This window comes from Ammodytes marinus (genome assembly GCF_949987685.1).
Source record: "Ammodytes marinus genome assembly, chromosome: 14".
Taxonomy (NCBI): domain Eukaryota; kingdom Metazoa; phylum Chordata; class Actinopteri; order Uranoscopiformes; family Ammodytidae; genus Ammodytes; species Ammodytes marinus.
Genome location: NC_137218.1, coordinates 12,753,121 through 12,808,807, shown reverse-complemented (window position 1 = coordinate 12,808,807; position 55,687 = coordinate 12,753,121). Strand labels below are relative to the sequence as shown.

The 55,687-nt window shown below is 39.5% G+C and overlaps 5 protein-coding genes and 1 long non-coding RNA gene across 6 annotated transcripts; 3 read left to right on the top strand and 3 right to left on the bottom strand.

The window, feature by feature from the left end:
- Positions 1-5,957: 5,957 nt before the first annotated feature.
- Positions 5,958-11,155, top strand: vtnb (vitronectin b; the record flags this gene model as incomplete). The annotated part of the gene is made up of 8 exons (XM_080040495.1): positions 5,958-6,021; positions 6,380-6,496; positions 6,619-6,852; positions 7,395-7,534; positions 8,388-8,544; positions 9,028-9,186; positions 10,512-10,853; positions 11,019-11,155. The coding sequence occupies 8 exons, from the start codon at positions 5,958-5,960 to the stop codon at positions 11,153-11,155; spliced, it is 1,350 nt and encodes a 449-aa protein (XP_079896621.1).
- Positions 11,156-15,763: 4,608 nt separating this feature from the next.
- LOC307260926 (uncharacterized protein) lies at positions 15,764-17,171 on the bottom strand (the record flags this gene model as incomplete). The annotated part of the gene is made up of 3 exons (XM_080041301.1): positions 15,764-16,486; positions 16,591-16,769; positions 17,042-17,171. The coding sequence occupies 3 exons, from the start codon at positions 17,169-17,171 to the stop codon at positions 15,851-15,853; spliced, it is 945 nt and encodes a 314-aa protein (XP_079897427.1). The 3' UTR covers positions 15,764-15,850.
- An 8,018-nt stretch (positions 17,172-25,189) lies between these two features.
- On the top strand, positions 25,190-39,085 carry LOC307260730 (aldehyde dehydrogenase family 3 member A2-like). Its single transcript, XM_080041028.1, has 11 exons — positions 25,190-25,308; positions 26,381-26,543; positions 26,999-27,230; positions 33,285-33,370; positions 34,483-34,691; positions 35,191-35,308; positions 35,556-35,697; positions 36,206-36,372; positions 36,489-36,588; positions 37,414-37,652; positions 38,152-39,085. The coding sequence occupies exons 2-11, from the start codon at positions 26,382-26,384 to the stop codon at positions 38,164-38,166; spliced, it is 1,470 nt and encodes a 489-aa protein (XP_079897154.1). The 5' UTR covers positions 25,190-25,308; position 26,381; the 3' UTR covers positions 38,167-39,085.
- A 903-nt stretch (positions 39,086-39,988) lies between these two features.
- ca4c (carbonic anhydrase IV c) lies at positions 39,989-45,329 on the top strand (the record flags this gene model as incomplete). The annotated part of the gene is made up of 8 exons (XM_080040919.1): positions 39,989-40,043; positions 42,906-42,953; positions 43,246-43,410; positions 43,521-43,666; positions 43,904-43,996; positions 44,096-44,162; positions 44,559-44,722; positions 45,144-45,329. The coding sequence occupies 8 exons, from the start codon at positions 39,989-39,991 to the stop codon at positions 45,327-45,329; spliced, it is 924 nt and encodes a 307-aa protein (XP_079897045.1).
- Positions 45,330-46,540: 1,211 nt separating this feature from the next.
- asl (argininosuccinate lyase) lies at positions 46,541-52,345 on the bottom strand. The gene is made up of 16 exons (XM_080041241.1): positions 52,152-52,345; positions 51,742-51,936; positions 50,934-51,017; positions 50,235-50,291; positions 50,002-50,099; positions 49,806-49,883; positions 49,625-49,702; positions 49,486-49,538; positions 49,266-49,328; positions 49,017-49,131; positions 48,505-48,589; positions 48,017-48,076; positions 47,848-47,931; positions 47,442-47,522; positions 47,065-47,171; positions 46,541-46,890 (listed from the first exon to the last, which is right to left on the bottom strand). Exons 1-16 carry the CDS (start codon positions 52,164-52,166, stop codon positions 46,746-46,748), a joined length of 1,398 nt encoding a protein of 465 aa, XP_079897367.1. The 5' UTR covers positions 52,167-52,345; the 3' UTR covers positions 46,541-46,745.
- Positions 52,346-53,671: 1,326 nt separating this feature from the next.
- On the bottom strand, positions 53,672-54,376 carry LOC307260528. The gene is made up of 3 exons (XR_013845190.1): positions 54,241-54,376; positions 53,984-54,006; positions 53,672-53,873 (listed from the first exon to the last, which is right to left on the bottom strand). It is a non-coding gene; the product is annotated as an uncharacterized lncRNA (long non-coding RNA).
- Between the last annotated feature and the right edge of the window lie 1,311 nt (positions 54,377-55,687).

Below are 55,687 nucleotides of genomic sequence, written 5' to 3'. Positions count from 1 at the left end.
ATACAATCACCTTACTATCAAATTAGATTAAAAAATTTGCTGAGATAACTTCTGCAGCAACTTAAAAAAAAAGTTCAGTTTATTAGCTCAATTTGTAACATTTAAACAAGACTGCTCAGTCTGTGTGAATCTCAGGACAGAGAAACAAGAGCAAATGATTCACTGAGGTTTGCATTTCATTCAAAACATGTTTAAACTGTAAACATAGTTAAGGTGGTGTTTTTTTATTATTATAGGCCAATATGCCTTCTGTGATGCGATTACCAATAATTCATTAATGTTATTATTAGTCTACTTGCTTGATTTATTTTTAAATAGCCTACAGAGACACTTGGAGAGACAGACTGCAAATCGCGGCCTTCCGCGCGGATATGACCATACACAAGCACACATTGCGCTTGCTAGCACTTAAATTTTTTTTGAGAAGCACTGCACTAGCTGATGGTGGCTAATCTGTAAACACAATATTTGTATGTGTAACTCTCACCTGACGGATTTAATTTATTTTTACGTATTTATTTATTTTTTTTGTAGTGTCATCATGACATATTGCCACTCTTCATGTCAGATAAGGCCATGGACAACTTCAATTAACCTATAAAGCGATAGTGAGTGACTCACACATCAATTTAAAATCAGTGTATGCGCACAGTGTTGTGATTATAAAATAAATTAAGACTGTAAAAAGTGTGTAAAAAGTTGTCTATTCACTCTAAAGGCTTTTCTATATTCTATATTTCTACTTATTTGTACAAGGTCTCAGGTATCTTTCAATTCAAGAAATTCAAGTATCTTTATCATAGTCTGCTTACATTGAAAAATTAAGTGAGAAATTACAGAAAACTGAATATCAATAATATAGTTATACAAATGATTATCTGATTAAGTCACAACACATTATTTCTGTATCTTAGGGAATATTAATTTAATAATTGTTATTATGCTCAACATCCATTGTAGGAAATTACTAATAATGTTACTTCATTAAAACATAAGAATGTTCAGTTAAGATGTAACCACTACTGATGAGGGAGAAGAAATGCTTTCAACAGGAAGCAAAAGCAAAGAAAGAACCAGAAAAAAAAAAAGTTTTCTGAATACTCACCAACTGAAGTGCAGGTTTTATGACTGTGAAAGCTCAAAGGTTTGACGGTGTTCTGAAAGCGGCATGCTGTTTGAAATAAGTCAATAGCTGTCACTGAATGATTCATATTTGACATAAAAAGGGACACGCCAACAAAAAAATAAAAAAGGCTGTTTAAATTGGTATATATTACGCCTGACCAGACAACTATTCAGTTATAGAAAGACGATGCATTTTTAAAATCTTTATTTCTCAGTCGATTAAGCTGACACATTTTTTAAGTTGTTGATCCATTGTTTTTCGGAGCTTGTACTTGGATCATTGGGTTCTTCCCCTTGAAGAGCAACGTAGATTTCAGATTTAGGGGTCGGTTATTGGAACAAAGATTTAAATTGCGTTGCATAAAAGCAAGGTTTCTTGTTTATTTTGTTTTTTGCATTAGCCTATCATTTGTTTTACCATATACAAATGCTGTTTAAATTAAAGTATAGGTTTAGCATTTTAAATCTAGTATGACAAAACACCTGCATCTTGGTTTAACACCACTGTTATTGATACACCTAATTCAAAACTGAAATCTTACTCATTATTAAACTCCAGATAAGGAGGACTCACAAACCAGTTCCTGCAGTTATACAGAGCCGGCCCAAGCCTTCATGGGGCCCTAAGCGAAATATGATTAGGGGGCCCCTCTCCAATATTAGCGCTTCTGAAATTATAGATCTTTGTTAAATATCATTCACACACCCAGTGTTTTCCGCTAGTGCCTCCACTGTGCAGCTGTGCGAAAATATTAGACAGCCGAGATTCAGACCCTCCTATGGGATCCGGGGGTATGCTCCCCCGGGAGATTTTTTTAACCTTTTTAAAGTGAAATGCATGAATCTGGTGCACTTTGAGAGGAAAAATTAAGAGGCTAAATCTGAGAAATTTTGTGTGAACAAATAATTTGGAGACACTGGGTCAGATGAATTAGAAGCTATTGAAGAAGGACACATGGATTTTCCATAAAAATATTTATATAAAATAAAATATAATGGAGGGTCCTCTGGGTTGGGCTTGAAGCTCTTTTTCTTTTACGGGGCATATTTCTCTGTAATATAATGAATGTATTTAAATGCAGTGAGAGGAACAAAGCAGAAGAACTCTGTTGTCCAGCTACTGTATCTTTTTTTCCACAGACGAGGCTGAAATAGGCTATAGACTAAACACAGTGCATGGGCAACTGAGGGCAGCCCCATTTCCTATTGTTTTTAAATAAACTCAATACATGGATGTGAACGTTTATTCCTTTTTTTGTATGATAACTTACATTTGCATAATATGATGTTAATATCAAACACACAAACTAAAAAAGGGGGGGGGGCTGGCGGTCGGGGGCCCTAAGCGACCGCTTAGTTCGCTTATGCCTCGGGCCAGCTCTGCAGTTATACAAACACTTTAAACTACAACAGAACAAATAAAAATAAATAGTTTGGAATGAAAATTATAGCAGAATAATTCTATAACAACCCAGTGTTATGCATTATTGTTTGCCATAACGCAGCGGTTTTCAAACTGTGGGCGCGGGGTTATGGCAGGGGGGGCGCGGATGAATATGTAAAAAAAAAAAAAAAAAAAAAAAAAAAAAAAAAAATATATATATTATTATTTTTTTTTTTATACTAAGATCACGGCATAGCTGGACACAAGTTCTTCTGCTTCGTTCCCCTCACTGCATTTAAATGCATTCAGTAAATTACAGAGAAATAGGTCCCGTTAAAGAAAAAGAGCACCAAGCCCAACCCAGAGGACCCTGCATACATTTTGTTTATTTTAAATTAATATTTTTATGGAAAATCCATGTGTCCTTCTTCAATAGCTTCTAATTCATCAGACCCAGTGTCTCCAAATTATTTGTTCACACAAAATTCCTCATATTTAGCCTCTTAATTGTCTTCTCAAAGTGCACCAGATTCATGCATTTCACTTTAAAAAGGTGAAAAAAAATCTCCCGGGGGGGCATACCTCCGGACCTCCCTAGGAGGGTCTGGTTCTCCACTGGCTACTATTCTCCTCCAGCAGGACATTGGAGGCACTAGCGAAAAAACACTGGGTGTGTGAATGACATTTAACTAGTCAATAATTTGGGCAAGTCTGTCTGCCTATCTTTCTCACTCCGATGCACACTCAGTCAGTATTATCCATGCTTAAAGGAAGCAGGATTAAAACACTGGATTAAGATGTTAAAATGTATTAAATGTGTTTAAAAACGCACAAAAATGTTTAGAATGTTTCAAAAACATGTTTAAATTTGTAAAATAATTATTTATTTTTTTTTGGGGGGGGGGCTCCGCTGAAATTTGTTCTCTGAGGGGGGGCTCACTCTCTCACACTTTGAAAACCCCTGCCATAACGTATATGGCAGCAACTCGAGTCCCTAACTGATACAAGCTCCACTGTGAACCAAAGTCCAGTAGGCCTGATAATCTGTCCACACCAGGTTAACGGACAGTTTCACGGCACCTTAAACAAATAAAATACTTTTTTTAAAGAATCACTTCCTTCATTGCCGTACATACTTCAATGTATAGTGAAAATTAAAGGCAAGGCAAGGCAAGTTTATTTATATAGCACAATTCAGACACAAGGCCACTCAAAGTGCTTTACAGGGGCAAGATTAAAATACATAAAACACATAAGAAAAGCAAGTGAAAAGAAATAAAACATTTAAAAGCAAATGAATAGAAGTAGAACATTTAAATAAGATAAAAATGACAGGTTAAAATGGAAACAGAAAAGTCTTCAGACTCGATTTAAAAGAACTGAGAGTTGCAGCAGACCTCAAATTTTCGGGGAGTTTGTTCTGGAGAATTTGGTGCGTAAAAACTAAAAGCTGCTTCTCCTTGTTTAGTCCTAACTCTGGGGACTGTAAGTAGACCTGACCCAGATGACCCAAGGGCTCTGGACAGTTCATAACGTATCAGCATATCAGTAATGTATTTTGGCCCTATATCATTTAGGGCTTTATAAACCAAAATCAGTATTTTGAAATCAATTATTTGAGTGACAGGAAGCCAGTGTAAAGATCTCAGAACTGGGGTAATGTGATCCACTTTTTTGGTCCTAGTGAGGACTCGAGCTGCAGCGTTCTGATTTAGCTGAAGCTGTCTGATAGATTTTTTTGGAAGGCCTGCAAGGACACTGTTACAGTAGTCAAGTCTACTAAAGATTAATGCATGGACAAGTTTTTCTAAATCTTGCTGAGACATAAGCCCTTTAATTCTTGATATGTTTTTTAAGGTGGTAGTAGGCCGACTTATTAATTGATTTAATGTGTTTCTTGAAATTCAAGTCTGAGTCTATGACAACACCAAGATTTCTGTCTTGGTGCGTGGTTTCTAACATAAAAGATGTAAGCTCTGCACTGACTTTTAATTGTTCATCTTTGGCACCAAAGACAATTACTTCAGTTTGGTCGTTGTTTAATTGAAGGACATTTTGGCACATCCAATCATTGATTTGTTCAATGCACTTACTCAGTGCAATTGTATGTTAACAATTTCTAGGATATCTGAGGCCATGCAGTTAAAAACTGTTTTAAAGAAGCCTGTGGGCAGAATGTCAAGGCAGCAGGATGAGGAGTTCAGGTGTTGTGGTTTATCAGATAAAATTGTGTGATTGCATTTAAATTGATTTTAAGTGGGCATAGGGTTAACACATATGTTTAACTTGGTATTGATGCGGTGACAGCTTGTCTAATTTTGTGAATTTTGTCAGTAAAGAAGGAGGCAAATTTATTAGGCTCTCGTGGAGAGATGTTCAGACACTACTGACACAGTAGGGTTTGTTAATCTGTCGACAGTAGCAAACAGGGCACGAGCATTGTTGCTGCTTTTGGTGATGATGTCAGAAAAGAAAGACTGCCTTGCATTTCTCAGTTCTGAGTTAAACGTGCAGAGTTTCTCTTTGAAGATGTCATAATGAACCTGGAGATTTGTTTTTCGCCACCTGCGTTCTGCTTTACGGCACTCTCTTTTAGACTCTCTTAAAGCTAAAAGACATGTTGTTTTAAAATGAAAACAACAAAAAAATGTCAATAAAACAACAGAGTGGTGAGGAAGTAATAACATAATTGTAATCTGTCCTCAGGCTCCAGTTGTTCTGCCTAGAAGTGATGACGTACTGGTTTTTAGCCTCTGCATCTATATGGCTGAACCCGATCAATAGTCCAGAATAGGAACAATTCCTCCACAGATTTGAAAAGTATGCTACATATTATTTATTTAATTTTTTGCATCTCTTTTTATAATGTGACACTCTAGGCTTTGTGTTTGCTTAGGGGTTGTTGTTTTTTACACCAGAGATCAATAGAGGAAAAATACTGCACTGATTACACAATGTTTGAACTGGGATACCCAGCCCCCCTCTAGACCACATATACAGTTTATATCGACATCACGAGACAATGGAACGCTTTTCTATTTTGTCATATTTTCAGTTCCACTATGTGGAATTCAGCTGAACAGGTCATCACTGCAAAATGTACAGTATTCTAAGATCCTGTTTTCCCAACTGGTATATTCTGGGCCATGTTAGGATGTGGTTTCTGGGGCATAGGCCTACGGGACAGAGCTCAGCCATAGCAGCAGCTTAATGATTATCACAGCCGAATGTTGACCAATCAGAAGAGCGGAAGCCCAGGGGTCAACAGCTTCTGAAAAACTACTATTGATCATCTGCACACAATGCTGCACCCCAAAGTGGGGCACAAAGCTCAAACTCGTCTGACAACAGTTAACTGGTGTCAACAGGCAGAAAAAGTGCGCAGTTCTCCCCTGAACTAAATGTACATGTTTCTAGTTGTTTAGTTGGGATATTTTTCTGTGTCGGCATGAAGCCAGCAGTGATTTTGCTGGGCCTCGTCCTCCTGCTAGACACTACTTTTGCAGCAGAAGGTAGGCAAAGTATTTTCAGAAATATAAAATGTAATAACTATCATATTAGTAATATAGTATTTACAAGTATCAACTTCTATGAGTTATTCTGACCCTGGTGCATCAAATATGTGTATCTAAATGATTGCTTCTAACAATGGACAATACCATTGTATGCTTCTTTTTGTTGATCTTCTACCATATTTTATTTCAGGATTATCATTGATCTAACAGCTGTCTATAACCTTTCTGATTCAAATTGTACATTAAAGAAAAATATAAATGTGTCAAACAAAGGTCATTTATTTTAAAATACTGTTTTACCAACGTTTGCCCAATGGTAAAGCCTGAGTAAAGTTGTAATTCAATTTCACAACAGAGTCCTGTGTGGGTCGCTGTGGCTCCTTTCAAGCAAGAAACAAATGTCAGTGTGACTCCATGTGTGTCTACTATGGAAGCTGCTGCGGGGACTTCGACACCTTGTGCCCCAAAAAAAGTCAGTGCATCAGTAGAATATGACCATTTCACCGAATAAACCGTTCATTATTTTAACGAGCATTGCTCATTTCCACCGAAACGCTGTCATGTGACAAACATTTCTGCTGTCGTGTCCTTCAGCTGCTCGTGGAGACACCTTTGAGGACCTATCAGAGACAGTGACGACCCTCTATGACAGCGCTACTACTGTCATGCCAACTTTGAACACTTTGGCAGCAACCACCCAAGCCTCTCCTCCGCCCACCACCACACAAGTTCCCGCACCGCCTGTAGACCCTGACGCAGCACACTGCAGTGGTCGACCTTTTGATGCCTTTCTGCAGCTGAAGAATGGATCCATTTATGCGTTCAGAGGTAAATTGGGACATGCCAAAAGGTTTTTTTCCTATGATTGTATGTGCAGTATGTTTCCTACCTCTGTTATATTGATTTGTTAAAAATACTGAACCTCCACCCTCGAATAATACCTAGTTTTCTGCACTCTTAAATGCGCACTAATGTCACTTTTCCGTACTTTGGGTATGTCAGAGAAGTGAACATTTTCTACGGAATATTCTCATAACAAACTGAATGAACACACTTTCCTCACAGGAGAATTGGATCCCTGGAACACAGTTTGAAGTTAGAAAGCTACCTTAAAGTTACTGTTACAGTTTTGTTTACAAACATATTCTAGTCTTAAATTTGGTTCCATGTTGCCTCGAAATCTTTTTGATAGAATTATTCAATACTTTGTAAGTAACTGCAGGATTTGAAAATCTGCATAGTGCACCTCTAACTCAGCTGTCTAATACAAGGGAACAAACTGTTTTGACATTTAATCTTGCATACATTCAAATGAGTCTTTTACACTTCACTACACTTTGCACTAATCCAAAACACATTTTCCATCCAAGGTGAATATTTTTTCGAGTTGGATGACAAGTCCATACTTCCCGGTTACCCCAAGCTCATCCAGGATGTGTGGGGTGTCTCTGGGCCCATCGACGCTGCATTCACACGCATCAACTGTCAGGGAAAATCCTACATCTTCAAGGTAGCAACTTGAGTCTGGGAAAATTGAGTGTTTTATATCATGTTGTAGGTGGAAATCCAGTGTACTGTGACCACTATTCACACGGGACTCTTAAATTAATTTAGCTAAATCTTATCACTCATAATCAGGGACTTAGTAGTGACAGTGGCCCCTCAGAAAGCCTGGAAAGTCTGTTTTCATGTCTATATTATTAGCATAAGTAAATTAGGAATTACTTTTGCAAAGCTAATAGAATAATAGCAAATAAAAAATTAAATACAACATATTACATAATAAACCTGTGAAAGAACTAATGTTACATAATCACAAACTTCACAGTGAAAGCTTTGAGTTGAGAAAATGGAGCGGAAATATGCTTCATAGTGTGCAGACCCTCTAAAATACTTCCTGAACACTTTGTTACTGATTACCCTAATACCCCCCACAGATGCATACAGGAGGATTCAGTTGTTTGTTCTTGTGTGACACTGGATGTGAAGAGGAAGGGCCCCCCTGAGCCTGCATATGTCCAGGGCCCAGATGTATGTGCTCCTAATGTGACCCTCAGATAATTAAAAAATGGGGCATCATTGAAAAAAAAACATAAAAATGAATCTTCTGAATGATGAGAACACTGTGGTCGACAAAATTAAACTACATTCAGTAATAGAGATGTTAATGCTCACTAGCAGAGCTAGCAACAGAATAATATTTTCAAGTGTATTATTTCAGCATTGTTCCCTCTTATGAAGTGGGCCAGCAGAAAGGGGTCAGTAGGCTATTTATAAGAGACAGGAATTTAATCCTGAGCGTTACAACAACAGTGTTAGTATCAAACCTCACAGCTTTGGGCATTGTTATTATTCTCCCTCAGGGCAACAGGTACTGGAGGTTTGACGGTGATGTCCTAGATGAGGACTATCCACGGGACATTTCAGTGGGCTTTGAGGGCATACCAGATGACGTTAATGCCGCCTTCGCCATACCAGCACCGAGTCACCGTGGCGAAGAGAAAGCATACTTTTTCAAAGGTATTTTGGTAGAGGATGAGTGACATATTTCAGTATTAAAAAAAGATGCATCATGCAACAGTGTAGACTGTGATGGATATGACCCGATCTAATGAATGCAAAAAGAAAGCAAAGAAGAAACTCGACCTGTGTGTACCAGTTGTAAGGTTAAGTCAACTTTGAATGCAGGATTTTTACTTTTAACGGAGTATGTCTTCATAATGTTGCTACAACTTGTGCTTAGGCCTATGGAAAAATTCTGAGTAAGTCTTCTCCCACTGGCAACCATTGCTGTATCTCAGGATTTCTTACTGAGGAAAACTTAGTTCCTAAATGGTGATATGAGGACACACATTTTTGGTCATTGAGCATGGCTCGTTAACATTTTTAAAAGCAGCAGTCACATTCACATTCCACATTATTTACAGTATACCTGTGTGTTTTTCCTATTATGATATGACAAAATGTTTTCAGTGAACAGAAGACGTTTCTTCCTTTCTTTAGGGGACAAGTACTACCAGTATGACTTTAAGCACCAGCCTACCCATGAGGCGTGTGTCCAGATGAGCAGGTCGTCCCCGTCTGTGCTGTTCACACGATACACTGATCTCTTCTGCGATCAGACATGGGAGGACTTCTTCACTGAGCTCTTTGGAGGCCCCGGTAAGGCATCTTACACATCTTTCCTACTCTCCTGTTTGTATCTTTCTTAACTGGGTGTACAGCTCCATCGTACAGTTAAAGGTGCACTATGTAACTTTGGGTGGGTCAGAGAATTAAAAAATGTTGAAGGTATATTCTCATATTTGAATAAACTATGGCTGTCAAAATTATTGCGTTAACGCAGGGTGATTAATTTCTGGAATTATCGGGGTTAATTTTTTTAACGCATTTAAGCATGTGCAGAATGATCCGCCCCGTACATCCCACCGGCTCTGTACTACAGTCTCTCTAACGTTGTGGCTGACCCAGGATCAGTAGCTGCGCGCAGCCAAACATAGCAGCACGTTAGCCCGTGCCGTGTTTTAAAGTTTTAAGCTGCTAACGGCAACGTCTGTGTCGGGGGCATAGATAGTATATCAAATCAACTGCCGCGGGTGACAGTTGATGTCGGGAGCAACAGGAGGAGAAACATTGTCCGCTCTGTTCAGAGCCTGCGAGGACACAAACGTCAGAGGTTTTCAGAGGTGTGTGTGATCAGACATCAACATAACGTCGGCTTCCTGGCACAAATGAACAGTCCCCTAGGACGTGGTCGCGCGTACGAACGCACCCACACACGCAAGAATGCACAACCTATAGATTCACCAAATAAATGCCATTCTATAGCCTATCCTATATTTTCCCAAAGACATAGTAAAGAGACAGCCCAATTGAATTATGGTTTGGTAGGTAGGCCTATATATCTCAGTTTGATTTAAATGTATTTTCAGTATTAAAACCATCATTTGGATTTTCAATTAATAAACATACTAATTTTAAATGTACATATCCACCTTCTGTCATTTATCTTTCCGTTCATACAACAATATACAGAGAAAATTCAAATTTTTCGGACATATTTCGAATGGTAAAATTAATCTTGATTAATCGTGATTAATCCACAGAATCCTGTGATTAATCTGATTAAAAATTTTAATCGTTTGACAGCCCTAGAATAAACACACTTTATTTACTGGAAAATTGAAACCCTGGAACACTGTTTGAAGTTAGAAAGCTAACGTAAAGTTTCAATGTTGTTCTTTACAGCAGCAGGGCCCGAAGTTTAGTTTACAATCACATTCTAGTTTTACGTTTGGTTCCAGGTGCCTCAAAATAAATGTGTTTTGATTTATGGTGATAGATTTATTCTATACTAAGAATTACATGTAACATTAATAGGTTTTGTAAAATAACTGCTGGCTCTGCAAATGTAAACAAATCCCCCTCTCCTGAAACTGCATAGTGCACCTTTAATGAAGTCCAACCTCCTTTTTCGTGTTTTCCAGTCAGCACTCCCCACACAGGTCCTCGTTTCACCAGCAGGGACTGGCAGGGCATCGGGCCCCCTGTAGATGCTGCCCTAGTGGGGCGAGTCTACCTCAGTCCCAAGCCCACGCTATCTCCTCCACCGCCGCCAGCCAGGAGGAGGAGCAGCCGGAGGAAGAAGCCCAGCAAGAAGCGCGGCCAGCGGAGGAGGCTGACTCGTGGCCTCTGGCTGGACGATTTGTGGAGTTATGAAGATTTGTTTGACTTCAGCGACTACAGCGACTACAGCGACATCATCGATGAGAGCAACGCACAGGAGCACAAAGGCACCCCTGTTCAAAATGTGTATTTTTTCAAGAGAGGTATGAACACAGGGAGTCATTTATCATTTATCAAGTCATACCATAGAAGACAAAAAACGGAGGCAAAAATGCAATCACAAGAATCAATTAATATCAAAATATTATCTTAAAGTCTCCTCCTTTAATACCTTTTTGTCTGTGTCTTTCTTTTTTTCATGATGGCAGATAAATACTACAGAGTGGACCTGCAGACAAAACGCGTGGACCCCGTCAACCCTACTTACCCACGCTCCATTGCAAAGTACTGGCTGGGCTGCAAGCGTGAAGAGACACCGGATGTGTCAAGGGCGGAGAAGAGATAGGTGAATGAGTTTGGAGGACATGAAAAAAAGATATACTTAACTCTTTGTGACATTTCTTTAAGTAATATTAAGCTATCACAACTATATAACACTGACTTTCCTTTAACCAATTTACCTTAATTCTAAAAGTCAAATCCCTCATACATTCATCAAGCTTTTTTTTTTATCCCTCATTTGAATGTTTAAAGCTCTAAATTAGTTCTCACAAATGCTTACCCTGGTACTTATAAATTGATTATTCTCTGAGGCATAGCAGCACGTGTGCACACTGGCCTCTGCTGGTGTAAAGAGTTCCTCAGGGCCCCATACAGGAATAAAGGATTGTTGCAATGCACTGTGACCTCTGTGACCCTGTGCTGACCTTGGCTGTATCTCGATTCAGGGGTTGCAGTCTACGAAGGCTGCATTTGAAGACCGATTGCGTCATAGCGGCGCGCAAAGGTTGTTCCATTTGCAAGGCTCCTCATATGCAGCCGTGAAATGCAGCCTTCGTTTCACGGTTTTGAAGGCTGCATCAGATGTATCCTTCGCAGCCCAACATATCCCATGATTCATTGCGTTTTTTTCAGAGATGGCATACAATAAAATAAAAAATAACAAAACAGCAACGTGTTGCTCCATCTTCTTAACTTTTATCTTCCTTTCTTTTTTTCTTGTACTTTTTTTTCTTTTCGTCTGGTAGGCAACTTCTTTTTCTTTTTTCCAGGCAGGCAGCACAGGAGCGGCGAGTCCTCACGCAAGGTAACGGCTTGTTACGCAAACCGGAAATGCTCGTAAACGGAGACCGTCCCGTTTAACAACGCTCGTTCGGCCCTGGTTCGGCCTTCGAATCGGCCTTATAGCCTTCATAGACCGCGAGACCGCGTCCTACCAAGGAGGCGGTCTCTGTAATGGGATACAGCCATTGTTTCCTCAGTCTGTGTTCATTTGAAAGAGGGGCGCCCTCTGCTGGACAAAAGACTGCAGTGGAGTCTGGAGACACTACAAACCGAAATAAAATTACATACTTTATAGCGGGGGTCACTAACAGGCGGACCGCGGTCCGGGTCCGGACCCAGACGCCGTCCTATACGGACCCGGACCTGTAGTCAATCAATTATTTAAGTATTTAAAATTTTGACGGGGCGCTTCTATTTTGACCGGCGCAGCTTTTCTAGACTTTACGGTACTGGTTTAGCGAATCAGGAAATGCTTTCGAGTTAAGCCATCCCGCCTCCTGCTACTCAGGCAGCCAATCGAATCTGTGCATTCCCGGCTCAGGCTGGCTCACAGACAAAGAGACAGTAGGCTCGTTCGACCTAACTTTCAGCTCGTCTGGAAAGTAGACGAGAGTAGCCGAGTGCAGTCGGGGGAGTGACGAAAATGCCTGACTGAAGCCGGACAGCTCCGAGTCGGAAGTAGCGTCCTTGTTGCGGATGCAGTTCGTTTTCTAGTTTTATTTTGAAGGCCTATTAGAAACATATTCGCAGGAGAGTCACACATGCTACAACCGATTAGAAGCAGAACACAACACAAAGACGAGTAAACACTTTAAAAGCGAGGGGCATTTTCAAAACAAGAAACGAGATATAAGCTAATATCCCCATTCCCCACACATCTTTATCTTTCTTGTTACTTTACTAGAACACCTACTTTTAAGTGATAAAGAATAATTTACAAGAATAATTTACAAATCCAAATAAAGGAGGTTTAGTATTTCTCCCTTCACATAACGAATATGATCGGCCTAAATAAAGAAGGTCTAAGAAAAGATCCCTTATTATTATTGTAGAGATGGATATGATGAACTGTATTATGATGTGTAACAAACAAACTACTTGTTGTAGTTTTGGTCTGGCTTTGCGACACTACATGTAAAATACAATTCCCAGACCATTTAGATCACTTGAAATAAGCCTATGATTTAATCTTAATGGTATAAAAATCACTTCACCAAGATCTTATGTGACTCAAGTTTGTGTTCACTTTTAAATATATCTATACAGGAGAGTTACACATCCAAATTATTTCTATGTCAAGGGTTCAGAGGTTTAACTCTGATTAAGTACATTTCTGCTTAAATGCATATTGTGGCGGCCTAATGATTAAACATAAATTAAAATCAAAAAGAATGGATCGTAATTCAATTTTGAGCGGTGATGTCAGACTTTTGCCTAACCAATTGGGGAAACGCATCAAAGGCACGAGGTTTAAACTCCCAATTAGCGCTCAGCTCCGCCTGTCAGCAAGACGTTTCCCATCAGACATTTCGCTCCCGCAGCCCGTGGGGAGCAACTGCAGCGACTTGCTCCAGTGTCTGTGTCCGTCTTGATACCGCGGGACTTCAAAGTCTCAAGCAGCCGAGCCGCAGCCAGCCACGGGTGCAAGTGGGACAAAAAGTCTAACCATAATGCAGTGCGCTCAGCAAGACGAGCGTCATAATTGCGCAGGTCTTAGCAAGACGGCGACAGGTCGAACGAGCCTAGTGAGCTATCATGCGAGAGATGTCAGAGAGAAGTGCAAGAATTACGAGAATTTCAGCGAAATAAATCAGATTAGAGTGAGAAAGACAGCGGGAGGAGAGTGAGAGACAGCTTTCTCTCTCGCTCGCCCGCTCGCTCACCGGCTCCGTGTGTCGCGAGCGAGTTAACGAGCGATCAACAGCTGAGTTTTTTCCTATTATTTATGGTTTTTTCCCCTTTTGTAAGACTGGTGAAAACCGGTCAAGGTGCAATCATGTGGACTCTCTATTACCCTGATGTAGACCTATGTGTGAATGACACAGACATAAGATTGACATAATCACCAATCGCCAGCAGCACTGCATCTACTGCCCACAACAGCAACAGGAAAAACATTATTTTAAAAAAAAATGTGTATGTAGGCTAGTTACAATTATCTACATTTTAAGTTTTACATATTCTTAGTAATGGCAGAATTTATAAATACAGGTAAATTTTTTAGCAAGACATTTGGCAGTAGCCCCCACTAACATTAGCGAAAGCTAGTGGTCATCCGTCCCTCAGTCCAGTTATCTGGCTGCTAGCAAGTTATGTTGTTTTGTTAATTTTTCTATTCATCTTAACTATATTAAATGTTGACCTTTTCTTTTATTATTTTCCCCAGAATGCACCAGAATGCTCCGATTACATTCTAAAAACACAAAAAAAAATTACTGGGGGGGAAACCCCCAGACCCCCTACAGGGGTTTAGTTTCTGACATGTCACTTTTTCAGAGCTTTTCAAAATTGCAAAATAAAAATCCAGTATTAGACAAAGTGGGAGATTACTATGTTAAACAAACATAGTAGGTATAGTGAAGTTTAGAAATGATACATTGAAAATATTTCTCAAAATTATTTAATTTTTCAAAAATGAATTATATATTTTATCTTTATTTTAAGATTATTATATTTATTTTCACCATTTTATTTTTAAATGCAGCCCTTCTCTATGAAGAGATTAGTTTCAGTTGAGTCACTTAAATAATACATATATCTTCAGTATTATAGGCCTATATCTATAATTATTTAAAAGTGAGAATAAATATTGTTGAAATGTTTTTGAATTGTTCTTTCTATATTGATCTGACAGTCAGTTGTTAATTACATGCAGACGTTGATACAACTACTAGGCTACTTCACTATATATCACACTGAATCATAACGCAAGTTAGACATGATGATGTTCCGGACCTTTTCTTGAGGACATTTTCTCTAACTGGACCTATTTGAATTTTAGTTGAATACCCCTGCTTTATAGCATTCACCGTCGGACTTCATGTAATGCTCACATCACTTATAAAATGGCTGATGCATTTGTCGGTCCTGTAACAACCCACGCAACCTATAGCCTATAGGCAGATACAATAGGCTACTCGGCCAATATGACTTTTAGCCTACTGTGGATTCCATTTGTTTTATTTTTGGTTTTAAAAGTATTTTCTCTGTATGAAAAATAGACAGTGGCCCATATAAGGTGTGAAGTAGTTTGAGTTATGTTTGAGATTTGTTCACCGACATCGACCCTAAAGGAGAAGACTACTGATTGGTGAGTCACCTTCGAACCCATGGCGAACATGACGTCATATGTGTTCATCATATAAAAGGTTAATTCATACAGCTGCTTGCGAGTAGCACCGTGACTATTTTCATTGCTTGCACCGTGAACAGACCAGACATCCTAATGATATTCCAGTTCACTGTTACCTAAAAAGGATCAAAACACATGCAGGCCTAGCACCGGAATGTTAATTTAAAAGCAACACGATTTAAGACCATTGAATTAAAACCGGAAAGTCACTTCCGGCTACTAGCGTAAATATATTTTGTCTTAACGTTAACAAGGTTTCAAACAGTTCCAATTCACTGCATGTAACCAGATTCAATGAACACACGGAAAAGGCACCGCTGAGATTCGAACTCAGGATCTCCTGTTTACTAGACAGGCGCTTTAACCATCTAAGCCACGGCGCCGCGTGACGGCCAAATTTATCAGAAGACAATATCAATTAAATAGACACATCATTGGTATATCATAAAAATGTGTTTTATTTGTAATGTTCATTTATATATATATATATATATCTCAGTAGGTCTATATATTGTAGCCTATACACATGAGGCAATCTCACCATAAATACTCTAGGCCTATTTAGTATTTACAGTCTGGTCTTAAATGCAACTTTCTCCCAAAAAGCAGAGTTTATTTGTTCAGTCAGCCCAAAAGATAGTCAATCATTGCCGCAGAAATGTCCAAATCCGACAGATTGAAGTCGCCTACGTTCTGAAAGCACAGGTCGGACAGGTCGTCCATGGTCTCGCCAGTGAAGCCCTGGTGTTCCAGCTGACTGTGGACGCTGATCTCCTTTGGTGCAGGCTGTCCCACTTCAGAGCAGCGGCTACCCACAGATTGGGATCCCTGCGCGCTTCCGAGGAAAGCCTCAAAGTCCTCTGTCAAATCCCACTCACTCAGCCCGCTGTGTGGAAATGCGTCATCGCAGCTGTCTGTAAAGTCTGTTGTTTGGTAGTAACTGCCTCCCGTGAAAGCATGTGGGTAGCAGGGTGAGGCTTGGTCGGCGGAGACAGGGGATGTAGGTGTGAGCAGGGACATGTCCGGACTCCCCATGATGGTTGAGAGCCTAGTGGACTGAGGTAAACTCGGAGCAGGGTAGCCTGGTGGGGACGGTAGGCTGGCAGTAGGAGGAGAGAAAGAAGGAACCAAGTGGGTGAAGGGTGGACTCGGAGTTGAAGAGTTGAACTGCGGATATAGGTTGTCCGTGGAGTATTTGGGGACATCCCTGGTTTGTTTCTTGCTCTTGAAATATCGTGCACGTCGATTTTGAAACCAGACCTGTTAAAAAAGAATGAATAATGGTTAGCCTATATTTATGAAATACTGAGTGTGCATTAGGCCAAAATTACGCACGGTACGATTGACTGTGAAACACGTCATACCTGAATTTTAGACTCCGGTAGCCCAGTTATGCACGCAAGAGACTCCTTCATTTTAATGTCCGGATACTTTGTCATGGAGAAGGCCCTTTCCAACTCGCTGAGCTGCGCCTTGCTGAAAGTAATGCGCTTCCGGCGGCGATGCGTGTCAGAGCGCGTCCTGTGTGGAGCATCACGCTGCACTGCAGGGAGAGGTCATGTTAGTTATTTACGAGCTTTTTGGACATCTCACATTGAATTAAACACATTCTAGTAACAGAACTTAAGGCTACCTGAGGAACGACTAAAAATGATGTGGGACTAAACCAAAGGCTTGAAACCTAACTTTATAGATAGTAGCCTACACTTGGCTATAGACCTACTGGAAGAGAGAATGCGTTGTTTTGTGTTACAATGATACCCTAAACCCGTTTTAAAATACAATTTTAACAAAATAAGATGTTTAGTCGCTTACTTTTGCTGGAGTCCTGTGCATAATCATCTTCGTTGTTCATGTCCAGGCAAGTGGCGGGCCAGTAATTTCCCGAGTAAAAAGTACCAATCTCAGAAACGCTGGGTCCAGTAAAGTCCAACCCAAATGCCATTATTCAGTCTGTTGAGCTCAAGCACTAAACAAAAGGTGTATCTTCCTTTCAGTCTCTCTTCGACACTGATGAACTTACAGGATACCAGAGGTTTTTATACTTTGCTTGACAGACACAAAACACCCCCCTTCACCCCATCACCCCACCCTCTAGCCCCTACAAACGCGTGCCTTGATGTTACACGCCTATTAACTGCTGTCCGGCTAATAGGTGTCTGTTTGATCCCCGATGACACATTAATGTGCCCGTTTAGCCAACACGGAGCATGTCCTGCTCTGAAGGAGTGTCAGGCAACACAACACTAAGAAAATAAGATCTACTGGGGAATCTCTGCATCTAAACTTATTTTTGGACTAAAAACATAAAAAGGAAGATGCAAAATGACAAGATATGTGTTCAAAGTATCAGTCTATTTTCATTTAGGCACATTGGATGTAGATATGGACACGCACTTTCAGCCTAATAAAGTACATGCATTTGTAGTGCTCTCCATTTCAGAATATATGTTGGACTCGGTTTCACAAGCCAGATAACACGGGGAAGAAGCAATCACACTTTTTTCACAATTCAGTCTGTGGCACATCCTCTCCTCCACGGCCATCAGCCTCCTGGTGCGCATCAGAAGAGAAAAAAGGGGGAAAGGCTAGTGTGTGGATAGTGGAAGTGTATTGAAGCGGCTGCCGGAGTGTGAGGCTTCAGTCAGCTATGATGTGTCGAGGTGACAAATCGGGGAACTTTTTCTCCTTCCTGGTCGGTCGCGTTCCCACCGATCCAGACATCAAAACACCGGATAACACAGTCCAATGCACAGCCAGTTCCCAGGCTAGTGCCAAACTCACACAGTGTATGGGGCCATTACAAACTTGATTTAAATTTCCAAATATAAGCCAGGCTCAGATAGCCTAAAGGAAAAACTAAGAGATATTTTAAAAATATATAAAAGTAAACATTTAGTCGTGTAGGCCTATTCATGTCGTCCTAAGGAGAGCACGTGATATAAGACATTATTTTTGAGCTAACGGCCTTGGTGATGGCCTCAAATCAGCAGTGAAGTGTTCCACAGTGACTCCTGCTACTCCCGTGAACGATGGGCCATTACGATCATAACTCCGGCTGCTGCTGCCTGTCACATGACTTACATTAAGACAATAATACACTGATACCAAACATAGATGGGCTGTCGAAACCGGGTCACATGCTCTACCTCTGTGACACCTGACCCTGAAGAGTCGCTCTGCCAAACAAACATCGAGTAAATATTGTATAGTGCATGTGGCCCATCACCTGCCTAAAATCTGATAGAGTGATAACCTCTGCAGAGTTTGGCAATATTAAAGCTATAGAACATATCCTAATATTAGTGATCATATACTTATGTTAGTCGACCTAGTTCATTCTAAAGGCATGGTCGATGGCCTCAATCCCTTTTCCATCAAAAAGCTGTGTGGCTCTTTTCATTTTAAAAACAGATACATTTCCCATATCTTTAATTGTAGGCTATACTACTCATTACATCTTCCATAATTGTGTTTTACTTCTATCTCAGTGTGTTTATTGTTGCATAATTATTCGTATATGTATTGTATGCTCAATTTCTTACTTGCATGCCCCTATTTTGATGGGGGGGGGGGGGGGGGGGGGGTAATTCCCCTCCTTGCCCCAACAAAATGATAATATGGTGGCCAAATTTTATAATAACTTACAGATATTGACAATAACGTTGACTTGACTACTTCAACAAAACACTTTTGGTGACATTTGTCACTAGATTGATCTATTATTTGTTTTTCAAAAATAGATACAAATAAAATGTATTTTGACTTTGCTAGAACAGTATTATTAAGTCTGATTGCCTCACCAGTCTGTGTGCTTTTTAAAATATACTTTGCCATAACAATAAAATGCTCAATCAATAACAATTCAGTGTGACAGTCTTTAATTAAACTTTTTCAATAAAAGAGAAAAATCTTATGAAATTGTGCACTTCTTTCGCTAGAACAATAACATACAATACCCTTAAATAGACTGCTCCTCAGTCTGTTTTTTTTTCCAAAATAAAGAAAATAATAATGTTTAAATTGTGCAATCACTTCACTATCTGTGCAAAAAGAGAGCAAATGAAACAAAGGAGAGTGAGAGATGATTAGAAGCCACTAGGTGGCAGCGTCACAACATTTAAAATTGTCATGAAATGTGTAATTATTTCTATCTATCTATCTATCTATCTATCTATCTATCTATCTATCTATCTATCTATCTATCTATCTATCTATCTATCTATCTATCTATCTATCTATCTATCTATCTATCTATCTATCTATCCATCCGTCCGTCCGTCCGTCCGTCCGTCCGTCCGTCTGTCCATCCGTCCATATCCGTCTGTCTGTCTGTCTGTCTGTCTGTCTGTCTGTCTGTCTGTCTGTCTGTCTGTCCGTCCGTCCGTCCGTCCGTCCGTCCGTCCGTCCGTCCGTCCTTCTATCTATCTATCTATCTATCTATCTATCTATCTATCTATCTATCTATCTATCTATCTATCTATCTATCTATCTATCTATCTATCTATCTATCTATCTATCTATCTATCTATCTATCTATCTATCTATCTATCTATCTATCTATCCATCTATTTATCTATCCGTGTCCATCCATCCATCCGTCCATATGTCTGTCTGTCTGTCTGTCTGTCTGTCTGTCTGTCTGTCTGTCTGTCTGTCTGTCTGTCTGTCCGTCCGTCCGTCCGTCCGTCCGTCCGTCCGTCCGTCCGTCCGTCCGTCCGTCCTTCTATCTATCTATCTATCTATCTATCTATCTATCTATCTATCTATCTATCTATCTATCTATCTATCTATCTATCTATCTATCTATCTATCTATCTATCTATCTATCTATCTATCTATCTATCTATCTATCTATCTATCTATCTATCTATCTATCTATCTATCTATCTATCTATCTATCTATCTATCTATCTATTTATCTATCCGTCCGTCCGTCCGTCCGTCCGTCCATCCATCCATCCATCCGTCCATATCCGTCTGTCTGTCTGTCTGTCTGTCTGTCTGTCTGTCTGTCTGTCTGTCTGTCTGTCTGTCTGTCTGTCTGTCTGTCTGTCTGTCTGTCTGTCTGTCTGTCTGTCTGTCTGTCTGTCTGTCTGTCTGTCCGTCCGTCCGTCCGTCCTTCTATCTACCTATCTATCTATCTATCTATCTATCTATCTATCTATCTATCTATCTATCTATCTATCTATCTATCTATCTATCTATCTATCTATCTATCTATCTATCTATCTATCTATCTATCTATCTATCTATCTATCTATCTATCTATCTATCTATCTATCTATCTATCTATCTATCTATCTATCTATCTATCTATCTATCTATCTATCTATCTATCTATCTATCTATAATTTGTTTTCTTCCCACACCTTTTATACTAATATTCGTTATAAAGAAAGAAAGAAAGAAAGAAAGAAAGAAAGAAAGAAAGAAAGAAAGAAAGAAAGAAAGAAAGAAAGAAAGAAAGAAAGAAAGAAAGAAAGAAAGAAAGAAAGAAAGAAAGAAAGAAAGAAAGAAAGAAAGAGAATAATAAGTGAATACAGTTTTTCTCAGTCGCTTTAGAGCTTTTCTCACATCACTATTAACATTTGCACAGCAGTTAGTGCATTTCTCAAAACAATTAGTGCAAACTGCAAAACCTAGTGGATAACCTGCAAAAGTACGTCACTTGCTTAAAATGGATAGTCTATTCCTCAAAAGCAAGTATTCATGTCAATGATACTGCCAGTGTCATCAAAATGAGAAGTCTTGACACCATCGTTTATGAACAAGATAGTCAAATGGCTTTGTCATGTTTTCATTATGACAGTTTATTCTCTCAGTGTTTTCCAATGCAAAAAAAGGTCAGAACTCGGTGACACTACCTGAAAATGCTCAAGACAGCACTATACACTACTTGTACAGCCATTTGAAAACTACAGTAAAGTTACACATTGCTGTAGTTAGGGGAGTAAGTGAGTACAAGACACTGAATATGTATGTTTCACATTTTTACTGTATATGCTCTTTGCAATTCTACAGCATTGTGCAAAAGAAAAATACACTTCAGTCACTTATTTAGAACCAACATAAAAAAAACACCCTTTTGGTAGAGCTGTGCACAAATGTGAACAATATAACAGGACATATTGTAACTGAACATATATAGGTAAATCATTCTGGCACATCCAGACGTTCCTGTCTGGCCACATATTTTCATCTACATCAACGGATATTATCCCTTGCAATGCAGCGAGGAAAGTACAATTAATACTTCACACACCTCCTCGTGAGTGAAAGCTGAAGTCCACCTGAGAGCAATTGTTCAATTTAGGAGACATTTCCAGGAAAAAATTATAAAGAAAGGTATAAAATTTGCTTGACAGAATTTGATAACTAGTTCAACAATTTTGTATGTAATGACTCAAGCAATGAAATGAAGACTATTAGTTTTATTGGGAACGACTATTCAACATCCATAAGTATAGTTCATTTTGACTGACATGACATAAGCAAGCAAATGACAATGTTATAATACATCAGAGAAATGTATGAAAGCAACTGATACATGTCCAAAAGCATTTGCAATTTGTTCAGAGGAAGGAGAAATTACTACTATGATGTGCTCAAATGACTAAATGTTGCGGAGGTTGAACTAATAGTTATGAGAATTGTCATTCTGATCTGAGAAAAGCACCAAAGCAACTGAGAAAAACTGTAAATAAATAAATGCAGCTGAATGAAGTCTTCTAGAAATGTATCTGTAATGTTAAAAACAGGGTTTCTAACATTTGCTGTAAAATACAAGTATTTAATGTTCTTATTTGAATGTTGATTAACTAAATGATATGGTATATTATGGCCACAAACATAGGCCAGGGAAAGCTGAATATGCAAAAATGTGACAAATTCAGGGACAAACCAAGAGAAAAATAAAGGAAAAATATAATGCAAATGTGTCCCGCACATGTTTGCTCACTTTCATCTCTGTGAATCTAACGCTGTGATCTTCAAGGTCACCAGATAAAATACAGTAAAATAAAACACAACACCTATAGGAGATGTTAAAGCGGTCTCCTCCACCATCAAAACCAGTGTTGCAAAAACACAAAATGGGGGAATATGTTTTAGAAGAAAGTAGACCATCACTCGGGTACAAACGTAGGCCGAATGATCAACAGATTATACAAAATCCCTGTTTGTTCCACCCTCCGAGACACTTCAATAAAAAAAATCGCAATACACAAACTGTCCTCCTCTCTGCGTCTGAATGCTTGTGTTTATAACTCAAACTCAGGTGTGCACACGGAGCAACGCTGGTCTTCTGTGTCCACACTCCTCTCTAAGAAATCAGGCCTGACACTCAGGTGTGAACCTCTTCTCCCTCACCTACATCCTCGCTCCTTCCCTCACAATACACAAACACTGTTGCTGTTTGATGTGGAAGCCTCATCCTCATTTCCTGTCAACCTGAGAGATTTTGTTGTGCCCAATCCGTTGGCTGTGTGGCAGAGGTGGATCTGAGAAATAGATGCTGGGTGTTATTCCAGCTCGGCCCTGGATAAAAAGAAACTTCAGTGTCTGCACAGGAAGCTATAGTAACAAAATAAATAGATATTACGGCTAAGAGGGAATGTTGAGGAAAAGAAACCGAAATATTTTGTCAGCAGCAGTTACAGCAATCAATAGCAGGCCGGTGGGACTTATAAGCTTGACTTTTGATGAAAGTAGTGTGCACGGTAGCTTGGTCACTGTTTGTTCAATCAAATTGATTCACTACACAGAAGGTCCCACTAAAACAGACAAATTACATTTGAATAAGACTGAAGTTAGATAGCATAATCAAACATTTGATTAATACATAGTATTAAAACCTTGGAGGTCATAAAGAGTTCTGACTCCGACTAGCTTATTACTGACTATTTCTCAGGAAGGAGAGTAGAGTCACATTTCTATTGCTGTTATGTTTGAATTGGTCTGTTGAGCTGTGTGTGTTTGCATAAAGGCCCATCTACATGTGCACCGAACTTTAAGCTATAACGTTGTACCGGTCAACTCTGTGTTCTTGTCCCTGTGAAGACAAATCCCTATAAAATGAATATGTTAACTGCTCTTGACATGACTGGAGTTTTATTTATCTTGGATTGGAGCAGCACTTCCTCTGGGACTTGGATGCGGCTGCATGAATGACGGGATGTCACTCCTGAACAAGAACATAATTTCAGGATTTCCAGGAAAATCAGACTGGATCCTTGTGTTAGGGAGAATCACATGCTGCTGAGATGTAAGGCTCAGGTGCGACTGCTGGCATTTGATGAAAAGACGGATCCATCCACAACAGATGAAGATATTATTAAAATCTACTTCTTAAATTGAATTGTTGCTACTTTCAATAACTGACATATTACTAAAACATTTTCTTATTTTTTAAAACTATTGTGCAATGAAAAACACATTTATGTGTAACTGTATTATCTAACATGACACATGGTATGGTGATAGGCTAATTCTTTTTACCACAAAGCCCTTTCGCTGAAAAAATTCCTGAACCTTTAATTCCACTGTTCTTTATGTTTGCTGATTTTTGACCCTTTTAAAAAGAAGTCCTGCAGGATAATACCTGCGTAAAACCTCTCAAAACATGTACCAGAGCGACTTTTCATATTCTTAATGTACTTTTAAAATAGGTCCAGGTTGTGCCATGCTACCAGCTTTGTCTATCTGGGCACTAAGCAGTGCTATTGACACAGCTAAATGCTAATGTCAATAATAAGGTACAATGCTTACAATGTTCAACATTTAGGCCAGCGTGTTTGCTGATATACATTTGCAAAAATAACTATCAATACATCGTACTACTGATGCTGATGGGAATGTCATTGGTTTTGCTATATTTATGCCTCCGTGCCCACGTTAGCCGAGGGCCGGAGGCAGTATGTTTTCGGGTTATATGTCCTCAGCCACTCGTTTTTCTGTACGTCTATACGTCCCTTCCATTCTTATGAGCAATATCTCAAAAATGCTTTTAGTGATTTTCTTCAAACTTTGCACTTAAGGAGATAAACTGATAACATTGTGGAGGTCAAAAGCCAAGGTCACTGACACCATGTGTATTGTGAGCACAATATCTCATGAATACTTTAAGGAATTTTCTTCAAACTTTGCACAAATGTCCACCACTCTAATTCAAGAATGAACTGGTTAAATTTTGGAGTTCATAGGTCAAAGGTCAAGGTCACTGTGACCTCATGACTCATGAATGAATGTCTCAAGAATGCTTAGCATAAATTTGCAAGAAGTTTGCATAAATGTTGACTTTGACTCAAAGATGAGCTGATTACATTTGGGGTCAAAGGTTATAGGTTCCTGCAACCTTACATATTATCATATATAGGCTACCTACTGTATAATATTTGATTCATGAATTTCTGAAATTTCATGGATTTTTTACAGTATTTTGTACTTAATTTAGCAGTGAAATTGTTTTGAAAACATGTGTAGCCAAATAATGTATCTGACATCCCTGACATTTGCGTTATGCCTATAGGCTACCACAATGCCAAAAATACTGTTTTAGTTATTTAATCAGATTAACTAAAGACGGAAATGTAATTTCAAAAGGTTGTAAAAAGGTAAATTTTTGGAAATAAATTACCAAACAAATTCAAATGGTAAAACAATATTTGTTTTTGTTTCTAAAATACATTGCTGTGGTCAATAAAATGTCAAAAATGCCTGATGTATCAAATTTGATAAATATCTAAATGTAATGTCATGGCATCCATTTGAACTAGACATGGGCAAACATGTCCACCTCATGGTGGCGCTGGAGGAAATGTCAGGGGACTTTGTGGGGATCACACGAATGTGTTTTCAAGATTTCACTACAATTCGTTGTGATATTTGTTGATATGTTTATGGACTGAAGCTTCGGCCCAGCTGTCATAACCCCCGCTGCGGTGAGTCCCGCCCTGCGGGGGAGGGACTTCTCGGCCAGGGAGAGCTGTGTACCACTACCCGGCTCCTCTCACTACACGGCTGTCTCAACGTAAAGCCTCAGAGGGATCAAGAGGAAAATACTCGTAGCTGAAACGATCCAGGTAGGAATTAAAGCAAAGCTAGTGCGCAGTGTTTTCCCTGCATAGTGACGGAGGTCCTTCAACAGGCAGACGGACATAGAGAGACAGACGGACGTCGACCAATGGGGCTGCCAAGAGGTTGCAAGACGAACTGATATACATTAAGTTTGAAGATAAAATAGCCCTGTATGTAGGCTAACAATAATAGCCTTACAACGCACATGCGTGACAGAATAGTGCGACGTTGAATAACAGTAGACGAGTGAAAGTTACAAGGTATGCTGCAGAGGTCCGCTATCACACGGAGGAGTGCCGGATATCATTGTTATGTTTGTTAAACTGTATGTAGGCTATAGGCTACTTTTACTGCGCCCTCAACTCTCACCCTCTGAATATCTAAGTATTTCTAATGGAGGTTTCTTGTTACAACGCATTATCCCGTCGTCAACGCAGACAGTTACACAGCATCTAAATGCTGTTATTACACATAACACTCATGTTCTTGCAATAGTGGAATACGTAAGTTATCCACAGCATACCGTTCTTAAGCTAAAGTATGCTACTAGTTCCACAGTGTAAAAACCCTCTATTTCAGGTAAAGGTCCTGCACTGGGCATATTCAACCATTATGTCATTAGATTATTATAACTCATGCATTGATGTAAGAGCAGGGTTCTACTGCTGTGGTTGCAGTTAAGTATCATTGTTTTGTATTGAACTGATTGTTTCACTATTGGTTCCTTTGCTGAATATTTCTCAATTTGAAGATTTGAAGGGGTTTGCTTTGTGAAACTTGTAAAACCACCACAGGTGCGGTATAACACTGTTTTAATTACTGTATTTGGCTGTGGCCAAAAGCCTTGAGCCATCCATCACTTGGCATAATTAAACTGTAGTGTGCAGTGTGTACCTTGGAGAGGAAAACAAAACAGTGACAGACGCATATTCTAATGCTGGAGAAATCCAAACCAATCATGAAGTGTGTTTTTGGCAATAAAGAATTTCTCCTGCAAAACAACAACACATTATGCTTAACTAGGGCTACAGACAGAACAGCATACTAAAACTATCTGTCTTTTTGATTTTGTCCCAGGATGTCTCAGGAGCAGCAGGCGGTGGCTCGTGCCAGGAGAGCCTTTGAAACGGGTCGGTCCAAACCTCTGGAGCACCGGATCCGCCAGCTGCAAAATCTACAGCGGTTATTCATTGAGAGAGAGAAAGACATTTCTGATGCCGTTAAGAAAGACCTCAATAAGGTGAGTCAGGAGCGGCTCTACATCGCAGTACAAAACAATCCTTAGTCAGGTTCTGTTTTCAGACTAAACTGGGAAACTGGGTTTAAAGCGAATCAGCCTCAGTTCTTAGTTTGTGCAAATTAGGTACAAGCTATTAGCTCTCATTCTTATCAAAGTTACACAAAGTCTGGTTCAATTTACACACATAAAGGCATTTTATATCAAATATAAGAACTAAAGAACTAGAAAAAATAAATCATGTGAACAAAAAAGTATCACCCAAAAAGTAAGTGGCATGGTATATAAACAACAGTAGTAAAACAAAGGAAAGATACGAATATCAATGAAAAAAAGGTGGTTTCTAAAAAATGTTATCCACAAAGGAACTGGTCTCAACTCTCTCGTCTTTGCAAAGAGGGTTTATAATCAAAACGTACAGTAAAAAAACAAACATGTGCCATTGTCCTTGTCCCTAGAGCGAGGTGGGGACTCAGCTGTATGAGACCCTGGGTCTGGAGGGGGAGATCAGCCTGGCCATCAGGAAACTGAAGGAGTGGGCAGCCCCTCGGCCCGTGGAGAAGAACCTGCTCACCATCTCTGACACTGTCTACATCAAGCCAGAGCCCCTGGGAGTAGTGCTTATCATCGGGGCCTGGAATTACCCCTGGGCTGTCACCATACAGCCACTCGTTGGAGCCATCGCTGCTGGTACTGTAGCATTGTGTGTGTGTCTGTGTGTTTCTGACTTAAGTTACTTTCAGGGACACACACTTTGTCACACCGTTTGATGGTGGACAGCTTGCGTGATTGGGGACAAAAGCCATGTCCTCAGTTGGTGAAATTTTGTGTCAGTGGTCAAGGTTAGGGTAAAGGTTACGTTTAGTCTCCAGGAAATGAAGTAAGGCTATTTCAAGTCAACGTGTGTGGGTGGGGTGGGGTGTGTGTTGGAATGGGGATGAAAGGGCAGTGTGTGTGTGTGTGTGTGTGTGTGTGTGTGTGTGTGTGTGTGTGTGTGTGTGTGTGTGTGTGTGTGTGTGTGTGTGTGTGCGTGTGCGTGTGTGTGTGTGTGCTTGTCTGCATGTGTGTGCTTGTCTGCATGTGTGTGACGTAACAAGGTCAGCGTTCATTTCTCTATCTGTTTTCACAGAATAATTTTGAAAGAAACGAGATGCAAGATTTATGCCTTCTGCCCACACATGCCGTCAAGCAAAATGGTATAAAGGGACCAAAAAAGACGTATGACTGCATGTTGTGCACAATATCACACACTTAGAACCCTCTCAAAGCTCATACTGAACTGCTTATCAAGTACAACAGAAATGCAGAAACAACTAATTTTTCATTTCTGGAGGAATTTTTAATCGTTAGTTATCTTGTTCTTTTCCCCCTTTTTAAATCCTATTCAGTTGCCTCGTCTTGTGATTATAACCACTCCAGTTCCCTTTTTATCCAGGAATTACCCAACATGCTTTACACTCTGTGATAAGTGGATCAAAGTTCACACTGTGAACTCTATGCCACAGTCATGAGAGTTATAAGATAAGCATGAGACTATGAATACAAAATTAAAATAGGTTTCTCTGACATGTGCATTTATCTGTCACATGATGGTGACCGTGCATTTTTGATGAATCCCCACGTTTGCATTTTGTTGTTTGCACATTTGAACATACATGTTTTTCAACTTTGTGAATTGTTCTTATCAAGGATTTCTCAAAGAACAAGGTCTACCTGAGTGAATCACTCACCTTCCGAGATAATGATCGAAGTCTTGAATAATTCATTTTGGTCTCAAAAGCCCTAAGGTGTTGTTGTATAGAGGTCCTAAATCAAGTGTTGTGGTTATTCCCTGATCACATTGTGATGCAAACCTTACTGTGGAGTGTTTGCCTTTGTCTCATTCTTTAGCTGCTTGAATCTTTTGTATGTAACTCTGCATATTATATATATACATATGTAGTGCTACGAGAGCTGATTCAGGTAGACAGCTTGTTTTGCATTCCATTTGGAAAACGCCTAGTTAGTTAGTTAGTTAGTTCGACTCAAACACTGACGTCTGGGGGATTTTAATAAACTAACTGAGTCATGTCAGGCTGTAGCCATTGTACTGCAGTGTACTGTAGTGTTTGCTTAGCTTGTACTTTAACCTTTGCTCCAGCTTTATCAGATCTTACACAGACAGTCATATTAGTATTGGCTAATGTATGATTGACATAACAGAAATCATTGAATGTTTGATTTACCCATATTTGTCTTGACAACTGAAGTAGCTTATCATAAAAGGCAAATATTTCCCATTAAAGGTCACATATTATGCTAAATGCACTTTTTAAATGTGTTCTAACATATCCATGGGTCCACGGTGTGCCTAGAGACTGCCAAAATATAAAAAAAATAACAATCTCTCCTGTTCTCACTCTCCCCCTTTCTGAAACCCCCACCCCTCCCCCCAATATACTCCAGTCAGAATTTTCCCCTTTTCTGACCTCACAAACTGGAAAGCCAGAAGCTTCCACTGTGCAGCCCACACCCCTATTTCTTATTGGTCCACGGCCCTGACAGACAGAGGGCGAGGCGTATCTGGCTTCGCTTCCGGACAGGGGGCGGGGGCAGCTCAAAGATTGTATATTTACGAGGGGAGCTGCAGCTCTTTTTAAAAAATAGGCCATTGTGAGATTAGCTGAACATCAGCATAGTACAATAAATTATCTGAAAGTTTTTTTCAGCAAACAATTAAAGAAAAACGTATTAGGGACCACTAAGACCAGCAGAGGCTGGCAGTGACTTATTTCTCTTAAAAGTCAAAGAAGTAATCCTCTCTTTCTCCAGGAGAGGGCGCCATGGGAGAAACAAGTCTCTCCCCTGGCTTAACTCTGCCTGTTTAAAACTAATGAAGCATAGGGATCAGTTGCTCAGAAAATCTATTAAATATGGACTTTACATAGACAGACTCAACTTCACAGGAGCCAGAAATAAAGTAAAGTCTGAATTACGCAAGGCTAAAGCAAATTTCTTTATCCAAATTATCGAAAACGCTAGAGGTAACAGTAAAAAAATATGGCAGAACATAAATAAATTAACAGGGAAACAAAACAAGCAGGAAATTACAGGCTTGGAATTAAAAATTAATAATCAATTGGTGAGTGATCCTGTGGCTCTGGCACAAGAGTTTAATTCCTTTTTCATTAAATCCATACATGACTTGGTGAAACAATTCACATTTTCTGAGGGTTCTGATCAGCAGCTTCCCACTTTAACTGACAATGCTCATCCCAAATTTGATATCCAAGAAATCACAGAGCCAGAAGTTATTGAAATCATTACAACCCTGAACAACTCTAAAGCCAAGGATATGTATGGGCTTGATAGTAGCTTTATTAAATCACATAAGGTGACTTTAGCAGCTACGATCATGCATCTGGTTAATTTATCTATAAAAAAATCCATTGTCCCTAAGGCATGGAAATTGGCCTCGGTTACCCCTGTATTTAAAGCGGGGGACAAATCTGACATGAATAATTATAGACCAATCAGTATTCTACCTATAACTTCCAAAATAATTGAAAAATGGGTTACTAAACAGATAATTGAATTTCTCAGTACTAGTCAAACACCTCTACATCCCATGCAGTTCGGGTTTCGGCCACACCACTCTACCGAGACTGCATTGGCCATGTTTATGGAAAAAATTAAATGTCAGCTTGATAAAAATGGATGTGTTGGTGCCGTATTCTTAGATTTAAAAAGAGCCTTCGACACCGTCAATCACAAGGTGCTCCTATCTAAATTGTCTCTTAAATTTTTCTGCTCAAGCTATTAACTGGTTCCAGTCATACTTGTCCCACAGAGAACAATGCACTGTGGTGGGCGGGGCCAGTTCTGCTTACATGAGTTGTCCAGTAGGAGTCCCCCAAGGGTCCATACTGGGGCCCATTCTATTTTCACTGTATATTAAGGATTTACCTGAATACTGTTTGGATGTTGATGTCCAGCTTTATGCCGACGACACTGTAATTTTCACTAAAGCAAAAAATCCTGAGGAGGCAGCACGTGTTCTCTCATCAGCCCTTACACATATACAAACATGGCTCAACAGATCATGTCTCATCTTAAATGCAAAAAAAACTGTGTGTTTATACCTGTCGAAGCAACAGTCTACTATGCGTTCTCATTCTGGGGTGTTCCTGGGCACAGAAGAGTTGGAAGTTGTCAATGAGTTTAAATACTTAGGCGTGATTATAGACTCCAGACTTACTTTCAAAAAACATGTTAAAATGATATCCCAAAAAATGTAATTCAATCTTTGTAATTTCAAGCAAATCAGAGGATGTCTGTCAGATGCAGCTGCTATGATGTTTCTGCATTCCATGATACTTTCTCACCAGAACTACTGCATCACCAGCTGGTCCATGTCGGGTTCTACTATCTTAAAACCAGTTAAGCTTCTGTACAAAAAGGCACTTAAAACTCTAGATAAAAAACCTTTCTCTTACCATCATTGTAACATCTTAGAGAAATATAATTTACTGAGTTTCGATAATTTCTGTAAATTCTCCTGTGTATGCTTAATTTACAAAGTACTACATGGCCTGGCGCCACCACCACTGCTAGAGTTTATTAGGTACAAACAGACTCGGATCACCAGAGCTGTTGCAAACAGGGACTGTGAGATTCCTTTCAGGAAAACTGCTTTTAGCCATAACACCCTTTCCGTTACCGGTACTGCATTATGGAACACACTACCTCCAACTATAAGGGCATGTCCCACACTGGCCTCTTTTAAGCGCAAAATAAAGACATGGCTTACTGATAACCAAACATGTAACCACATATAACACTGCACTGTATCGGCCCACTTTCTATTGAATTGTATTTCCTTTTTAACTAATACTTATGTTTGTCCTTGCTTTTTATAGAACCTTTTCATGTTATGTATTTATTGTATATCTTTTGTATTGCTTTTACTGTAACATCCACCTGCCTATGGACAAAAGATGGAAATTAGCCCCTGGGCTACAATCTGGCACATTTATATGTTGGAATGACTATGTTTATCAATGTGCATTGTCCTGAAATAATTAAATAAATAAATAAATAATAATGATATGGTCCGGTTTCCCGATAACGTCATCTCTTAGCGCGCTACGAAGACTCCTACGTTATGACTTACCAAAGTTGTTTACCTCTGTAGTCGTGGTTCCCGAACGGTCTCTTAGGAGTCTTCTTAAGAAACAGTCCCTACGTGGCTCGTACACGGCGCTGTCCAGTGCTGAAATCGATGGCTCAGAGTTCGATTTTCCATTTCCTGCTTATTTCATGCGAAGCTGCATGACAAGTCTTTGCGAATAAAAGATTACTAGAAATCCTTCTAAGCCGAAACATTTATTTAACACCTCTTGCTTTATAATCTAAGTATCTTTAAGAACAATAATCACGTTTCGTGGTGGGTCAGTAAGGAAACTGAAAGTAGAATATCGCCAATGGCCTATATCAATAAAAACAGACGGCCCAAACAGCGTCCAAATGAGCTAAAATCCTAAATACAATAAACAGTAACATGGCACACTTATTTTAAGGTAAGCTTTAATTGATTATTCATTAATTTTTTCACACGTTTACATGTTTTGAGGCGGAGAATCCGACGCACACTGCGGAGCTGTCAGCTGAGCCGGCTCAGCTGACAGCTCCGCAGTGTGTGGAACACAATGCGATGGTTCTAGTGTTAACCTTGGTCGAACGTATTACCATAGCCTATAGGCCTACTGATTTAAAAAAGGTAGCCTAGGCTATAGAAAAATATAGAAACAGCGGAGGAGATTAAGATTGTTTCCAGCAATTATTTTCTTCATGAATGACTTGTGGCAGTTCCATGCGCAACAGGGATGTCACTCGTGTCCGTTTTACGCATGGTGCTTACGGAAGGAAATGTGGGGGTCTGTAGTAGCCAAGCCTATCTCTGGCGATGCCACAGCGATCGCAGGGACTTCACTTGTCATTAAACTTATAAATCTGACTGTATTTCATATCAAAGGGACACAGCGATGACTGTATTAAATATCAAACTGATACAAACGATCCGACTGTAGGCTGTAGTGTATCACATATAAAGTAGCCTATTTTCATATTGACGGACATCGCATCCAATCAGTTAATGCTGATTGTCAAGTCAGTTAGATGACTATGTAGGCTAGTTTTAAAATCACTTTTTAAACTTTGTGAATCAGAGTGAATGGTATTCTGCTAACATATATAGCTTACTTTAAATGTGATATGTACGCTATATACAGTTATCGTTTTTAACAGTTTGTTATTTAATACAGTCATCGCTGTGTCCGTTTGATATGAAATACAGTCAGATTTATTAGTTAAATGACACAAATGAGAGCTGAAACATCCCTACGGTAGAGCTAAGAAGGCTCTGCGGGCGCTCCAGACCAACCTTACCAACGTAGGACGTACGAAAGAGATTCGTAGCAAAGAACGTTTCGGGAAACAGGCGAAATGTTAAGTAGGAACTCTACGTAGGGGTTACGAATGACGTAGCGTTAAGAAGGCTCTACGAAGGCTTTGGGAAACCGGCCCATGGTGTATAATAGAACCGAAAAGTGTATAATATGGGAGCTTTAAAGTATATATTTTTTTCATTATAGAAAATGCACATTTTTAAAACATATTTGCAACCTAATTATACAAATTTCAATATCTAGCGATCATGTCTTTCTATCATAAAATATCTGCTGCTTTTATCTTTCACCTGTCCAGGTAATGCAGCGGTGGTGAAGCCCTCTGAGGTCTGTGTTCACACTGCAAAGGTCATGGAGCAACTGCTGCCACTTTACATTGACAAAGTAAGCACTTAACATCCACATCATATGTACAGTATGTAAGAAATTAAGCAAGCAGACGATACTGCCAGGCAGAGGGAGAGAGAGGTGACCAGAGAGGATCTGTGAACATGTTTTAAAGTTTTCAGATGGGACAGCAAAGTCCATGACCATGATGAAAGGTTTTAATTCTTATGTAGGCTGGATATTTTACTGAACTCTGTTTTGGATAATATTCATGGAATGTTCAGATAAACTTTAACTTGTTTAAAAACATCTACTTTAGGTTGATCATAATTCAAAGTCCATAGCTAATATAAATCAAGTGTTTCTGTGTTTAGCTAAGTTTTTAGCCATCAGAGAACAGTTTATATCTATGTTAAAACCAACTTGATAAATGTAAGTGTGTGACTTAACGGTAGCTTTATGACCAACTCACATACAATACTACTGTTAGCAGTGCTTTTTTCTTCCTCATCATAAATTATGTTAGGTGTTGGTTTTTTGTTATTTATTTGGAATTACCTAAATGTCACTTCATCAGTGGATATTTTATTAACAGATAACAACTATATACTTAGCTTTGGTTTTGGTTAAAGTTAGCCTTACGAGCTAGCTTTCATTTGTTAAAGGCCTCTTACTTTGACTTAGTAGTTAGGCTACTGTTGTTCTAACTGATTCAGTGACAAGTTAGGGAGTGTTGTATCTACACCAACAAAGCTAATTTTAATGGGTTTGTTTTTCAGGATTATTTTCTCTCTAAAAAGAAAAACAGGTTTTAAACTGTTTGTTGAATTGTTTAAAGTCTACATTACTATACTTGGCCTTTTCTTGCATGCTCCATTTGTATTGACACGTTACCAGACAAACACTGTTTACCTTTACTACTGTAGAATACACTTTAAATGGTACAACAATGCATACAAATGCTCATAACTAAAGTACAAGTGTTTGCAACACATTGTGCTACCATATTTATTATTTGAAGCCCAATAAGAACAAAGGTAAATTATAATTAAACGTGTACGTACGGTATATCAAGACTTCATTAAACTTGCCCACAGGCTACAAATATTAGCCTATATTAGCTTGCTGCTTTGTGCTCACTGCATGTGTGTCTCAACCGTGTGTTTCAGGAGCTTTACCCTGTTGTGACTGGAGGAGTGCCGGAGACCCAGGAGCTGCTGCGTCAGAGGTTTGATCACATCTTCTACACGGGCAACAGCATGGTGGGCAAACTGATCATGGAGGCAGCAGCCAAACACCTGACCCCCGTCACCCTGGAGCTGGGCGGCAAGAGCCCCTGCTACATTGACAAGAACTGTGACATAAGCATAGCCTGCAGGTCAGGATCATGATTCAATATACTGTAGTTTGGGTTAATGGTTATTTTCTTAATGCTTTTTATATACATTTTTTTCTTGAGGAAATAATATGTTTTTTTTATAGTATTTTCATTCTTCGTCCAGTCTCTATTTTTTACTTAAAGGCCTACTTCACCGGTTGGAATATGAATGTGTATTGAACTCGGAGATCCTATTTAGTATAAATGTGCAAAAAATAAATAAATCGGATCATCTTAGCCTGAGAAAAGGCAGAAAGAGTGTTTTATGGTCTCACTGTCTAACCCTACATTTTCCTTACTGTGACATCACAGTAAGGGCTAGGATTAACAGGACATCTGGGCCAAGGGAAGACTAAGGGAAGACTGAGGGAAGAAAAACCTCATTCATTATATTATAATAGTTATTTTATAATCATAGAACGCTGGTTCCGTATGGGTGAAGTATTCCTTCAAGCTGTTCATTCCTAAGACACTCTTGTTAACTCGTCCAACCCTGTAGGCGTGTGACCTGGGGAAAGTACACTAACTGTGGCCAGACCTGCATCGCCCCAGACTACATCCTTTGTGAGCCCAGCATCCAGGACCGGGTCATTGAGGAGGTCAAGAAGTGCATTAAGGTACGGAAGACCTGAAAACGCTTCTTCTTCTTTTTTTTTTAAAGTAACAATACATGTATTCCATTGTAAACTTTAAAGGTGATTCTGATCTTCATGTTATTGTGGAGGTAAAACTTGTATAAAAAAAGAAAACTTGTTTAAATACAAAAACAATCACAGATCTTGGGAAACTATTTCATCTATTGATTTGGTTGACTGGATTTTACGATGAGTATTTGTTTAGTTATACGTTTGTTTCGTCTGGCAGGAATTTTACACGGACAACCCAAAGACCTGCCCTGACTACGGACGTGTCATCAACCAGCGCCACTTCAAGAGGATAATGACCATGGTGGAAGACAGCACCGTCGCTGAAGGAGGAGACAACGACGAGTCAGACTGCTACATCGGTATTATTACTCTCTTCACATGAAAATCATTTGGGACCTTTTTCTCATTCAGGCAATTGTTCAATGGTTAAAGGTGCACTATGTAGTTTCAGGTGAGGGGAATTTATTTACATTTTTAGAGCCTGTAGTTAGTTTACAAAACATATTTTCTCCACATGTAATTCTCAGTATTGAATTATTCTATCATCATAAATCGAAACAAAATTATTTTGAGGCTCCTGGAACCAAAAGTAAGACTGCAATATGTTTGTAAACCAAACTGTGGGCCCTGATGCTGTAAACAACAACAGTGAAAGAGTAACATCTCAGGAATCCTTCTAACTTCAAACAGTGTTCCTGGAATCCAAAGTTCCTGTGAGTAAAGTTTGTTTATTCAGTTATGAGAATAAACCTTAGAAAATGTTCACTTCTCTGACACACCAAAAAGTTGCATAATGCACCTTTAAGTCATGAAAAACAAACTATAATAACATGTATTTGATGAATAGTGTTTCTGCATTGTGTTTAGCCCCAACGATTCTGCGGGACGTGAAGCCAGAGTCGAAGGTGATGCAGGAGGAGATATTCGGACCCCTCCTCCCCATCATGCCGGTCAGCGGTCTGGACCAAGCAATCAAGATCATCAATAAGGGAGAGAAACCTCTGGCCCTCTACGTCTTCACATCAGATAAAAAGGTATCTCACAGGATGCATTGCACACATTAGGACCCACAGCAAAGCAGTTCACTGATGCAGATTTCTGCGTGTATAGATTTAGACTTAGGGACATAACTTCGCTATTCTCTCTAAAGGTGATACAGAGAATGATAGACGAGACCTCGAGCGGAGGGCTGCTGGCCAACGACTGTCTAGTGCACTTTTCCGTCAACGCTCTGCCTTTCGGAGGAGTGGGTGAGTACACACAAGGGCAGTTCTTTGCGGAGATGGTACTGTAAATAAGATATGAGTTTCAGCACCCATACTTACATGCTTTTAGATTTAGGATGTCCCACTACATGGTGTCAAATTCAGTAGGCCAAAAATAACCGGATGTCCTGCTACATCTGGTTGCATTTTGCACTTTGCCAGCCAGCAAGCTTTTATGTCTAATCAGATCCACAATCCTCTACACAGTGGACTTTACGTCACAATGACTGAGCTGCTGAGAGAGCACCACCATTTTTGCACTGTGCCTGATAAATAAGCAAGAGGGTCAAAGCTCAAGGCGTAATATTATGATGAAACACTATGTAAAATTGTATGTATACTGCATGCAAAGTAAATACTTTTTAAGGCCAGTTGCATAATGTAGGGCAGGGGTGTTTTAAGGATTGAAAATGTTCTTTTAAGTCATCCTATACTTAAATGAGCATTTTGGTCGTCCTCAGTTGTCTTAAGGAATTAACTTAATTTTAACTGTACAGATTTACAAAAGAGACTCGACTGATGGTTGATGGAAAGCCATTACACCAAAGGCCAGTATGTGTTCATACAGTACATTCAAACAAACCTCCCTCTGGGGGCGCCTTTAGCTCAGTTGGTAAGGCGTCTCCCTCCCGGGCCGGGCCCAGCAGCAGACTCGGGTTCGATTCCCGCCCGCGGTCGTTCTCTGCATGTCACTCCCCTCTCTGCCCCATTTCACCTCTGTGTCTCTGCACTATCAATAAAGCATAAAAATGCCCCAAAAAATATCTTTAAAAAAAATAAATAAAAAAAAACCTCTGTTTTCATGTGCAGGAAACAGTGGAATGGGTTGCTACCATGGCAAGTACAGCTTTGACCAGCTGAGCCACCTGCGCGGATGTCTCATCAAACAGCTGAACATGGAGGGGGTGAACAGCATGCGCTACCCGCCTCACACAGCAAAGAAGCTGGGCTGGGCGCGCTTCTTCATCTTGAAGCACGTGGACTTCGGCTGGATGGGGAGGATGGCTCTCTTAGCCGTCCTGGTTGTGGCAGCTGCTGTTGTTCTGCAGGTGAGTTACAGACGGAGGGAGAAGAAGAAGCACAAAACATGACATGGTGTTGCAAAGCTTGAGGAAAAGACAATGACCTCTCTCTGTAGCATCTGTTTCAAGATGTCTACTACCATGATACAAAGTTGGGACATTACATACTGGGAACCTTCAAATTGCAGTAGTCAGCTACTTGTGCTTTTTGTGCAAAAGGTTTAATTTCAGTGGTGGAATTTAACCAAGGACATTTACTCAAGTACTTGAGTACAGATTTGAAGTGTTTTTCCTTTTCTTTTTTTATTATGAATATGCCACCTATCCACCAACAACTGTCTATATGCGTTACAGCCCTCTGCAGTTGAATTGTGCACGTCACTATAATCAGCGACCCATGCACTACAGCAACACCAGGGGGCACCAGCGAGATACTTTTCAGTTATTTTTGCAAGTAGTGGGAATGCAGAAGAAAGAAATTGATGAAAAATGAATAACTGCTAACTGCTTTTGTTTTCTTCTTTAGAATTATCTCCAATGAAGACACCCAGCCGCCCACCAGACAACAAGCCTGTTGTTTCCTGGACTCCAAGTAGAGCAGACCAGAGTGAAGTAGAGGACAGAATGAATTTCACACAATTTAATCAACAGATTTCTGTATAAATCCCCACAGTAATATAGGAAATGTTGAGGATGGTGCCTTGGTCCATATTACATTTCAATCACAGTGGCAGAAGCTCACTGTAGCAAGTGTCTTATTTCGTGAAGGTAGTTATTTATTCCCATGTACTGCGCTTACTACGTTCCATTTTTAACCTCTTAGATCAGGTTTGCATACTTAATGCCAAATATTTATTAGATACACTTTAAAATACATATTATAATGCTGTGATTCTGCAAATAAATACTTTTAAATGAAGTAACATAATGTGTAATGCTGCTGTAGGACTTACACTATAATGAAATTCTTTTTCATTTTACTGTGATATGAACGTTTAGCAAATTTGCTTGCAATCAAAGCAGACAAAGCTAAGTTAGTGTTTTTATTGTGTAGGAATGACCTACAGTTCATGTTGTGTCCTTGCCATTTCACTTACAGATAAGCCGTTAATTAACTTGATGTTCAGCCCGAAGGAACTTGATCATTTCTGTTCAGTGTAGGTTTGTTATGTGTTCAGTGTGTGAGTCTGCGCGCTGATGATGAATATGAGAACAATATATCTGTCAGTCTTTCTTTGATACTTTCTGAGACCTTCCTCAGCCTGTCAGAATCAAAAGGCATCATGTGGCATTTGTTTTTATTTCATATTCCTGTAACAAATTCCGGTTTTCTAATCTTTAAACAACAGTAGTTTTTACTTTCTTTTTTGAAGCACGCCATAAAATTTTAAGGGATTTATAATGAATTGTTAATAATATACATGTACTTCTATATTGGATTAATATTCTAATAAATATATTTCTACATGTACAGTATGTAGCTTGTGATGTGATTATTTTTTTGTTTTCATTATTATGTATTTGGTGTTGTTTTTCTCACCTTCAGCTAATCGTGGCCTCTCCTTTAGTGTGGGTGACAAATAAATGACCACTTCCATGGCTTACAGTGAGACTATTAAATTAAATCCTCATCAAGACTTTCATGTATTTTTAGGGTATATACTAACACAGCTTTCAGTCTGGTGAAGGAGGCATGTAAGCCCAAAATGTAACAACAACCCAAAATGTAACAAAGACTCGAAATCTATTTAAAATAAAAAAAATAAAAAATCTAATAATTGGTCAAGAATGTAACAATATGCTGAACCAAAAATGTATACATACAATTGTTCCCATAATTTAACAATTTATTATATTTTGGGCAGGCAATTAGCCCTTTAATCCATAAATGATTGACTCATGCTGTAATGTAATGAAATCATTACAATATTAGGAGAAAAATATTTAGCTTGCTACCATACTGTAATAACTGACCCAATATTTAATAAATTGTTAAATTATGGGCTAAAAGTTGTTACGTTTTGGGCTCAGCATTTTGTTACATTATCTGTGTTATTATATTTAGGGTATTATATTTACATTTGAGGTAAAACACAGAGGAAAGTAACTTTGAATAATGCCACAGTATTGGATTTTGCCACCAGGTGTCCATCTTGCCTTGTTCAGACACCTGACAACAAATTGTATTTGCTCAAAGTGACTTTGCGCGCACACACACACACACACACACACACACACACACACACACCTTTGGTCCTACTCATGACCGTCTCCCTCCCACCCACAGACGCTGCTTCAGATTCATTATGTGAAGGCAACTGAAACTTAGTCTGTCAGGATCTTCACTGGTCTCTGTGCTCATCATGGATTTTTCTGTCTACCTCCTGACTTTGCTTTCTATCCTCTCTCGATGCTCAGGTAGGACCCACACACACACACACACACACACACACACACACACACACACACACACACGCAATAAAAAGTACTAGGACTAATTTGTGTACGAAACCTCCCCTTCAGATTCTATTAATGTTGGAGCTTGAATTTGAAAATTCCTCTTTTCAACTTAACGTTAAAAGTATCATGTTTCTTAAAATACACGGAAGAGTTGTAGCAGGATTTCATTAAGATAGCTACATAAAAAAAGACTTTCCCAACTAGATAACCTAATTGAAGGCAGGGATTATTAACCTTGGACGAGAGAGGGCTCACTATAAATGTTTAAAAAGCATTATTAATGACTGCCTGATTGTTGAGTGGTTCCAACTTTGACTAAGCCTCTAAAATCGTTTTATTTATTTTCACGTGCTGTCATAATGATGTCTGGTCGTTGTTATTGGTTTTTTTTTCTCTCGCTAGGGGTCCATGGGGTGGGAGATGTGGGGGGTATGTTGTTGATGTTTGTATGCATATTTTCAAAAAATCTATGAATAAAGTATTTTAAAAAAATAAAGAAAAAAAAAACATTATTAATAATAATAATAAAATAATAATTTTTTTTCATGTCAAGTACTGGATAATTTAATTTTTCCAAGATAATTCAAATCAAACAAAGTGTTTGGTTGACTACAAGGGAACCACTACTTTTATTACAAATTACTATCAAGTTTTGCTCTATAAAACATCAGAAAACAGGGAAAACACCTGTGAATACAAGTGAAAAAAGGTATACAGCTTGAGTTAATGTCATATGATGTTTGATTTCAAAACTCAGATTTTTGTAAAAAGATTACTGTGTAAGTCAAAGAAAAGGAGCCTATTATCTCATTTTAGAAGCTGGTACTGTCAAATATTTATCATTTTTCATTGATTGTCAAAATGCCAGTAGATTCATTTTCTTTTAGTAAACTTATCTATTAATTGACTAATGTCACTCTACTTTCTCATGACAACATTAACATATTCTTTGTAAGAGGAGGACTTTCAAAGCCGTTTAAAGGCTAAAAAGGACACAAAGCCCTGATTGACTGATCAATGCTTTTCTCCATGATGCTGATTGATTCGAAAATAACATGTCATGTGGAAAGGAAATAAAAAGTTAAAAAAAGGGGAAAGAAAGCAGATATAGCTTTACAATTGATTCCCGTCAGGTTTGACTTTCCTGCCGTGCTCAGTTTTGCGGTGTACGATGCCAGGTGGACTAAAGCCAACCTTCAACCTGTGCATTGTTCCCAGATGGTGAGAACTGTTGTCCCCTTTCAAAGAACGGCATTGTGGGAGGCAGCGGGGTTAATCTGTGTTCCTAAATTAGCTAAAAGGTTCTCTATAGGGCTCCTCTTCATTCCCACCGAGGAGTCAGACACCAAAGTTTTCCTTTCACATCAGCAATACAATACACAACCACAGCACAACCCCAGATGACCTAATCAGCCCCTTTTAGACAGACATGTTTAATGCATCTGTGCAGCAGAGGCAGTTAAGAAGTGGGATAAAGGTTTTCTGAGCCGGTGATCCACTTGATACTGAATGTAATCAGTGTATTCGCAACCGCGCAACAACTCAGCAAAATCGTCCTCTATCCCTTTATCTAGGCTGCATCTCACTGTGTTTAGTTTAGAAATCAAAAATGGCTTTCACTTGAAGTAATTTATTTGGTGACATTGTATAACAAGTAAATGTAATTGATTAACAGGTAATGTGATCAAAACTGCCAGCTCTATGTCACTGTGCCTATTTTAACAGTGTAAATCAGTCGGAGGCCTGCATATTAAGCTTCGATAAGAATATCAGTTTTACTGCCATCTTCTAATGATTTCTGTTCTGTTCACTGTTGATGTTCAAAACAACATCACACAGTTTGCATGGTGCCACAAGTGCACATTTCTCCCGTTGAAGAGAAATGTATTGCTATTGTGACTACGAATTGAATAATGTGCAAAGTTTTATCATATCATATCACCTGTTAATGGAAACAACGTCTTAGTTTAACTTGATTCCCTTGATGCACCGTGTTAAAAGAAAGTGTGTTTCTTTTATTGTGAAAGTGCAATTTCATGCATTTGCTGTTTTGCAAATCAGAAAAGTTTTGGTGTTTGTGTCACCCATTGCTTTCTCAAACCTAGACCATTTTTTCTTTGTTTATTTGTTTGCTTCTAACAGTGCGCCAAAAAATGCAGAAATCAAAACAGATTTTACATTTATAGCTTTTACTGAATCCAACCAATGGACATGTCATAATTTTAGGGGGGTTTGGCCTTTTCTCACCTCAGAAGCTTTCTAGCTAGTTAACTGGATATTATGTTAGTACTCTGCTAAATTAGTCAGTGTGATTCCTGTTTAACCCCAAATGGTCAAAGTGGTACTGTGTGGAAACTGCTTAATTCCATTATCATTCATTTCAGCACTGTGACTGCTAACAGCTGATCCAGGGGTCACTGAGTGTGTTGTGTGAACCATTCATTTGTCATTGCTGACCATTTTGTGATGTTTGGTTTATATAAAGGTGCCATTAGATAATTTATTTTTAACTAATGACTGAGCACAAACAGGGCAGCTGAAGGACAGGATTAGTTATGTGATAATTAATAATTATCCTTTTGTGTGTGTGTGTGTGTGTGTGTGTGTGTGTGTGTGTGTGTGTGTGTGTGTGTGTGTGTGACATATTGGCAGATCAGCTACTACGACTGCTGACTGAGAAATAAAAAGCACTGTGGCTAATAGAGTGTGACTTAAGAATAATAAAGCCTTATTTATTAACTGGAGAAAGCCATTTTGTTTTCCTCAGCCAGTATGTACTATGTGTATTTGTCTGACCTGTGTGCTGTACTCCCTCTCCAGCTCAGTGGTGTTACCAGAGCCAGTACTCCTGTGATGACACATGCAGAGGTAAGACCAGTTGGAGAAACTAACAACCGGAAAGCACTCTATACATTTATTCCCAGTGGGGTTACCAGTAGTTCTACTAGCAATCTTCCACTACAAAGGGGGTGAATAAACAAATGGCTCTTTATGTTTACTATGTTTGAGAAGAACTTCATATATGCAGTCCCATCCAGCCCATAAGGTCATGCTTCTGCTTCCACCCAAGGAGATCAGTAGGTTGAACCAACGAGTTCTCCGGTTCTGTGCAAGACAGAAAATGTGATGATGTCGTTGCTATGCTGTTGGTGTTGTTTAGACCCTAGCCGCTGGGCAGCTGAGTTTCCCAGCTGTGGAGGACTTCGCCAATCACCAATTAACATTGTCACCAGCAAAGTGCACGTGAACAGCGCCCTGCCACCCTTCGACTTCAGCGGTCACACCAACAAAGTCAACATCACTGTGGAAAACAGGGGACACTCTGGTAACAAAAAGCACAGTTTTTTGTTCTCTTACATCAAGGCTAAAATGTGTGCCAGATACTAAACACTCTGGTTTGTTAAAATAGTTAGAAACCATCTCTGTTTCCTGTAGCTCACTTTGTTCTGCCGCAGTCAGTGGGACTGAGTGGGGGAGCTCTGCCCGGTCACTACAGAGCTGCCAAGCTTCACTTCCACTGGGGAGGCAACGGGAGACCAGGATCAGAGCACACCATTGATGGAGAGAGGTTCCCTATGGAGGTACGTCACACAGGACCAATATTTTATTTGTTACTATTGGAGCAAAGTTTTGAGCTGGAAAACATTTAGGTCATAATTGTTGGCTTTTACACAATGATTGTATTTATATTGAAATCTTTCTTAACTAATTTACCCACACAACTATAATCAGAGTGCAGATGTTTGTGTCAAACTTTGCACTGTATAAAATGCACTCCACTGTACTGTAACTCTTTGATGTTTGTTTTGGATTTCCAGCTGCATGTAGTCCACATCAAGGAGCCTTACCGCTCTCTGGCAGAGGCACAACATGACATGGCAGGAATAGCTCTGCTTGCCTTCCTGTTTGAGGTAATACATCAAAGATGTAATCATCTTCATACATCTGCATTCTTAATGAAAACAAAAGTGATTAAATCGTCCATAATTTTGTGTGTGTCATCCCCACAGGAAACAACAGATGATCACCCTCATTTGGACAAAGTAATATCTGCTTTGAGCCGAGTCCCAAACAATGGTATTAGCTCGGTAACAAGAGGCTACAAGGAACTTTTAAATGTTCATGAAACGGTCTAATTTGTCCTCTAATGCTTATAATTGACATGCATCAAATGAGACCATCAGTGGAAAAAGTGCTATTTTTATATATGTATTATAAATGCCTTTGAAAATAATTCAATTGCTTTGAATAAATGATTCGCATGGGAGACATGAAAAGCCTGCTTTGCTTTATTATCGTCATATTGCCATTATTACCATATTAAATGGGGGTGCTAGAATCCACAAAAACAGAAAGTTTCTCATAGTCATTTAGACTTTAAATGAAATTGCGTTTTTTTTTGTCTATTGTACAACTGGACCAAATCCTAATTTTGCTTCCAAAACACTTCTCCTCCCTTCTGTCTGTGCTCAGGCAGCAGCACTGTGATCCCAAACCTCCGACTGAGTGACATTATCCCGTCAGCAAAGGAGCTCCACAGTTACTACCGCTACGTGGGCTCCATGACAACTCCAGGATGTGAACAGGCCGTTGCTTGGACGTTGTTTCACAGGACCCTGTCCATCAGCAGTCGACAGGTAAGCAACTACAGACTGATGCCTCAGGTGCAACATACACTAGTGACAAACTACTTTATCTGGTTACATTTCCACAAGAAATTAAACACAATACAGATACTATCGAGCCTTTAGAAGTTCTTTCAATTATTCATCAAATTACTATTTTTTTAAAATTCACAAATTGTTTTTTGTCATCATTACTGTATTTTTCACTTGTAATGCCTTGAAATGGTTTGCCCACTTCAACACCTAATGTGGGTTTCTGAAGCCCATTGGGGCCTGTAATGTGATATTGGCCAATACAAATAAACATGACTTAACTTGACATAACTTACAATCAACAAGTATGTTCAGGATTCATTTGCACAACATTTTCCTTCCCGTATAAACATCCCTTCAGCTCCACAACTACTTTTTATTCTCCCCATCCCAACTCCAGCTGGATGCAATAGCTCAGCAGTGTCTGTTCTGGACGGGGCAGCCCATGACCGACATCTTCAGACCTACGCAGCCTCTGGACGGCAGAGTGGTGTACCGGTCCAAGGCCAGTGCAGCACTGACCAGTGTCACACACCTGTGGTTCTGTGTTTTAACAGCTGTGCTCGGGACGTGTCTGATACACTGACTGAGCATGTGAGAATAAATGATTTAAGTGACAACAGCTACTGTATGTATAAAGACAACTTTAACCTGTATGACAGTGACCACAACAAACTGTTAATTATGTATACTCATTAAAACCAAATGTAAACTACACTTTTAAATATTGGTGAGATGGTGAAATAATTACTTATGCAAAGTAAAGGTTATTTTCCTTTTTTTTTGTTATTTTCTTGCAACTGTGAAGTGAGCACCGGTAAGAAACATTCGCAATTGGTTGGAATGCTATGACAATTTTTTAACAGACATTTATTTAAAAACCCCTCTTACATCGGTGATCCCCTGACTTTTTCTCCATAAGGTTCACAATAGTGGTTTTAAGTGAAATAGCTCAACAGCTGCTTAATGGTTTGCTACGCACTTTCATGTTCCCCTTTGGATGAATTGCGATAACTTTCCAGATCCTTTTACTGTTAATGTAGCACCATCATCAGGTCACTATTTCAATTTGTCTCATACCTTTGTTTATGAATAAACTACTGATAATGATTTCTTAACTAGACACTTAAAATAGTGGGGATCTTTACCTCCGCAGGGCTTTCCTTATTTTTGTTCCCATTAGGTGTCAATACTTTCTATTCGCTAGCTTTGGCTTTATATTAACTCTAATTATTATTATTTTCTTAAATGTTTTGTTCAATGACAAAGAAGTGTGAATAAAAATTGTTGGATTAGGGGTTTAGAATAAGTTAAGTAACAAGCTGAGGGACTTTTTCACTAACCAATGTTTCTTCTTTACTTGTCATGTATATTTTTATTTGTACTGTTGCCCAGATAGATTTTAAGTCTAAATGTAATTAAACATGTTAATTTGAGATAGTAACAACTTCTTCTCCTTTCCTGCTCATGATATCTGAACCTGATCTCTTTGTTAAGGTACATTTTGTACAAATACCCTAAAATAACTTCTTCAACCTGTTCTATTGTCTATAGAATCAAATGTGTTACCATTAAATTAAACATACAATTAGAAGCCCCATAGTTATTACTCATGGGAAGCCCTTTACGTTTACCCATTTTCATGGTGTTGAGCAAAAAACCCCATCTTGAGTCTGTTTGGGTCTTAACAGGAGGCAATTAAAAAGGACAGTATGATACCTGTGTGGCATAAATCTGTCGGACTGAATGGATCAGGCTCTAACACAATGTTTGAGTAACGTTTTTTTATTGTCAGGTCCTTTGTAACACTTCAGATTGATGCGTGATCAATTGTAACATTCCGAGGTTGCATGTTAACCTACTGACATGCCACATGTGTGAAAGGCAACATGGTTTTCAAGTCATATAAAAAAGCCCATTTGACCTCAGTCTGACATTTCTTAGTCATCTTAACTGTTGCAGTAAACCTGATTCAAATGTGAAAGCTGACAACAGGTCGAGGTCACTGTGCCCGTTTCTGATGCCAGTTCCTCAGTTGCTCCACCTGTGCAGCAACGCTACTCTTTGCTGTGCCTCCAGGGGCGCTATACTGCTCCACACTGCTCCTGTAGTCCCACACTGCGGATACGTCACTTTCAAACAGAGGGCTAAAACCATAAATACAGACAAGAGAAAGGGGAAATTGAGTCAATCGTGAGAGAGGTTTTTGTGCGTGTGTGTGTGTGTGTGTGTGTGTGTGTGTGTGTGTGTGTGTGTGTGTGTGTGTGTGTGTGTGTGTGTGTGTGTGTGTGTGTGTGTGTGAATAAGAGGAAGCAAGTCACCTGACAGCTCTCAGGTCTTCCACAGTGAGTTGATTCAGGAGGATATTTTTGGATTCAGCTGTAAACACAGCTTTGCCAGAGAGACCATGGGCCTCTCTGAATGGCACCTGCAACACAGAGTTACATTATGACACAAACATACATGAAAAAACATCCTGCTGTTTAAAACTACACCACATATAAAGCATTATTTCATCCATTCTTTTTCTATTATCTGTGGTTCTTTAAAATTGGGTCGCCAATAATTATTAAAAAAATAAACAAATGCTATAATTGCTAGTTACATACCAGCCTCTGTTACTGGCATAAACACTGACTTTTCTTTTCTTTTCTTTTGAATGGATTTGGATGGAAATATATACTTAAACACTACTCACCCCCTTCCTCACGAGGTAGTAGGCCAAGTCCGTAGCTAACATGTCAGGACTGAGTGCTGCCTCCATCACACTCTGGTTAATCTGAAACAGGAGAAACATCATCAGACATAAAAGTATTGTAATTTTGTCTTTTGAGGTCTAAAGCAGCATTTTGTTAAGCATTAAAAGAACATTTTGAACCAGTAGAAATATCAGAAACTATTGTACACAGTGCTCTGACATTGGTCTGAATACAAGATAGTGCAAATTGATATAGTTGGTCAAAAGTCAAGATGTCAAGGGTGTCTACAAAATAAAAACAACAATTAAAATTTAGATACGAAACCCATGTACCCTACCCATGAGATCAAAGCAGTGTATTCTTGTATTTAAAAAAAAATAAAAAACAGTGACTTAAATATCTGACCTTTAGAGTTGACATGACTCCAGTTGTCACCTGCAGCACAGCGTGAACAGTATCATAGCAGTCAAACATGGCTTCCTTATCCTCCTGAAGATGAATGACAAGGACAAGGGACAGCTTGACAAAACACTATCCACGAAAAATGCCCTTCCCTTGAGACAAACAATCATACCTGCAGGTCTTTGTTGTAGGTGCTGGGCAGACCCTTCAGTGTCATCATGAACCCAGCGCACTGAAATACAGCACACAATTGAGTTTGATAAGAAAACTGCAATGAGTTATACAATTATTTTAAAAAGGCAGAAAAGTGGGTCTGAATTTGCGTCTCTTCATCTGAAAGGTAAAAGCTCTGATTAGTCGAATGACTTTTACACTGTGGACTGCCAGGTTTGATTAAGTAGAAAACCTAGTGATAGCTTCAAGGCACATGAGGGCGCTGGCTTTCCACGTTGAAAGCTTCAAGCAGAGGGTGGAAGGAGTGAGACTTCTGCGGTTAATGCACTTCAAACATTTAGATTTGAAAATCATCGGACCAACAAAAAGGCCATGGGTATGAGCTTTTGGGACACAACATTAACTGGCAGCTTGGGGCCTCCAGCGAACAGATAAATATATGGTTTGACAAAAATGTTTTTTTTTTAAGTCTGAGGTTACGCTTACGCTGCCAAAGACACGACCTGCTTTACTCCTGATCAGCTCCAGACTGTCAGCATTCTTCTTCTGGGGCATTAGACTGCTGCCGGTGCTGCACACACACACACACACACACACACACACACACACACACACACACACACACACACACACACACACACACACACACACACACACACACACACACACACACACACACACACACACACACACACACACACACACACACACACACACACACACACACACACACACACACACACACACACACACACAAGAAAATAAAACATGGGCTTCCACTGCACAACAAATTATTTGATGAAAGGCATCTTTACTTTAAAAAAATAATAAATAAATAAATATCTGCCTTCTTTTATTTTGATCCTGGTTAATATAATAAATATAATAATCCATTTTATTTATGGGATCCACATGATAATGATGTAATTTACAGCTGAGCAGTGCTGAGATCATCTGCAAACAGCATTTTAGCGTCACAAATTAAAGAGCAAACTGACCTGTAGGCATCAGAGAGCGCGATGAAGGAGAACTCTTTGGTGCTGTACAGCATCAGGTCCTCAGCCATCTTACTGAGATGAGTCAAACACAATGAAGCCCAGAACAAGAACTCCGCTAAAGAAAACACACACACACACATATACACACACACACACACACAAAAACACTAAGAGAAACTTAGAGAAAAAAAATTCTTGTTCGTAATCCTTTTATGCATGAGAGCATACTGACGTGCACGGTTTACGTACCAACAAAGTCCCTTTGGCCCGTGGCATCCATGCTGTTAAGACTGATAACATCAAAGTTCAACTCTACAGATCCAGATGAGGAAAAATAATATAGTTTCAGTTTTCTAAAAAAATACACATTTCATAAATACACACGACACAAGGAAAAGACAGCTGTAACAGAAGGGCTTTCAAACACTTTTTACAGGAGGTTAATTTCATTTTGGCTAGGATTCGTGACCTTTCCGAAGCAGCTCCCTGTCGATGTCAAACGGGGTCCCAGCGATGGCCCCGCTGAAAAAGACAAAAAATGTTTCAGTATCTGAACGGCGTGTATCAGAAAATCATTTTCAGACTGCGAGTGCGAGTTTGAAGAGTACCTGCCGAGAGGTAAAACATTAACTCTTTTCTTAATCTCCTGAAGCCGGTCTACATCTCTGCTCAGGGCAACAGCATGGCTGAGAGAGGGCAAAGGGAAACAGGAGATGGACATGAGCAATAATACATCATCTAATGTACCGAAAAACATGGCAGAGTAGGTTCTGCTTCATAGAAGGTCACCTTAGAATCCAGTGGCTCCATCTGATTGGCTGAGCTCTCTGCATGTGCGTATAACCAGGAAACAGGACGTCAATTTCTCTGAGGTTCAGAGACATGGGGAGAAAGACACCAGAGGGCAAATACATTTTTTTTTTTTTTTTTTTAAACACAGCAGCCAACATGTGTTTTTGTGTGAACTAATGTGTATTTGTCTTACGCAGCTGCCCGCTCCACCATGGTAGATACGAGCTGCAGGGCATTGTCGGTCAGGGTTGAGATGGCATCTCGCAACCACAGCCTCATGTCAGTGACAACCTGGTCAACGCAAACACACACATAGCCCATATCCCATGATACTTTAGCAGCTAGTCATTACAATAAATAAATATAATGGCTGAAACCCTGAATAAGAATTCAGTCATTGCAGTTTTACTATTGTAAAGACTATACCTGGTCGTTTCTGCTCCTGCCGGTGTGCAGCTTCCCTGCAGCTACACCAATGAGCTCCTGAAAGAACGGGCAGTGAAAGGACTTTAACATCACTCATCACAGCCATCACCAAGCCTTCAGGGCCAAATGAAAACAGTATGTTTACTTTTTAGCATAAAGAATAAAAAATACTAAAATCATTCCTTAGTTCCTGCTTGACTGTTTTCCCAAATACTCCTTGTGATGTTGACACTACAAAGGTTGGGCACACTCTATTGTCTTTCCTTTTTTTTTACAACAATTTCCATGAAAAGAGCAAAAACAAGGCAAGGCAAGGCAAGTTTATTTATATAGCACAATTCAGACACAAGGCCACTCAAAGTGCTTTACAGGGGCAAGATTAGAATACATAAAACACATTATAAAACATTTAAAAGCGAATAAAAGAAGCAAATAAAAAATAAATAAATTAAAAATTAAAAAATAAATAAAAATTAAAAATTAAAACTCGATTTAAAAACATAATAAAAGAAGTAAATATAATGAAAATTGCAAGTTAAAAAGGACAACACTGTTATAGCTTATAATATGTGCTTATTTTCAGACTTTTGACCATCATTGTCATTGGTTATTATAATATTGTACTCACAAAGCTAATTACTGTAAATGTAGTTCACTCACTCCTGCAGAGTTATAAACAACCAACAAGCACAATCTCACCTTTAGCCTGCGCTCATTTGCAGTATGAATGTCTTCATCTCCAGGTTTGATCACAAAAACACCTTTGGACCACTCTTCATAAATCTGGAGGTTATTGAAAAAATACAAACACAGAGCAATGAAATAGTTTTACTTTGCAACACATTTCTAAAATAAACTGCAGCTTGGCTTTTTATTGTTCTTGCAAAGATCACAAACTAAACAGTTACTTAAAATGTTATACAAAGCATACCCACACATACTGTATAATACATTCTGCACAACAGAGGCCGGGGGTTTGTATATGCACCCACTGAATTCACTTATTATTAACATCATTTGTGTTTCTGTATTGTATTGGTGGCCTAGTGTCACAAAGCAATACATCAGGGTAGAGAGTGCAACCCGAACTGTGACCTGACACTGAAAGAATCACTGAAGCTGTTTGGCAGCTGACATGATGGTAGTATTGTTCACCATAGACTCAGCAGTAAACAGAGAGGAATGCTGCGCCATGGCACATTTTCAGCTGTCATCTATGAACATGCATCTAGTATAGTCGGGCGACGCGACAGTGACAAACATACTCACACAATCCAACAGGGGTGTATTTCTTTGCATACAAGTGTGAAAGGACTGTGATCAGATCAAGTTTCAGCCTGGACTTCTGCTGTGGCAGTCTAGTAAACTTGAAGTTTAAAGTGTATCTCCCCAGAAGAAGCAGAGTGCAGTTCTCTGTGTGTGTGTGTGTGTGTGTGTGTGTGTGTGTGTGTGTGTGTGTGTGTGTGTGTGTGTGTGTGTGTGTGTGTGTGTGTGTTTAAGTGATCACCTGTTCCATCCCGTGCAGTATTTGGTTCATCTCGTCCATGGTGACCAGCTTAGCCTTTTCCAGAGCTTTCACATACGCCTTACTCCCTCGGATATCAGCATCCCACATCCTCTGGTCATAAGCGATGGACGCATTGAACTTCTCCATGACAGGATCAGTGTCTCCCACGAAACGACCTCCCCAAAGTTTACTCCCCTAATAGGAACAGGAGACCAAGGAAATAATGTGTACAACGCTACATTAACGCTATAGCTACAACACGTGCAGATATAATACAGTGTTGACCGTTAGCTAACATAATTTAAGTAGCCTATAAGTGCGGTCCCAGTTTGACAGCTTTAGCTCAAGAGTCCAGCTGGGTGTTAAAACAACATGTGGATGTAGCTGGTCGAGAGAGACGTTTGCCTTACCTCTGCATTGGCCATGTTTATCGACGGCGGATGTCTGTAGCGGCTTTGTCAGGTGAACTGTTTTTGTTTTCCTTTGAGGGGGGGGGCGTTGAACACCACCGGACAGAATTCAACACCGGAGCTATGAGGGCATGGATCTATTGAATGAGAGGTGGAGGCGAGAAGAACGAGGCAGTTTTTACTTGAAATGTGCGTGTGTGCGTTTCCCTTTAAAAGACGTCACCGAAGACGTTCGACGCTTCACTTCACATGACGTAATGCGTAACTGGAGCTGTGCTGGCTGTGCCCACCAAAGGCGGGAAGAGTGCTGGCCTCAACCATAGGGATAGTAGGCCTCAACTTCCTCAACCATGGGCCACGGACCTATAAAGAAACTGGGATTTGTAAACTCATAGCTTCCCCGTTTCCCCCTCTCTCCTGATTGTAAATAGGCTTGTTGTCACATGCCTACACAGTAAACCTCCAAAATGGTATCACAATGTTTTGTCTCTGCTTTTCAGCTGAATGTCTTCATAAAACCTACATCAAGTAGCCTATAATCAGCCCTTTAAACTAAAGCACATTAAAATTAATAAAACTATATTTTACATAGCCTAATGTGACAGGAAAATGGGTTTTAATTTGCTGTTTTAAAACTTATGTCATCTCATACGTTAATTTATAAACTGTTATTCATCTGAAAATATGCTCTAATGTTTACAAGATATTAGCCCACTTTATATTTTCACAACTACATTCATGGTCGTTATGAATTAAAATGGCTTTTCACCTTAGCATTTATGAAGTGTAACTTCCATAAAAGCTATTTTTTCCCCCTAACATTTCTGGCTATATAAAATCAAATATTTGCTTAGTAGTAGAAAGTGGGCTCATTTTGTTAAGCATATAATTTAAAGTAGAATAACACTTTATGCTTGCCTGTGTTGAGCACCAAGCTTCCGTAGACTTGGAATTACCTTTAGTTCAATGCATTTGTCATGAAGCTTGGGTTACAACATTTGTGTATTGAAGCCTCATTAAATGTTACTTACTGCAAAAATTTGATACATTGTTAGTGCAGATTATATTACCCAGAACTAAATGAATTTCAAGTTACTTCAATTTGACCCTCACCATCAATGCATCAGTAATAATGATCCAAAACACTGGGTAATGGGCCGTGTTCGGCATAAGGACTTTTACTGAATATTTTGTTTCACCCATTTGGTATTCAGGAATATTTAAATGCATGCTCTTCACCTGTAATGGACAATTAGAACACTCGGCTCTAGTATAGAACCTGAATCCTTCCAACACTGGTTTGTTAACACGCTGACATGTCAGTTACTTGACATTTAGCCACCTCAAGAGAACCGGCATATGCCACAAATCTTTCACCCTTACAGAATGAACTAACATTATAGCAGGTGCACTTCCGATGAAATGGCTGGTTTGGAATCAGATGAAAAAAAGTTCTGCAAAATCAATTTTAAACCAAAAATATTTTAATCGGTATAATAATATGACACAAAGTCGAGGAATCAAGAAGAAAGAGTCCAGAATGTCCCAAGGGAAAAGCCTGTCATCCAGCACGTCTCAATTCAGCTCCATGCGCACAACTGGTATCGGACTTGACATCGGGAGCGTCCTGGCCCTGGGTCTCCAGCTGAGCTCACAGCTCTGGTTGTCGAGAGAACAGCTTACTTAGACCTCTGCCTCATCTTTCGCCTTTTGCGCTTCAGCCTAGAAAATAGATAACGAGAGAAAATCAAGAGGGAAATCTCTCGAAAGGTATAAATGCGCAAATGATAAGAATGTATTACTACTGCAAAGCACACGCAACACAATATTACCTGCGCATGCGCTTCTTCTTCCACTGCGAAAGAGAAACACAACAAAAAGTTACTTTCTCGTTGATTCATACAGTTAACAGTCATAGAGAAGTCCACTCAAGTTAAAGACACGAGCATGGCAAAATAAAAACTGAACGCTATTTGTCATGCCATGCTAGCCCGCCCACCTGCTCAGGCTTGCTATAAAGCTAACTAGCTAGCAGATGAGCAGCACTGAAAACTGTGATTATTTGACTAGAAGGACATAAAACACAAACCTTAGCTCTCATATCTAGAAGGGAAGGCTGAAAACAAAGGAGATCAGTTGAGTTCAGAAGAAGACGATGTACTTTGTATTGAGAAACAACAGCCAAGGCTCTGCCGACCGCTATAGACTCGTCTCCGCTGTGGCCGTCATGCCTTCGTGACGGCGTATTTATAGGCTACATGTTTATGGTTTCAACGCCACCTTGATTGGACAGCAGTTTCCACTTGGTGTGTTACGGTTTTCAACCAATGATCCCTGCGTTCCAATCCCCATACTTCCCTACTATTTAGTATGCCAGAAAAAGATTTAGGATGTCCCAATACATTCAAGTCAAGAATTGTAGTATGCTGAAAATACATAAATGTCCCACTAACTCTAATAGCATTTTGAAGTAGGCCTATTCGTCTTTATTGTTGACATTTCTCGAACATAATGAAAAAAAAAATCTTCCTTATCTGATTTGTTTTCTCACCTGTGGCCCCTTAAACTCTTCTGTAGCCTACTTTAGTTGTGTAGTAAAAAGAAAGAGTATGTGATTTGGAACGCAGCCGATGGTTGATATAGAGGCCTACCTGTTTTTGTTGAATATAACACTTAGGCCTACAAATGTAGTAGGCTACTTGGGAATGGGATTGCGGGTGGTTTGCAACGGGTAGTGTGGCAGTCTGGGCACAGGGTGGCAGTATTGAGACTTACTAGCTATATAATGCTGTGCCCCGTGCATCCTGGTCCCTTCATCCTTTTAAAGAAAAACCCTAAAGCTAGAGTAAGTGTGCCATGGTGGAATAGGGCTTGTGATGAAGCAATGATGACCTGTGCATATAGACTATTAAGAAGGTGCCCGACAGAGAATAATGCAATGGAGTACAAAAGGCTGAGGCCTAAGTCAAGAAGATTAATTAAGGTTGCAAAAACAGAGTGCTGGAGAAGATATTGTGGAAATTGGGCGTGGATACATCAGTTGGAGAAATATGGGCAGCAGTTCAACATATGTCAGGAGTGGTAAGGAAAAGGAGAATGCCAGTATTGGAGGAAAAGGGAGTTATAGCGAGGAGTGATATGCCCAAATGTGTGAAAGTAAGTTTAAGGATGTACATAGTGGAGCAAACATTGGAGAGGAAGGTATGAGAAAGAGGAATGAGACGCTAAGACAACACATATTTAAACTTGGGGTGAATGACGATAATACTGATTGTGTTAATTTGTACATTTCAGTGGAAGAGCTGCGCAGAGCCATAAATAAGGGGAGGGGGGGGGGGGGACTGCACCAGGGAAGGTTGGCATAAACTATGAGGTATTTAAAAGACTATAGGTGATCCAGTGGTGGAAGAAATGTTAGCACTTATGAATAATGTTTGGAAGGAAGCAGGCAGTGGTTGTCCCAATTTTAAAGCCACGAAGAAGCAGAGCATTCAGGGTCATAGACCTATTGCACTAACAGCAGTGATGTGTAAAAT

What these genes read in the sequence shown, in the direction of transcription:
- LOC307260730 (XM_080041028.1), top strand. Translation starts at nt 26,382, where the DNA reads ATGTCTCAGGAGCAGCAGGCGGTGGCTCGTGCCAGGAGAGCCTTTGAA. An exon ending in GACATAAGCATAGCCTGCAG is followed by an intron (nt 34,692 to 35,190) that starts GTCAGGATCATG and finishes CCAACCCTGTAG; the next exon opens with GCGTGTGACCTGGGGAAAGT. An exon ending in CGAGTCAGACTGCTACATCG is followed by an intron (nt 35,698 to 36,205) that starts GTATTATTACTC and finishes CATTGTGTTTAG; the next exon opens with CCCCAACGATTCTGCGGGAC.
- asl (XM_080041241.1), bottom strand. An exon ending in CAGGGAGCTGCTTCGGAAAG is followed by an intron (nt 49,329 to 49,485) that starts GTCACGAATCCT and finishes CTGGATCTGTAG; the next exon opens with AGTTGAACTTTGATGTTATC. An exon ending in CCTACAACAAAGACCTGCAG is followed by an intron (nt 47,932 to 48,016) that starts GTATGATTGTTT and finishes ATTCATCTTCAG; the next exon opens with GAGGATAAGGAAGCCATGTT.